The sequence below is a fragment of the Tachypleus tridentatus genome, chromosome 10 (genome assembly GCF_004210375.1).
Source record: "Tachypleus tridentatus isolate NWPU-2018 chromosome 10, ASM421037v1, whole genome shotgun sequence".
Lineage (NCBI taxonomy): Eukaryota > Metazoa > Arthropoda > Merostomata > Xiphosura > Limulidae > Tachypleus > Tachypleus tridentatus.
The window spans coordinates 68,146,997-68,219,085 of NC_134834.1; the positions used below are offsets into that span (position 1 = coordinate 68,146,997).

General features: G+C 34.5%; 1 protein-coding gene and 3 long non-coding RNA genes across 6 annotated transcripts; 3 read left to right on the top strand and 1 right to left on the bottom strand.

The window, feature by feature from the left end:
- Positions 1-1,985: 1,985 nt before the first annotated feature.
- LOC143228106 (uncharacterized) lies at positions 1,986-3,763 on the top strand. The gene is made up of 2 exons (XR_013015193.1): positions 1,986-2,266; positions 3,008-3,763. It is a non-coding gene; the product is annotated as an uncharacterized LOC143228106 (long non-coding RNA).
- Positions 3,764-9,389: 5,626 nt separating this feature from the next.
- LOC143228107 (uncharacterized) lies at positions 9,390-20,164 on the top strand. 3 transcript variants are annotated; one of them, XR_013015194.1, is made up of 2 exons: positions 9,390-9,738; positions 10,482-11,036. XR_013015194.1 is itself a non-coding variant. In XM_076459435.1 (2 exons), exons 1-2 carry the CDS (start codon positions 9,689-9,691, stop codon positions 20,098-20,100), a joined length of 801 nt encoding a protein of 266 aa, XP_076315550.1. In that variant the 5' UTR covers positions 9,399-9,688; the 3' UTR covers positions 20,101-20,164. The 3 variants fall into 3 exon arrangements, 2 of the variants coding, with proteins under 2 accessions (XP_076315550.1, XP_076315549.1); XM_076459435.1 differs by lacking the exon at positions 10,482-11,036 and adding an exon at positions 19,350-20,164 and having other exon boundaries at positions 9,399-9,738; XM_076459434.1 differs by lacking the exons at positions 9,390-9,738; positions 10,482-11,036 and adding exons at positions 15,918-16,283; positions 19,350-20,164.
- Positions 20,165-22,870: 2,706 nt separating this feature from the next.
- On the bottom strand, positions 22,871-33,964 carry LOC143229490 (uncharacterized). The gene is made up of 3 exons (XR_013015903.1): positions 33,700-33,964; positions 33,150-33,470; positions 22,871-23,690 (listed from the first exon to the last, which is right to left on the bottom strand). It is a non-coding gene; the product is annotated as an uncharacterized LOC143229490 (long non-coding RNA).
- Positions 33,965-34,008: 44 nt separating this feature from the next.
- On the top strand, positions 34,009-45,262 carry LOC143229489 (uncharacterized). The gene is made up of 3 exons (XR_013015902.1): positions 34,009-34,185; positions 43,683-43,888; positions 44,644-45,262. It is a non-coding gene; the product is annotated as an uncharacterized LOC143229489 (long non-coding RNA).
- Positions 45,263-72,089: the final 26,827 nt, after the last annotated feature.

Sequence of the window (72,089 nt, forward strand, 5' to 3'; positions counted from 1 at the left end):
AAACCAAATCAACTCAGCCATAAAACTATGCTCACCAGATAAAATTAACGATGAATTAGACAAAATAAAACAATACTTCATCAACATCAATAAGTTTCCTCCACAAACCGTAGAAAACATTATACGAGTGAAGCCTACAAGGCTTATTTCGGTATGCCTGTCGGGGATCAATACAAACCCTGGACACCTGATTTTACCTGCGAGCACTGCAGAAAAGCTTTAGATGGTACGACGGACAATTTTTGCTTGCGTGAATAATAAGGTTTTATATTATACAAATTTTAGACCTTTTAAAATTTATATATCTTTCGGTGCACTTCAAAGAGGAATACAACAGTGTCAAGGCCTTGATAGAAGCCTTGAAGTATGATGAGTATGGCTGTTATGTTATCGGAGACTTCAAAATTATGGCATTCCTGATTGGTAGAAGGATTGTAAATCATGGAAGCTTCTTGAAAGCTTTATCAAGTGTTCCTGTTATATTTGCCTTTGGGACAGCAGGGACACCGCAGCGCACTCCCAATAGGAAGCACCGACCACAACGGACCGAGTTCTCTGTGGGAAGGCAGCGCAATGTCGTGTGTGAGCCAAGAGTGGACCTCCAGAAGGTGTTGTTCCCACCATTGCACATAAAATTGGGTCTTATGAAAGAATTTGTCACAGCTCTTGATAAGGAGTCTGCATCCTTCAGGTACCTTTGAGACTTCTTCCCTGAGCTGTCTGAGCCAAAAGTCAAAGCTGGTGTCTATGTTGGACCACAAATAAAGAAGATCCTGGAGTGCACAGAATTCCCTATGAAGCTCAGTAGGAAGGGAAATAAAGGTTGGGGCAGCATTGTCGCAGTAGTTCGGGGCTTCTTGGGCAATCGCAAGGCCGAAAATTATGTGAAACTTGTTAAGGCTCTGGTGAAGAACTACGGCAAAATGGGCTGCAAGATGTCCCTGAAAGTCCATTGCCTTGACGCTCATCTTGATAAATTCAAGAACATGGGGGGCATACTCAGCGGAGCAAGACGAGTGCTTTCACCAAGATATACTGGACTCTGAATGCCACTACCAAGGAGCATATAATGAAAAAATGATGGGAGACTATATTTGGGGGCTGATATGTAAAAGTGATTTACATTGAGTGACAAATCTCGAAAAACTATTCACTGCTAAATATTTTGTTCATTTTTGCATAACGTAGTATAAATACATGTAAATCTTGATTTATGTGCTGTTTTATTCAGACCTTATGTAAATGAAAATGTGCACATATGCCTGTTTTTACATAGAAAATAAGTTAATTTCTAAATGTCATTATCCAGGTCACAAAAACAAAGTTTGAAGGAATAATGACCATTTTTGTACTTTTACAACATAAGGAATTAAGAAGTAACACATACTATCCAGGAACGAAATATTTTGTTACATAGTGTAATCAATTACAACAGTTAATAGTTTGTACAATTTCAGCATGAATGTTTCATTGTTTTCTACTTACCCACAGATTTGTATAAGTTTCCACTGAAATTCAACAATTCAATATTAATAATACATCATACCACAAAAAAGTCAATTTCGGCCAACACAGCATCATTAATTATTACATAATAACATAATAAATGTTATATTTGAATCATCGGTATAAGAGACCTAACTGTATTTCTTTGTTATTGCTTGCTTTATTTTTGCATCAGTTGTACAAAAAGTATTGTTACAATTTATAAAACAATTTTCTTCACAGTTACAAAAGCAACAAAAACGTTTTAAAAAAGAGAAGATAAGGGTATTATAAAAAACAGATCAAAATGCAATAGTGATAATAAATATCGTAAATACTGAGACCGCTAAAACCTCAAGAGTTAATGATAACAACACAATAAACTATCTCTTGGCGACTCTTGCATTAACAAACATTATGGCTCTTGCTCGACGTCAAACGTTTTTACCTTCACACTTGTTTTGATGCAGTGCAGGTCATTACAGAAATCAATGGAATGAACAAAATTGTGTGAGCGATCGCAGCGCCTTCGATAGATTCCAATGACCCATGCTCTTAGCTACTTTTTTTCTCTCGTCCTTTAGCGCACGTGAACACCACTTGCTTTTACTGCTGGAATTTATGTGAAAAAAAAAAAAAGGAAACGAGAACATTTTAATGTACGTGTAATAATGGTAGACGTAAATGTATAATTAATAAACGTACAACTGGACTGTAATTTCAAGTAGAGTATGTTGACAAGTTTGTGTCACATTAAAGAAGAAGGAAAATCATTTGTAAGGTTAGTGAAATATATTTATTATTAATTTAAATATAAGGTACTACATGACATTAATGAATATATTTGAGAGTGGGTAATAGCTGTGATAATATATATGAAATGCTATGTTGGTTTCTTATAACAAATTACACGTTGAGGTATGTTTAAAAGTTCCACAAGAAATCGTAACAGGAGAGAGGGTTGCGGGATCACTAAAATATTTTTTTAACTTTTAAAACGTTTGCTATTTTCTCTCTTTCTTTTAACAAGAAAATTTCTTTAATGTTGAATGTAATGTTATAATCAATTTGTATGCAACATTCACTTTCTAAGTAGCTTTGGAATACAAATAGATAACGAAAAAAAACCTTTTCTGATGCATCATCATTATAATCGTTCATGGATCTTCATGACATCTATTGCCTTCTGTTATCGGTTTTGTAATTATACGCAACTCTTCAGAATTAATTCGTTAATAAGTTAATAAGTATCCACCAAGGGAAATCGACCCCCCCTGATTTTAGTGTTGTAAGTTCGCAGAATTTGTGAATGTTATCTCTTATATTTAGCAAAAGGTTTTTTTTTCTGTAAGTTGGCGTGAGTCGGTCAAGTACAAATAAATATTATATTTCCTACTTTTGCGCTTTTACGTCATTCCATATACAAATATGCGCTTAACTGTCTACTGTATTTATTGAAATATCTAACGCCGCTTGTCTTCTAAACCTTCACAACTTGATAACAAGGTTTCTCTGTTTTCAGCACCTCATAATTCAAAGACAGTGAAAACAAATTCAATCGGATTATGGAGCCTCGTAACAGTTGCAACAAACAGGTTTCGGTATCTAAATTGGAGATTAATTTCATGACTCCAGAAGACGAACCAGCTGTTCGGAAGATTATGAGTTCTATGTTCCAAGAACGAAGGAGAGATTATGTTTTATTTCATTTTAGAAAGTTCTACAAGAACTTCGTACTGTGGGTAATAACATTGTCTATCGTTTCTGTAACATTTATTCTAACACTTGAAATTTTCGTGTCTATTTCAGTGGGGACGATTGTTGGGTGTGCTATTGGTTTCGGTGTATCTTGGTTATTACTACACCGTATATACGATAAAGCTTATCCTTGGTCAGATAGGTTAATATCCGAACCATATAAATGGATCTGTGAGAACAATCATAAACTTCTGTTGGGTAAAATCGATGGTGATCTAGTAGCAACAACGTTGATCAAAAGACATCCAACTGGTGCAACTGAAATTGGTAGGATGTTTGTGAGGAAGGAGTTTCGTTGTAATGGAATAGGAAGATTGATGATGAAAAATGCATTGATATTCTTAAGGAGGAAGGCGAAGAAGTCGCCTACCTGATAAACGACACGTACAATATAAAAGCAAAAAAGTTTTATATTCGTAATGGCTTCAAAGTTTGTTCTTTGGAGGTGGATGTCGAAGCATTTCTTTTGTTCAAACTGTACAGCTATCGAATGAAGATTAATCTTTGAAAATCTTATATGTAAGTCTAACAAGATAACAAATATGTGCTTTCTATGAAAACCCAAATTACGTATTTTTTGTAAAGTTAATACGAGATACTTTTTCTTTCAATCAAATGCTGATTTTATACGATTTAAAGTAACAAAACCGATAAGAATTACACAAAATATTCTGCTAATGAACAATTGACATGCTTCAAAATGATTGTATTTCAATTTCTGAAGTGTTAAACACTTATATAACTATTAAAGAAATTGTTTAACATTATATTTAAATATTTATCGTTATGTCTTCATAAATTTCTATTTGATAGATAATTATTATTATTATGTGAATTAATTTGTCATAAATAGTTTTATTTGCTCTTTTTTTATTTTTAATTGCTCTCAGCAGTCAATAACTTGTCTGCTTTACTTCTCATTCACTTGATAAATTCAATAATAGAAATTAATGCAGATTTTTGTTGTCACTTTCGTTGTCTAGATTGTTTTTAAAAGTTAAGAGTTTCTGTGTTTGTTATCTTAACATAGACGTCGCCTAATTTTATGGGGGGTTTTTCTATAGTATTTAATATTCAATAAAATTTAATCTATTTTAATGATAATGGAATTTATAACAACTTTTTTAGGAAGAAATGTAAAAAGAGAGAGAAGTGAAAGTAGGAGCCAGATAAATTGACTTGTTTTAGATGATTATTTTAATTTCAAGACAAAAACGTGTGACCTCCAGTGGAACAGCAGTATAACTGTGGACTAACACTGCTAGAAACCGGATTTCGATACCCGATGTGGGAAGATTACAGATACCCTATTCTATACCTTTGTGCTTAATTCCACAGAAACAACGAAACAACTCGCACATATTAATAAAAATTTGTGTAAAAAATAAGAATGAGACATGCTTACAAGAGCCAGTCATACACCAGTAACCTTGAGAGTCAGACCTCACACTCTTCAAAACAAAATAAAACCTTCTATTAAAACCATTTTAAACTATATTAGTTCCGTACATTCTTGAGTTTTATATAGCTAGCTGTATAATTTATATTTAAAAAAAATAATTTTTCAATACAAAGAGATAGTAGATGTACATAAATTCGAGAACATGGAAAGTTTATATTTCCAACTTAATCGTGCTCCTGACGCAAAGTGACTTTAATTTCGAAAAGTTTTAAGCGTTAAATGTTTTCTATCTTTTGTTTTTGATAAAATTTAAGAGAAATTGGGTATGGTTTGAATTTCGCGCAAAGCTACGCGAGGGCTATCTGCGCTAGCCGTCCCTAATTTAGCACTGTAAGACTAAAGGGAAGGCAGCTAATCATCACCACCCACCGCCAACTATTGGGCTACCATTTTACTGACGAATAGTGGGTTTGACCGTCACATTATAACGCCCCCCACTGGTTGAAATGGCGAACATGTTTGGTGTGACGAGGATTCGAACCAGCAACCATCGGATTACGAGTCGAGTGCCTTAACCACCTGGCCATGCCGGGCCTAAAGAAACTGGTTTACCCTGTGTCAGTTTTCATGGCATATCCATTCTCTCATCGTATGACTCAAGTAATTGGAGAAACGAGTACATAAGACAGTCAGTTCACCAGGCGAAGCATCTATCAGATAATAGAAATAAGCAGAGGAAAATGTTTTATTTTTCTTGGATATTAAACAAAGTATGGAAAACAATGCGTGGGGAAGGGTGTGTGCTTTGTATGTGACAGTCTAACGACAGAGCCTCTTAAAATGAAAACTACTGTCAAAATGTACGATTGTCAAATACAGTTTGACTGAGCGAGGTGACATAGACTGTAAAGATGTAGTGAGGCTACAAAATCATTTTAATATGATGTGCTTCTCCCCTGCATGTATTAAAAGAAATGTAATAAACAAACCTCTCTAGGTACGAATAAGATGGTGACGATCATTAACCAAAATAGTTTCAGAAAAAAACAGTGTAAACTTTAATAATATTATCATAGCACTTTCGACAATTTTAATAAAATGACCCTTTAAATTAACATGAGTAGTTTCAGTGATGTCGAGAAAACCCACTTGTAGAGAAATATATATGCAAAAACGGCTCGTTTGGGTTGAGAAAATATTTTACGTAGAAGAGCGAACAACGTTTCGACCTTCTTCGGTCATCGTCAGGTTCACAAAGAAAGAAAGAGGTAACTGACCGGAAGCTGATCACATGTTTGGAAGGGGTTGTGTAACTGAGTGTCGGAATGTAGAGATCGGTGTTAGATGTTTGAATATATAATTTTATTTATTTTATTACATTAATATAGGTATAAAGGCGTTCCTTTATATTGGTTTATTTTGGGTTTAAGTTGTTGTATAAGTAAGGCTTCTTTAATTTTGCGTTTGTTTGTGCTTGTTTCTTTATTTAGTATTTGAGTGTTTTCTATGGTTATGTTCTATTTATTTGACTTGCAGTGTTCAAACACGAGTGAAGGTGACTTTTTATGTTCTTTGAATCTAGTTTACATTTTTCTACTTATTTCTCCAATATAGAAGTCGTGGCAGTTATCACATTGTATTTTATAAATAATGTTGGTGTGGTGTTTGTCAGTGTAGTTTTTACATAGTGTAGACCTCAGTTTTGTGCCTGGTTCGTGTTCATTATGACTATAGCGTTACCTTTATCTGCTTTTCGAATTTTTATTTTTTTGTCTTGTTTCAGGTTTTTAATTGAATAAATACATAAAACGAATTAAAAACCTAAAACAAGACAAAACATAAAAATTCTAAAAGCAGATAAAGGTAACGCTGTAGTCATTATGAACACGAATGAATACATCCAAAAATGAAGAACATCCTATTAGACACGAACAAATTTAAACCAATACACACAAATTCAACAAAGACACACGATACACAACTAAACAAATTACTACTAAAAGTGAAAAAAAACCAACACAATTTCACAAACACTTTTTTCCTACCGACGTAAAACCGACTCACGCACACGAAAAATATACGGCATCCCCAAACCACATAAACCAGAATGTCCATTACGACCAATAATGTTCACATATGAATCGTTTAATCACAATCTTGGTAAATACATAGCATGAGCATTCTTCAAATATGTAACATCAGCCAGCTCATTCATCAAAGACTCTTTTAATTTCAAGTCTAATCTAAATCAATTTAATCATAAAGCCTTAATGGCCAGTTTAGATATTATATCCCTCTTTACAGAAGTTCCAACCACTGAAGCCTGCAAGATAGCCTTAGAACTCTATATCCGAGACCCTAATCCAACTATAGACGTTCCCAGCAATCAATTAGCAACCCTCATAGAATTCACCACGATAAAGACAAACTTCATGTTCAACAACCACAACTATATACAAACAAATGGCCTAAGCATGGGCCATCTACATATCTGTACCAGTATAGTGGTGGATGTAATGCTGTGTTAATTGCTTGTGTTTCAACTTGTGTCATAAAAATATTGGCAAGAACTGGTAATACTGGTACAGATATGTAGATGACACGGTTGCGGGATTCAGATCTACAGAACACACCCTTAATTTTTTTCAATCACATTAACTTCACATGTGAACAGGAAGAAAGCAATCAAATATCATTTCTTAGTCTCAAAATTACAAGAACCGACACACAATTCAAAACAGAAATTCACCGAAAAATCACCCATACTAGACTATACATTCCTTGGGACTCAACACATGAAACAAAACAAAAACTCAACATACTAAAAAAACCAAATCAACTCAGCCATAAAACTATGCTCACCAGATAAAATTAACGATGAATTAGACAAAATAAAACAATACTTCATCAACATCAATAAGTTTCCTCCACAAACCGTAGAAAACATTATACGAGTGAAGCCTACAAGGCTTATTTCGGTATGCCTGTCGGGGATCAATACAAACCCTGGACACCTGATTTTACCTGCGAGCACTGCAGAAAAACTTTAGAAGGTACGACGGACAATTTTTGCTTGCGTGAATAATAAGGTTTTATATTATACAAATTTTAGACCTTTTTAAAATTTATATATCTTTCGGTGCACTTCAAAGAGGAATACAACAGTGTCAAGGCCTTGATAGAAGCCTTGAAGTATGATGAGTATGGCTGTTATGTTATCGGAGACTTCAAAATTATGGCATTCCTGATTGGTAGAAGGATTGTAAATCATGGAAGCTTCTTGAAAGCTTTATCAAGTGTTCCTGTTATATTTGCCTTTGGGACAGCAGGGACACCGCAGCGCACTCCAATAGGAAGCACCGACCACAACGGACCGAGTTCTCTGTGGGAAGGCAGCGCAATGTCGTGTGTGAGCCAAGAGTGGACCTCCAGAAGGTGTTGTTCCCACCATTGCACATAAAATTGGGTCTTATGAAAGAATTTGTCACAGCTCTTGATAAGGAGTCTGCATCCTTCAGGTACCTTTGAGACTTCTTCCCTGAGCTGTCTGAGCCAAAAGTCAAAGCTGGTGTCTATGTTGGACCACAAATAAAGAAGATCCTGAGTGCACAGAATTCCCTATGAAGCTCAGTAGGAAGGGAAATAAAGGTTGGGGCAGCATTGTCGCAGTAGTTCGGGGCTTCTTGGGCAATCGCAAGGCCGAAAATTATGTGAAACTTGTTAAGGCTCTGGTGAAGAACTACGGCAAAATGGGCTGCAAGATGTCCCTGAAAGTCCATTGCCTTGACGCTCATCTTGATAAATTCAAGAACATGGGGGGCATACTCAGCGGAGCAAGACGAGTGCTTTCACCAAGATATACTGGACTCTGAATGCCACTACCAAGGAGCATATAATGAAAAAATGATGGGAGACTATATTTGGGGGCTGATATGTAAAAGTGATTTACATTGAGTGACAAATCTCGAAAAACTATTCACTGCTAAATATTTTGTTCATTTTTGCATAACGTAGTATAAATACATGTAAATCTTGATTTATGTGCTGTTTTATTCAGACCTTATGTAAATGAAAATGTGCACATTTGCCTGTTTTTACATAGAAAATAAGTTAATTTCTAAATGTCATTATCCAGGTCACAAAAACAAAGTTTGAAGGAATAATGACCATTTTTTGTACTTTTACAACATAAGGAATTAAGAAGTAACACATACTATCCAGGAACGAAATATTTTGTTACATAGTGTAATCAATTACAACAGTTAATAGTTTGTACAATTTCAGCATGAATGTTTCATTGTTTTCTACTTACCCACAGATTTGTATAAGTTTCCACTGAAATTCAACAATTCAATATTAATAATACATCATACCACAAAAAAGTCAATTTCGGCCAACACAGCATCATTAATTATTACATAATAACATAATAAATGTTATATTTGAATCATCGGTATAAGAGACCTAACTGTATTTCTTTGTTATTGCTTGCTTTATTTTTGCATCAGTTGTACAAAAAGTATTGTTACAATTTATAAAACAATTTTCTTCACAGTTACAAAAGCAACAAAAACGTTTTAAAAAAGAGAAGATAAGGGTATTATAAAAACAGATCAAAATGCAATAGTGATAATAAATATCGTAAATACTGAGACCGCTAAAACCTCAAGAGTTAATGATAACAACACAATAAACTATCTCTTGGCGACTCTTGCATTAACAAACATTATGGCTCTTGCTCGACGTCAAACGTTTTTACCTTCACACTTGTTTTGATGCAGTGCAGGTCATTACAGAAATCAATGGAATGAACAAAATTGTGTGAGCGATCGCAGCGCCTTCGATAGATCTCCAATGACCCATGCTCTTAGCTACTTTTTTTCTCTCGTCCTTTAGCGCACGTGAACACCACTTGCTTTTACTGCTGGAATTTATGTGAAAAAAAAAAAAAGGAAACGAGAACATTTTAATGTACGTGTAATAATGGTAGACGTAAATGTATAATTAATAAACGTACAACTGGACTGTAATTTCAAGTAGAGTATGTTGACAAGTTTGTGTCACATTAAAGAAGAAGGAAAATCATTTGTAAGGTTAGTGAAATATATTTATTATTAATTTAAATATAAGGTACTACATGACATTAATGAATATATTTGAGAGTGGGTAATAGCTGTGATAATATATATGAAATGCTATGTTGGTTTCTTATAACAAATTACACGTTGAGGTATGTTTAAAAGTTCCACAAGAAATCGTAACAGGAGAGAGGGTTGCGGGATCACTAAAATATTTTTTTAACTTTTAAAACGTTTGCTATTTTCTCTCTTTCTTTTAACAAGAAAATTTCTTTAATGTTGAATGTAATGTTATAATCAATTTGTATGCAACATTCACTTTCTAAGTAGCTTTGGAATACAAATAGATAACGAAAAAAAACCTTTTCTGACGCATCATCATTATAATCGTTCATGGATTTTCATGACATCTATTGCCTTCTGTTATCGGTTTTGTAATTATACGCAACTCTTCAGAATTAATTCGTTAATAAGTTAATAAGTATCCACCAAGGGAAATCGACCCCCCCTGATTTTAGTGTTGTAAGTTCGCAGAATTTGTGAATGTTATCTCTTATATTTAGCAAAAGGTTTTTTTTTTCTGTAAGTTGGCGTGAGTCGGTCAAGTACAAATAAATATTATATTTCCTACTTTTGCGCTTTTACGTCATTCCATATATAAATATGCGCTTAACTGTCTACTGTATTTATTGAAATATCTAACGCCGCTTGTCTTCTAAACCTTCACAACTTGATAACAAGGTTTCTCTGTTTTTCAGCACCTCATAATTCAAAGACAGTGAAAACAAATTCAATCGGATTATGGAGCCTCGTAACAGTTGCAACAAACAGGTTTCGGTATCTAAATTGGAGATTAATTTCATGACTCCAGAAGACGAACCAGCTGTTCGGAAGATTATGAGTTCTATGTTCCAAGAACGAAGGAGAGATTATGTTTTATTTCATTTTAGAAAGTTCTACAAGAACTTCGTACTGTGGGTAATAACATTGTCTATCGTTTCTGTAACATTTATTCTAACACTTGAAATTTTCGTGTCTATTTCAGTGGGGACGATTGTTGGGTGTGCTATTGGTTTCGGTGTATCTTGGTTATTACTACACCGTATATACGATAAAGCTTATCCTTGGTCAGATAGGTTAATATCCGAACCATATAAATGGATCTGTGAGAACAATCATAAACTTCTGTTGGGTAAAATCGATGGTGATCTAGTAGCAACAACGTTGATCAAAAGACATCCAACTGGTGCAACTGAAATTGGTAGGATGTTTGTGAGGAAGGAGTTTCGTTGTAATGGAATAGGAAGATTGATGATGAAAAATGCATTGATATTCTTAAGGAGGAAGGCGAAGAAGTCGCCTACCTGATAAACGACACGTACAATATAAAAGCAAAAAAGTTTTATATTCGTAATGGCTTCAAAGTTTGTTCTTTGGAGGTGGATGTCGAAGCATTTCTTTTGTTCAAACTGTACAGCTATCGAATGAAGATTAATCTTTGAAAATCTTATATGTAAGTCTAACAAGATAACAAATATGTGCTTTCTATGAAAACCCAAATTACGTATTTTTTGTAAAGTTAATACGAGATACTTTTTCTTTCAATCAAATGCTGATTTTATACGATTTAAAGTAACAAAACCGATAAGAATTACACAAAATATTCTGCTAATGAACAATTGACATGCTTCAAAATGATTGTATTTCAATTTCTGAAGTGTTAAACACTTATATAACTATTAAAGAAATTGTTTAACATTATATTTAAATATTTATCGTTATGTCTTCATAAATTTCTATTTGATAGATAATTATTATTATTATGTGAATTAATTTGTCATAAATAGTTTTATTTGCTCTTTTTTATTTTTAATTGCTCTCAGCAGTCAATAACTTGTCTGCTTTACTTCTCATTCACTTGATAAATTCAATAATAGAAATTAATGCAGATTTTTGTTGTCACTTTCGTTGTCTAGATTGTTTTTAAAAGTTAAGAGTTTCTGTGTTTGTTATCTTAACATAGACGTCGCCTAATTTTATGGGGGGTTTTTCTATAGTATTTAATATTCAATAAAATTTAATCTATTTTAATGATAATGGAATTTATAACAACTTTTTTAGGAAGAAATGTAAAAAGAGAGAAAAGTGAAAGTAGGAGCCAGATAAATTGACTTGTTTTAGATGATTATTTTAATTTCAAGACAAAAACGTGTGACCTCCAGTGGAACAGCAGTATAACTGTGGACTAACACTGCTAGAAACCGGATTTCGATACCCGATGTGGGAAGATTACAGATACCCTATTCTATACCTTTGTGCTTAATTCCACAGAAACAACGAAACAACTCGCACCTATTAATAAAAATTTGTGTAAAAAATAAGAATGAGACATGCTTACAAGAGCCAGTCATACACCAGTAACCTTGAGAGTCAGACCTCACACTCTTCAAAACAAAATAAAACCTTCTATTAAAACCATTTTAAACTATATTAGTTCCGTACATTCTTGAGTTTTATATAGCTAGCTGTATAATTTATATTTAAAAAATAATTTTTCAATACAAAGAGACAGTAGATGTACATAAATTCGAGAACATGGAAAGTTTATATTTCCAACTTAATCGTGCTCCTGACGCAAAGTGACTTTAATTTCGAAAAGTTTTAAGCGTTAAATGTTTTCTATCTTTTGTTTTTGATAAAATTTAAGAGAAATTGGGTATGGTTTGAATTTCGCGCAAAGCTACGCGAGGGCTATCTGCGCTAGCCGTCCCTAATTTAGCACTGTAAGACTAAAGGGAAGGCAGCTAATCATCACCACCCACCGCCAACTATTGGGCTACCATTTTACTGACGAATAGTGGGTTTGACCGTCACATTATAACGCCCCCACTGGTTGAAAGGGCGAGCATGTTTGGTGTGACGAGGATTCGAACCAGCAACCATCGGATTACGAGTCGAGTGCCTTAACCACCTGGCCATGCCGGGCCTAAAGAAACTGGTTTACCCTGTGTCAGTTTTCATGGCATATTCATTCTCTCATCGTATGACTCAAGTAATTGGAGAAACGAGTACATAAGACAGTCAGTTCACGAGACGAAACATCTATCAGACAATAGAAATAAGCAGAGGAAAATGTTTTATTTTTCTTGGATGTTAAACACATTATGGAAAACAATGCGTGGGGAAGGGTGTGTTCTTTGTATGTGACAGTCTAACGACAGAGCCTCTTAAAATGAAAACTATTGTCAAAATGTACGATTGTCAAATACAGTTTGACTGACCGAGGTGACATAGACTGTAAAGATGTAGTGAGGCTACAAAATCATTTTACTATGATGTGCTTCTCCCCTGCATGTATTAAAAGAAATGTAATAAACAAACCTCTCTAGGTACGAATAAGATGGTGACGATCATTAACCAAAATAGTTTCAGAAAAAAAACAGTGTAAACTTTAATAATATTATCATAGCACTTTCGACACTTTTAATAAAATGACCCTTTAAATTAACATGAGTAGTTTCAGTGATGTCGAGAAAACCCACTTGTAGAGAAATATATATGCAAAAACGGCTCGTTTGGGTTGAGAAAATATTTTACGTAGAAGAGCGAACAACGTTTCGACCTTTTTCGGTCATCGTCAGGTTCACAAAGAAAGAAAGAGGTAACTGACCGGAAGCTGATCACATGTTTGGAAGGGGTTGTGTAACTCAGTGTCGGAATGTAGAGAGCGGTGTTAGATGTTTGAATATATAATTTTATTTTATTATATTTAATATAGGTATAAAGGCGTTCCTTTATATTGGTTTATTTGTAGTCATAATGAACACGAATGAATACATCCAAAAAATGAAGAACATCCTATTAGACACGAACAAATTTAAACCAATACATACAAATTCAACAAAGACACACGATACACAACTAAACAAATTACTACTAAAAATGAAAAAAAACCAACACAATTTCACAAACACTTTTTTCCTACCGACGTAAAACCGACTCACGCACACCACAAATATACGGCATCCCCAAACCACATAAACCAGAATGTCCATTACGACCAATAATGTTCACATATGAATCGTTTAATCACAATCTTGGTAAATACATAGCATGAGCATTCTTCAAATATGTAACATCAGCCAGCTCATTCATCAAAGACTCTTTTAATTTCAAGTCTAATCTAAATCAATTTAATCATAAAGCCTTAATGGCCAGTTTAGATATTATATCCCTCTTTACAGAAGTTCCAACCACTGAAGCCTGCAAGATAGCCTTAGAACTCTATATCCGAGACCCTAACCCACCTATAGACGTTCCCAGCAATCAATTAGCAACCCTCATAGAATTCACCACGATAAAGACAAACTTCATGTTCAACAACCACAACTATATACAAACAAATGGCCTAAGCATGGGCCATCTACATATCTGTACCAGTATAGTGGTGGATGTAATGCTGTGTTAATTGCTTGTGTTTCAACTTGTGTCATAAAAATATTGGCTAGAACTGGTAATACTGGTACAGATATGTAGATGACATGGTTGCGGGATTCAGATCTACAGAACACACCCTTAATTTTTTTCAATCACATTAACTTCACATGTGAACAGGAAGAAAGCAATCAAATATCATTTCTTATTCTCAAAATTACAAGAACCGACACACAATTCAAAACAGAAATTCACCGAAAAATCACCCATACTAGACTATACATTCCTTGGGACTCAACACATGAAACAAAACAAAAACTCAACATACTAAAAAACCAAATAAACTCAGCCATAAAACTATGCTCACCAGATAAAATTAACGATGAATTAGACAAAATAAAACAATACTTCATCAACATCAATAAGTTTCCTCCACAAACCGTAGAAAACATTATACGAGTGAAGCCTACAAGGCTTATTTCGGTATGCCTGTCGGGGATCAATACAAACCCTGGACACCTGATTTTACCTGCGAGCACTGCAGAAAAACTTTAGAAGGTACGACGGACAATTTTTGCTTGCGTGAATAATAAGGTTTTATATTATACAAATTTTAGACCTTTTAAAATTTATATATCTTTCGGTGCACTTCAAAGAGGAATACAACAGTGTCAAGGCCTTGATAGAAGCCTTGAAGTATGATGAGTATGGCTGTTATGTTATCGGAGACTTCAAAATTATGGCATTCCTGATTGGTAGAAGGATTGTAAATCATGGAAGCTTCTTGAAAGCTTTACCAAGTGTTCCTGTTATATTTGCCTTTGGGACAGCAGGGACACCGCAGCGCACTCCAATAGGAAGCACCGACCACAACGGACCGAGTTCTCTGTGGGGAGGCAGCGCAATGTCGTGTGTGAGCCAAGAGTGGACCTCCAGAAGGTGTTGTTCCCACCATTGCACATAAAATTGGGTCTTATGAAAGAATTTGTCACAGCTCTTGATAAGGAGTCTGCATCCTTCAGGAACCTTTGAGTCTTCTTCTGTGAGCTGTCTGAGGCAAAAGTCAAAGCTGGTGTCTATGTTGGACCACAAATAAAGAAGATCCTGAAGTGCACAGAATTCCCTATGAAGCTCAGTAGGAAGGGAAGTAAAGGTTGGAGCAGCATTGTCGCAGTAGTTTAAGGCTTCTTGGGCAAAGTTTGAAGGAATAATGACAATTTTTGTACTTTTACAACATAAGGAATTAAGAAATAACACATACTATTCAGGAACGAAATTTTTGTAACATAGTGTAATCAGTTACAACAGTTAATAGTTTGTGCAATTTCAGCATGAATGTTTCATTCTTTTCTATTTACCCACAGATTTGTATAATTTCCACTGAAATTCAACAATTCAATATTAATAATACATCAGACCACAAAAAAGTCAATTTCGACCAACACAGTATCATTATTTAATTACATAATAACATAATAAATGTTATATTCGAATGATCGGCATAACTGTATTTCTTTGTTATTGCTTGCTTTATTTTTACGTCAGTTGTACAAAAAGTATTGTTACAATTTATAAAACAATTTTCTTCACAGTTACTAAAGCAACAAAAACGTTTTAAAACAGAGAAGATAAGGGTATTATAAAAACAGATCAAAATGCAATAGTGATAATAAATATCGTAAATACTGAGACCGCTAAAACCTCAAGAGTTAATGATAACAACACAATAAACTATCTCTTGGCGACTCTTGCATTAACAATCATTATGGCTCTTGCTCGACGTCAAACGTTATTACCTTCACACTTGTTTTGATGCAGTGCAGGTCATTACAGAAATCAATGGAATGAACAAAATTGTGTGAGCGATCGCAGCGCATTCGATAGATCTCCAATGACCCATGCTCTAAGCTAATTTTTTTCTCTCGTGCTTTAGCGCACGTGAACACCACTTGCTTTTACTGCTGGAATTTATGTGAAAAAAAAAGGAAACGAGGACATTTTAATGTACGTGTAATAATGGTAGACGTAAATGTATAATTAAGAAACGTACAACTGGACTGTAATTTCAAGTAGAGTATGTTGACAAGTTTGTGTCACATTAAAGAAGAAGGAAAATCATTTATAAGGTTAGTGAAATATATTTATTATTAATTTAAATATAAGGTACTACATGACATTAATGAATATATTTGAGAGTGAGTAATAGCTGTGATAATATATATGAAATGCTATGTTGGTTTCTCATAACAAATTACACGTTGAGGTATGTTTAAAAGTTCCACAAGCGATCGTAACAGGAGAGTGGGTTGCGGGATCACTAAAATATTTTTTTAACTTTTAAAACGTTTGCTATTTTCTCTCTTTCTTTTAACAATAAAATTTCTTTAATGTTGAATGTAATGTTATAATCAATTTGTATGCAACATTCACTTTCTAAGTAGCTTTGGAATACAAATAGATAACGAAACAACCTTTTTTCTGATGGATTATCATTACAATGGTTCATGGATTTTCAAAACATTTATTGTTTTCTGTTATCGGTGTTGTAATTTATACGCAACTCTTCAGAATTAATTCGCTAATAAATTAAAAATTTTGTATAAAATACACACCAACTGAAATATAAACTTCATATGCATGTCTAAAATAAACATTTAAATCAGTATTATATAGTTACACCTTCACTTTCCATGCTGAACCACAAAACTGAGGATACCCCACTGGCACAGCAGTATGTCTTAAGAGTTACAACACTAGAAATCGGGTTTCGATACGGTGTCATGTAGTGCACAGATAGCCCATCATGTACCTTTTTGTTAATTACTAACAAACAAGCAAAACATTATCACGACAATGTACAATATTAGTGGGTGGAGATTTCTCATAGCAAAGCCACATCGGGCTATCTGCTGTGTCCGCCAAGGGAAATCGAACCCTCTGATTTTAGTGTTGTAAGTTCGCAGAAACCGATAAGATAAACATAAAATGTTCTGCCAATCAACAAATAACATGCTTCAAAATGGTTGTATTTCAATTTCTGAAGTGTTAAACACTTATACTACTATTGAATAAGTTGTTTAACATTAGATTTAAATATTTATTGTTAAGTCTTCATAAATTTCTAGTTGATAAAAAATATTGTTATTGTTATTATATGAAGTTATTATAAAATAGAAATTTAAATTTCATATGCATGTCTAAAATAAACATTTGAATTAATATAAATATAATATACCCTCATCTACACATGCCGAACCATTGATTTCTTTGCTAAACTGGAGCCATCCCATTGACACAGCGGTATGTCTGTGGACTTACAACGCTAGAAATCAAGTTTCGATACGATTGTTTGCAGAGCACAAATAGCCCATTGTGCAGCTTTTGTCTGACTACAGAAAAGAAACTAACTAACTAAACTAGATTCAGTGTTGGCTCTTTCTCGTGAAGTCTATAAAGTAATTATTTTGTTATTTTTTCCTGTAATTTCAGTTTCTGAGATTTATTGTAGAGTTTTCAAGTTGTAAAATGATGTGAAAATAGCCATGTATTTTAATAATACCTATGTATCGTACCAATAGACAAAATGTAAGTTCTGTGTAGTTACATCGGTAGGTTCTTGGTTTTCTTTTGTTTGTTTTTGCTTTCCCTTAAATATATTACCTTGTTAATGTTAAGTATAGTAGGTAAAGGTCTAACAGAACCAATGTGACTTAATTAAGGTTGACTTTAGCTTTTCAGCACACACCTTTCGATTTCAATCTGGATTTTTATGAACTTATAATTATATGGTATTTGTCAACCCAATCAGTTCTATCGATTTTCAAATTCTTTATTGGAGTGTCATTCAGTACATTTTCCAACAACTGTTCGTGAACGCAAGCATGAATGTTATTTCGAGATTATTTCGAGATTGCAGCTGCGCAAAAACAGCTACTAAGATGTAATAACTAAACCCATGGTTTGATCTGGTTATTGACAGCTCTGTTATTTAGGGGCAACTAGTTCCTACCACGAGGTCATCCAATGTGCCTCATCGTTATAGAATTCCTCGAAGTCTTCATGGATATGCGAAAGTTTCAAACTATATAAAGCGGCATGATACAATTTTTGTACCATTTGAATCTTTCAGGCAGAGATACACCTTCAGGACGGCAGTCAGGCTGATTGATCCTCGCTGTGGTTCCACTGGGTATACGTTGGGTATCAAACATACGCCCGTATTGGTGAGGTACCATGTTATGTGCTAGCCTAGCTGTCTTCTCTTGTAACCTGAAACACCGTCTTCAGCTTGATAATCTTGCGCATATGAAATACTAGTTTTTTTTTAAGCCTTCAGTAAGTTAATAACCACAAAATATAAAGGATGAAGAAGTGGGTGTACAAAACTGCAGTGGAATAACATAGATATATTAATAATGAGATTTCGTACCTGTGCAATGAGCATACTCTCAAGCAAAACTAATGTTTTAAAAAATCATCTTTTTTCTTGCTCTTTGAGTTCATAATGTAAACAGTTCTCTTGCTCACAATATGGGACAAACGCCGGAGAAATAGGCCTGGCATGGTCAGGTGGTTAAGGCACTTGACTTCTAATCCGTGGGTCGCGGTTTCGAATCCCCGTCACACCAAATATGCTTGCCCTTTCAGCCGTATGGGCATTATAATGTGACGGTCAATTCCACTATTCATTGGCAAAAGAGTAGTCGAAGAGTTGGCGGTGGGTGGTGATGATTAGCTGCCTTCCCTCTAGTCTTACATTACAAAATTAGGGACGGCTAGCGCAGATAGCCCTTGTGCAGCTTTGCACGAAATTCATAAAACAAATAAACGTATTGTTAAGAATAATTTTTTTTGTGTTTTCACAAATGAACGAATACTATTTAAACTGTTTAAGAGCAGAATCAAAATACTACAATTTGACCAATCTGTTGTTGTTTATCAAGTTAACGAAACTATATTACAATTAAATTTTAGGGGAAAAAATTCTTATTTCTGTTCTTATTTCAGTGATGTATAGTCTTCTATAAAGGCGTTATAGTATATATAAATAAATATTATATATTTCTATTTTTGTGCTTTTGCATCATTCTATACTTGGGTGCACTTTCAAGTGCACTAATTTATTGAAGTTTTTAACGCAGTTTATCATCTGAATTTTCATAACTTGGTTTAAAGATTTCGTATTTTTTTAGGATCTCACAGGACAGTGAAAACAATCTGAAGCGGATCATGGAGTTTTGTAACAGTTTCAATAAATACTTTTCTAACTCCAAACTGGAGATTAATTTTGTGACTACAAAAGACGAACCAGCTGTGCGGGAGTTTATCAGCTTCATGTTCCGAGAACTAAGGAGAGATTATTCGTCATTTCATTTCAGACAGTTTTGCAAGAGCTTCAGACTGTGGGTAATAATATTGTTTATCATGCTTGTAACATACATTATGACATTTGACATTTTTATGTCTGTTTCATTGGGGATGATTACTGGATGTTCTATTGGTTTCAGTGCAGCATGGTTGTTATTACACCGTGTACATAACAAAGCTTATCCTTGGTCTGATAGGTTGCTATCCGATCCATATAGTTGGACCAATGAGAACAATCATAGACTTTTATTGGGTAAGATTGATGGCCATCTAGTAGCAACAACGTTGATCAAAAGAAATCTAAATGACGCTACGGAAATTGCCAGAATGTATGTAAGGAAGGATGCACGTTGCTGTGGAATAGGAAAGTTGATGATGAAAAAATGCTTTGACGTTCTTAGGAAGGAAGGCGATGGATTCGCCTACCTAATAAACGACGTTTATAATGTAAAAGCAAGAAAGTTTTATATTCGTAACGGCTTCAGTGTTTGCTCCCCGAGAGTGTACGCTGAAGTCTTTCCTTTCAAAGTCTTCTACTATCGGATGGAAATTGATCTTTTAAAACCTTATCTTTAATTCGAAAAAGATGATGTATTAAATATGACTGTGACCACTCTGTGGCTTTAGAATAAATGAAACAAATGGCATACTTTTTTGTAAGGATAATGTTGAAAACATTTTATTGTATCAAATGTTATTTTTTGTAAGCTATAGAGTAATGATGCCAATTAGGTAAACACAAAATATTCTGCTTATGAACAAATGATGGGTTTCAAAGTGATCGTACTTCAGCTTTTTAAGCTGTAAAAAAACTTATCATACTATTGGAGGAATTGTTTAAATATTAGATTAAAAGAAATAATTTACAGTTTTTTGATATTTTTACTTTATCACGAGAAAATAATTGTTGATATTATTGTTCCCTCTAGTCGAGAACCTGTTTAATACCATGTTTAAATATCTAATTAGATTAAAGCACCATTAAGATTGGCAGATTTGTTAAACTTCTACTTGGAAAAACATTAACTACCTAAAGAAACCAGTAGCTTGTATGTCTTATCTTTCCTTCATTCATTATTCTCGTTGCAGGGTTTTAGGTCTTATAGACCAGGAAGGGTCAGGGTCACTTGGACCTCTTCCTTCTGTCTGTACAGCTGATTAACTTACTGCTGAATGTTCATGATGATCTTACATGAGCGTCAAAGTAAACCACACTTGTTCCAACCCCTTTCAGGGCAAAAATCCATGAAGGTATCCTCATTAGGATTCTTATGTTACGTATAACGTCTCTAATATTCAGTTCTAAGGCGTATTTCGTTAAACGAACAGTTTATTATTCACAGTCAACACATTTCACCAGTTCGCGACGAATGCGATGACATTCTACACATATAAACCCTTTTTCAATGTTATCATATTAGTCCAAAATTTGAGTATGTTTTATTGTCTAGTAATATGTTGCCTTATTATTTATTTCTAAAATAAATATTAACAGGAGAAAGGTACTTATGTTTATTTTCACCATTTTTGTAGTAGCGATCCAGTTTACATAGTAGATCATTTTTTGCCGTTTTTTAAAAGTAATTTAGAGAATTATGAAAGAGTCTATCAGCCATGGTTTGCATATTTGGATATATCATAAATTTTGACTACGTACTCTGGGAGACTTTGTATGTTCTAGTAATTACTGAGTATTGTATTTTGTTTATGTGTTATATTTAACCATGCCAGGCATGCGTGTTCTATGATTTGTCCTATATATATTTTGTAGATTTTTATTAGATTGTCTGGTTAGATTCCTTGGTTTTTACAAGTTATAAATTAGAGATAGCTAACGCACATAACTCTTGTGTAGCTTTGCGCGAAATTCAAAAACAAACAATGTTTCACCTACGTTAGCTTTGTGTCGAAGGTTAAACCCAGGAATTTCGCTGAAGTTGTGGTCTGGAGAAATGCTCCGTTCATGTACAATTTTGGAGGGTCTTTTTTAACATTTTATTTGTTTTGTGAATGTTACTAATTGATTTTTGGTATATTTATTTTTATACAATATGTTTGGCACTATTCTTCACCATTGTTTAATAATGGTTATAGATTTGTCACCGCTATGGACGGGGTGGGACACTTTTCCGGTCTCGTTTCTCTTCAAAGCAGTTGCACCCTGAATTTATTTATTTTGAAGTACGTTCGTAATAATTAGTGAGAGAAATGACTGTATCATTTCTATTGGTATTTCTATGAAGTTGTTTCATTTGATTTTGAGTATTTTGTCATGAATTCTGTAATTATGTTTGCTAGAGGTCTAGCCTCGCTGTTCATGATTACACTGTGATTATTTTCAATTGGGGATTTACATATTTTTGTTGTTTAGTGATTATATTACTATTTGCTGTCTTTTCTATAGGTACTAGTTTAATCTTAGCGGCTAGTTCTCTTTTTGCAGTAAGATGCAGGAGGTCCGGTCGTGCCGTGAGTTGGTTCTTTAGACTTTGTTGGTATCGTTGGTGAATCCTTTCTTTTTTTTTTACCATCCTGTGACAGCAAGTGCTCCCACGAGGGAGAGTCGATTTGATTTGATTTGATTCTATTTTTGGATTTACACTGATATAGTAGTGCGTGAAATTTGCTTGACGATTGTCCGCAGTTGTCGTCAGATGTTCCATTGGCGACATGGGGGGTGAAGCGAGCCTAGAAAAAGGTGTAAGGGTTTCGTGGTTGTTGTCGGAGGCACCGCGTAATTTGATTTTCGGACACGTCTACTCTTTACCTTGAACAAACCACGAATGTCTTTCATTCATTCATTCGAGAAATTCAGTGATAAAAATTAATTTTATCGTTAGTAGCTATCTCTGTACTTCAAATATTGCATGTTCAATAGCTACTTGAGGTGACAGGGGAGAAACTAGACGATGGTGTCATATTTCCATGAAGTGGTATCAAAGAGCGTTTTGCTAGGAAATTTCATCACAGTTGAATTGTGTTGCCTGGGGCGTGTTGTTAGGAGATGGAAGTGGAGTAGCATCAAAGTTAGTGTTACTGACCAAAGAATGAGTTACAGTGAGAAAAGGTTCTGTATACAGATAGTGTTGTATATTTCTATAGATGTACAGTGTTATACATTTTGTAGGCTGACGGTATTATTAGAGACAATGATTCTACACCTAGATGGTGTTATAAAGGTTCTATGGGCGGACTTTGTTACTAAGGGCAATGTTTCTATAGGTTATTAAATGTTACTAAGGTGCTAGAGGCAAATAGCGGAGCACACAAGCCACCAACTTGAGGAAGTTTACAATTGGAATAAAAAAATTCACACAGAGACAACTGAATACAAATCAAATAAATCTTTGTTTATTTACTTTTTAACAATTTATTTATATTGAAACTCTCACAGCTATCTTAAAACAACACTAACTCTAAATAATTGAACTTTTCATTCTGAATGTTTGAATGTTTATTAATAAGATCTATAATGTTCAATAACACAAACATATCATTTACTAAGTTATCAAACAACACAAGAAATTATTTCGGTCATAATCTGTATAATTGCATTAACAATAATTCTAAGATATCTTTAAGTAGTTCCACTATAAGCATTTTAAAACCTACTATTTCTTTAATATAAGCTATATTTTTCTGTGAAAGCAACACCAATCGTGGGTCGCACTTATACCGGATTCGATTTTGTTATTTATCAGGAACACTATTAGTCTACCCTCCAAGTGAATTTATTTAGGTAGAATTACACTAAATTAATCTATAAAACTTCGAATGTGGTCATATACATCAACCTGAGTCTCTAAAAAGTGGCGGAGCTTTTAAGTAGAAATCTCTAGTTTAACAATAACATTATTATTGGAGATACGATTTGAAAGCGAACTAAAAGGTGTAATGACCTTGACTGTATCCAGTCTTATAATTAATTATAGCATTTCTGCTTTTACATTAAACAAAGTACCTAATATCAAAAAGTAATAATTAATCTACTTCCCCACAAATATAAAAAAAAAAACTACAGCTTACAGAATACCACACTTTCAGCCAACTGTACCTGAGAAAGCCCCAATTAAAGATCTTGTGGTTAATCCCCTTATCTTTGTAGCCACTCAAAGTAAGAAACGAGAACATACGAGAGCCACTTCACCTTGATAAGATCTAATGCTCTGAAACAAAAATTGAAATTAATGAAAATATTCAGTAGCAAAACTAATCACACTTTAGAACTTACTTATATTTTATGACAGAATAGAATAAAACACTTTACCCCCAAGCACATCTATCTTATGTTTCTTGGACTCGCACGTTCAAAACGAATACAGTCACGACCAGGTATATTTCACGAACATGCTGAGTGGAAGCTCTTGATTTGATTAAAACAAAAACAACTTTATAGAATAGGAACGCTGGTTGAGGTATATTGAATGTTTCTTTAGTACATACATTTCATCTTAAACAATTATACATATGTAAGCAACATAAACTGTTGAATGTCGTTCTGTAAACTGCATGACTTAAAGGACAAGCATATTCGTTTCGTACCTCTTTTGCAATTATACTAGAAAGTTAATTATTCATTAACATTTTGAATTGACCCGTTTAATTCAGAAAATGGGCCCGACATGGCCATTTGGTTAAGGCACTCGACTTGTAATCCGAGGGTCGCGAATTCAAATTCTAGTCACACCAAACATGTTCGTTCTTTCAGCTGTGGGGGCGTTATAATGTGTGTGGTCAATCCCACTATTCGTGGCTAAAATGGTAGCCCAAGAGTTGGCGGTGGGTGGTGATGACTAGCTGCCTTCCCTCTGGTCTTACATTACTAAATTAGGGACGACTAGGGCAGATAGCCCTCGTGTAGCTTTGCACGAAATTCAAAAACAAAACAAGTACCTCAAATCTATCACTTCTAGATTAAGAACGGATGAGAGAATAAAGAAGGCAAAAAATGTACTTCGGTCCCCAAGTGGTTAATAAGTAAGCTTGAGGACTTAGATACTAAAATCAGTTTTTGGATGGAGCTTTGCTATAAGAAAAAGCACACATATCCTCAAATTGAAATTCTCTTGGCAAAATTAGATTAAATTAATCTATGAGAACTTTGATGTCGTCAAATATATCATTCGATAGGGTTTGGCCTTCTGAGCCCAAAACTGTAATAAGATTTGAAATCAGTTAAGATATTACCTAGTTAAGAGATAAGAGTTTGTACTTTAAAAAAGAAAAAAACAACTTAGAGCACTTCAATGATTTGCTATCTAGCGGCTAACAATAAAAACGATGTGATTTATAAAAGTAAGTATATTAGTGAAAAAAAGACAAAGTTATGAGAAATATCCTCAAATAGATCTAGTATAGTGTCGACTTTAAAATGCAGTTGTTGTTTTGAATTAAGCACAAAGCTACACAACGGGCTAACTGTGCTCTTTCTACCACGGATATCGAAACCCGGTTTTTAGCGTTGTAAGTCTGCAGACATACCGCTGAGCCACTGGGGAGTTGTTGAGTGATAAATCGTGTTTGTATACTAGATTAAAGCAATTTTAACTATTAGGAAATCTCAGCTGTACATATGTTTTAACTTTAATCTCTCTCTCTCTCTCTCTATATATATATATATATTATAATCATAATGTTCAAAAGTCAAAACAAAATACATTAAAATTAAGAAATTATACAAAATACGCTGCATTTGAAAAAACATCATCGGGTTTGGTTTTGAATTTTGCGCAAAGCTACACGAGTGTTACCTGCGCTAGCCGTCGCTAATTTAGCAGTGTAATACTAGAGGGAAGGAAGCTAATCATCATCACCCACCGCCAACTCTTGGGCTACTCTTTTACCAACGAATAGTGGGATTGATAGTTACATTATAATTCCCCACGGCTTAAAGAACGAGCATATTCGGTGCGACGGAGATTCGAACCCGCGACCCTCAGATTACGAGAGATCCTAAGGTACAAGCTACAATGTGGGATTATAAAATGTATCCCAAGTTTTGGAGGTGACTGGGAAGTAGGACCCACATTGCGGAGGTGATACACTGTCTATCAGTCTTAACCTCCAATTCGGTAGTCTCACATAATTTTAATATCTTTTGTTTACGGATTAAAAATGTATGATTAAAAATATGCAGCGTATTTTGTTTAATTTTAATGTGTTTTGTTTATAGCTTAACATATTATTGTTATAATATAGTTAATCAGAGGATGGGATTAACTGTTTTTAACGCAATCCTTCCTGTTTACTTATTTAATTTCATTTAAATGTAATTATTTAATTTCACACAAAATATATATTTATATATATTAAGCACAAAAATTCGTCCGTTATATTACTGCTCGTGAGTCGTCAGGTAATCTCAACCAAACATGATGGATTGATAGTTTAGAACAAGTGTTATGTGAAAGGATGGTTCACAATCCCCTCAATAATAATGACATAAGTTAACGTTAATTATATTCACAGATGGCGACACGTACTTACACTGAGGAGGTCATATAAATAATGTTTTTCATATCTAAGAATTTGTACGATCACGCGCTGTGAAGAAACGCAGTGAAAAACATAGTTGCTACTATTTCAATTATAAGTAAACGCGGCTGAGGTTTCTACTCTAACAGCCTCCAGAGTCATTTTGATGTCTCAGCAACTTTAATCGTCCTACGTTGTCCCCTGAGATCCTTCTGCGTCCATTGAGTGTCAATTACTCGATCACATGAAACACTCGTTCCAATGGTATTTGGGTATTTTGCCCTGGAGGGTCAGGTTCACTTTGACCTCTTCCTCCTTCCTGAACTTATTTTCCCTAACTGTTTGTATGTTAGGTCCTTTTCAGGGCAATGTCCATTTATAGTCTATTATTCACAGTAGTCAAGGTAGCTGGTGGCAATTTTTTTTTATCTGATTATTATTTTAAAATACATAAATATGTAAACTATAAATATTATATTTAAAGTTTATATACATACATACTTTACTTTACTTTATTTTTCTTTATGTTTAAAATATATGTTAATTGGAGAGAGATATTTAGGATTTTCTTCATCATGTATGAGGTACCTATCTAGTTCGCATAATAAATCATTTTTCATCCAATTTTTGTTAAAATATCTAATTGTAATATTTAGGAGTCTATCTGATATGGTTGGTATGTTCGAGTAATTGTGAATGAAATTAGATGATGTTGATCTCGGTACTCTGTATGCTGTTGTGAGAAGTGTGTTTTGTATTGTTTGTAGTTTAGTTTTGATTGTTTTATTACTTACAGTTACCCATGCTGGAGCTGCATATTCTATTACTGGTCTTATATATGTTTTGTATATTTTCAAAATGTTATCTGTAGATGCTCCACTGTGTTTACCAGTTAGACTCTTAACATAGTTGGTTCTTCGCCAAATTTTATTTTTAATTTCGTTGACATGATTGATCCAAGTTAATTTTGAATCATAAGTCAGACCTAAAAATTTTGCTGATTGGGCAACCTGGAGTAGAGTGCCATTCATATATATTTCTAGCTGTTGTTTTCTGTGTTTTGTCGATTTCGTAAAGAGTACCAGCTGAGTTTTTGCTGTGTTTATTTTAATTCTATATTTTTCACAGTATTCACTAATTCTATTTAATTGTGGTTGTATGTTTGTAGCTGCTATCGTGGGTGTTGCAGCACTTTTCCAGATTGCCACATCATCTGCGAACTGTGGTGAGAATCCATGATTTGGATCCTTCAATGGCATATTGTTTACATACATGATGAAGAGTATAGGGCTAACCACCCCTCCCTGTGGAACACCAGCAGTAGCCCAAGAGTTAGCGGTGGGTGATAATGACTAGTTGCTTTCCCTCTTGTCTTACACTGCTAAATAAGGGACGGCTAGCGCAGATAGCCCTCGAGTAGCTTTGCGCGAAATTCAAAAACAAAACAAGTACCTCAAATCTATCACTTCTAGATTAAGAACGGATGAGAGAATAAAGAAGGCAAAAAATGTACTTCGGTCCCCAAGTGGTTAATAAGTAAGCTTGAGGACTTAGATACTAAAATCAGTTTTTGACACCCGTGATGGAAGCATCACAGTTAGTCCATTGTGGAGCTTTGCATTTGAATACAAACAAACGTGTACATCTACAGCATTAAACCTCCGATTGCTCAGTGATGATAATGAGAGTTGATTGTCCATACTAAAAAAATGAAGATTCGATGCCTGTTGTGGAAATATCGCCTATCAGGTTTCGCGCTTAAATTACAATACAAATAAACAAAGATAACACAAAGCACAGTTATGTCTAATCAAAATTTATAGTCTATTCGTCTGCAGTTTTTCAATATTTTATAACCCTACTGCTCAGTGTATTTTCTATAAATCAAATCAATGTGCAAAAATTCAATAAATAATGAAATAAACGTATTTTGCAGCTTGACTTTATCCTCTGTCATTAGTTTGTTTTAGAAATTTTCGCGCAAAGTTATCCCTAATTTTGCAGTGATAAATCAGAGGGAAGGGCTACTATTTTACCCAACACTAGTAAGTTTGACACTCACATTGTAGCGACCACACAGCCGAAAGGGCAAGCATATTTGATGGAACGAGGAATCGAACCCGCAAATTACGAGTGGAGCCTTCTAACCACCTGCCTATGCCAGGCCAACAGTAGTTTTATCTGTTTATAGTTATTGGTGTATCAAGGGAACGTATTATATGTTTTATAGTTAAAACGTAAGAATGTAAAGAATCATCATTTTCCTTGTTTACTCATTAAACACAACGGTGATGAAGTGATTAAACTGAGATTGAGCGTCTTTTTCTTTTATCTTCTTGTCTGAGTAACAATGATATTGTTATTTTGTTTGGAATCAAATTATAGTTGACAGTGGGCATGCCCTTGATCTTCACTGTCCGTTGAACGGGTCATCTAACAGGTGCTACCCCCTTTGGCACAGCGGAATGTTTGCGAACTCACGCCGTTAGAAACCAGGTTTCGATACACGTGTTGGACAAAGCACAAATAATCCATTGTGTAGCTTTGTGCTTAACTCCAAACAAACAAAAAGTGTTGATGCAGAATAAAATAAAGTGACACTGACTTAACTTAATGAATGATTTTTAGGTACTTTTTACTTTATCTCAGCAATTTTCATTTGCAAGGGGAACTTACACGCGCTAGAGGAGCTCTTTATTTTTTCATTCAAGTATCTTCAGTTGTTGTCACTCACTTGACTTGCAATCTGAGGGTGTGTATTTCTTATAGCAAAGCCACATCAGGCTATCTGCTCAGCCCACCGCCCTCGAACTTCTGATTTTAGCGATGTAAATCCGGAGACATACTCGCCCTTTCAGCCAGGGAGGCGTTATTATGTGACGATAAAATATAAGTCTAAGAGTTAGCGGTGGGTGATTATTTACTAGTTGCATTCCCTCTAGTCTACTATTTCTAAATTATGGACGGCTAACATCTCTCTTGTAGCTTTGTGGGAAATTCAAAGGAAATCAAAGTGTCGGCAGTTAAAGACTGGAGTTGTTATGGATTTCAATGGCAAGGGTTAACCATTACTGGAATTGAGATAGATTTTTGAACATAATTTAAATACTTTCAAAACATATATTTCAAAAAAGAAAGACATTGTTGGAAAATTAACAGCAATTGGCAATACATCCATTCCCTGAAATCCTGGCAAGTATAGACACCAAATAAAACCACACATGTAAGCAACTCGCATTCATTTACAAAAAGCGACATCTACAGATTATTGATGGTGATTTAAGTAATGACAAGTAGAAAGAACTTTGAGTGTAAATAGTTCTGAATAAATCCAGTACAGGAAAAGGAGAAAAGCAATTAATTTATCTGAAAACTCCCAAGTGATAAGGTATGTGATAAGCTTTAACAATACTAAAAGTACTGATAACATTGTTCAAACAGTCTGTCGGAGGACTCATATAAAGTAGGTGAAAATACTGTCATCTTATAATAAGAAATAGTTAAATAACTTTCGCACAAAAATTACTAAGAAAGAGGAAAGAGATTTAAAAATTATGTTTCATACAATCCATTGAATTAATGTTATCACAGGAAATATACGAGTATTGATAGTGTTTAATGATTTAGAGTAACAGAGGGAAGTCAGATTTTAAGGTAATAGAAGGAAATCATATATGGCTAAAAAAAAATTAAGACTTAAATTAAAAAGCATTTTTCAACCATTGTTTGCGAAGCATATTTCAAGGTCCCTAAATAACAATAAGTAGTGTTCATAGAACAGTAAAGACAATTGAGCCAAGTTTGGAGAAATATATATAAACAGTATGATAAATGATATAGCAATGGTTATTCTTTGAACAAACCTAACATAAGTAAAGGAAGGTTGAGTAGTCATTCACTAAGACGAGCCAAAATCAACAGTAGAATATTTATGTTCTGATGGAACCTGTAAATATAAGGATCTGAGGATACTAACTGAGATAGTTGTTTGTCTTGACCAAATCCCAAAATAGCTAAATTTGAACACTTTCTATAGTCAAATGAGGAAAAGCGTCTGTCCAGTCTTTTTCGTGGAAACTCTTGAAGCCTTTACGTTATTTTTGGAAAGTGTTAGAAATCTGCCTTTGTGTATTCAACCTATCTTTACATATCCAGAGTGAATATAATGGAAGCGATGGAAAATATTACATGATCTTAAAACTGGACTCTCTTTAGTGATAGTAAAACGAAACTTTGGCAGCTTGATCTTTGACAAATCGCAATATATCCCTTGACTTTGGTACAGAAAGTTTGATTTGTTTGTTTTGGAATTTCGCACAAAGCTACTCGAGGGCTATCTGTGCTAGCCGTCCCTAATTTAGCAGTGTAAGACTAAAGGGAAGGCAGCTAGTCATCACCACCCACCGCCAACTCTTGGGCTACTCTTTTACCAACGAATAGTGGGATTGACCGTCACATTATAACGCCCCCACGGCTGGGAGGGCGAGCATGTTTGGCGCGACCCTCAGATTACGAAGCGCACGCCTTAACGCGCTAGGCCATGCCAGGCCCCAGAAAGTATGAAAGAGTTTAGAATAGGACGACTAAAGTGTTAATTCAATTAAAACACAAAATAACCAACTTGCGGCATTGTTTTCCACCATGGTAGTCTATGATGGAGTAATCATTGGTATGAAGATAAAAACTAAACTGCCTGAAAACACTTCCATAGTGATGGTAAGAAACAAATCTTTGTAGTAGTGAGACAAAGTGTCATATCAATTCCAACAGATAATTCCTTCTAATATAAAGTAGTGGAAATAATTATGGATCCTATGAAAATGAACTGCATCTGAAAACATCCACCTACATACTCTGATCTTTTGTGCCATTTCCTCAGGAACATGACTCATCGAGAAGAATTTATCCAGCAAGATAAGTCCAAGCATTTAGAGCAGGGGTGGGTAACACCATGGCCAGCTCGAATTTAGGAATCAACTTCTTTCATCATTTATTTTTTGTCGCAAATTTGGTAATCAGCAACTGCACTGCCTCACGTCATCGCTAATGTCGCGAGCTTCATCACTGCGGCAGACTCCGCCCATTTTGTAACGTCAGTCTGATTTAGATGTTTGTTATCGAGTATGCGTTGTTTTGCATGCCCTTACAAATATATTTTTATTGTGCAACTTTCAAGTGTTTAAATACATTTTGTTTTCAATTCCATAATATGGATAAGCGGATAATTCGAAAACAAAAGAATCCAGATGATAGTGAACACAGAAAATAAAGACAATTTAAACGATTCTGGCATTACTGCCGAAAAGAGAATGGCACGTGACTGGAGAAACGCGAAACGTTTAATGAAAGTTGGGAGTTGAAATTTACAGTGACTGAAGCAAATAATAAGCTAGTGTGTCTTTTGTGTAACAACGTTTTTAGAAATAATAAAGTACAAAACCTTAAGCAACACTTTAACAATTTTTACAACAAATTTGATGTAAAATCTCTAGTTGATAGCAAAAGTCGTATGAATGAAATTAGCCGTCTAAAAGCACAACTTCACGAACAAAATGGAGGCTTAAAAAGATTTTGATCATCGATAGAACTAGTTACGTAATTATCTATAAAGTAGCTTGGATTCTAGCTCAAAAAGAAATCATTTTCTGATGCTGAACTATTAAAAAAAATATTTATTGTGGTCATTGAAACTCTGTGGGAGAATTATGATTCAAAAATAAATGATGATATTCTTCATAAGGTAAATAATTTGCAATTACTAGCAAAACAATTGTTCGCAGAATGTTAGAGTAAGCGAAAGACAGAAAATCAGTTGCTTAAACAACTAAAAGACTGTCTGTATTCTTCTTTAGCACTAGATGAGTCAACAGATGTTAGTAATACTTCACAGTTGATATTTGGGTTCGATATGTAACTTCAGGTCTTCAAGTGAGGGAAGAGATGCTTGGCCTTTTGTGGATTACGAGATCGAACTTGTGGAAAAACATATTTTAACATTTTTTTGAAATGTTCAAAAAAATTCAATCTGGATTTTAAAAAGCTGGTTTCTATCACAACAGACAATGCTTCCGCCATGAATGGGGTGAAAGTATAATTTGTTTCTCTTTTGAAGCAGCATTTAATTGCAAATAATGTGAAGTCCATGATGCATTTTGCATCAGGAACATTTACGCGCTCAGATGTCTAAGTAATTAATTGAAAAATTTGATGGACACTGTTGTAAAAATTGTGAATTATATTAGAAGTAAAAGCTCTCTCATCCATCGACAGTGTTTTGAGTCTTTGGGAAGAAATAAAATAATAAGCGAGCAATCGCAGTCTATTCATGAATTTCAGTTAAGGCTAAACCTCCTTGCGGAACAATTACAAAGAATGATTTGACACATTTTGCAAAGTTGAATAGTTGTCTGAAAAATAATAAGAACTCTGATTTCTCTGATGCTAAAAATGATCTCTATGTAAACTAGGTCAAAAATCTTTCTCAAAAATTTGAATCACATTTTTCCGAATTTAAACATTTGAAATTGATATTTGAATTTTTGCATGATCCATTTCAATTTGGCTTAAGAAATTTCAGTGAGGAAATTATATCTTTTTTGTTTTTTGAAGTGTGAATTTGAAATCGAGGTGCTTACCCTGCAAAGTGTAGAACACATAAAAGGTAAATAAAAATGTTCTATCAAAGAGAAGTGACCAACTACGAGTATTCTGATAAATGAGTCTTCAAAATTTAAAGACAGCAATTTTAAAATTATTTTCCATGTTGGAATCCACATGGGCGTGTGAGTCAACATTTTCTACGCTAGATTTTCTCAAGTCTAGATACAGATCTCGGCTTACTAACATAAATTTAGAGGCAGAGCTAAGATGCTCATTGAGCATAGATATTAAGCCAAATTTCAAGAAACTTGTTGGTGAAAACCCGTATCAGATTTTACATTGAATGTTAGTTGAAATGCAATTATTTTGATTAAGCTAATATCTTTCAATTTTTTATTTTTTATTTTTTGAATAGTGTGGCCAATTTGTTTTCATTAACCACAATTGTGGCCACTATGAAAAATAAGTTGCCCACCCCTGATCTAAAGAATGTTGGGAAACAATATTTATAAAGGGTAATGAACATTAACTTAATGAATGTTTTTAGTTACCTTTTCCTTTTACTTTATCACAGCTGTTTTAACTAACAAGAGGGACCTTCATGCACGGACAAGAGCTCCATATTTTTCTATTAAAGTGTTCTCCATTTCTTCCTGTCAATCACTCGTAATCTGAGTTCGAATCCCCGTTACACCAAATATGTTCGTCCTTTCAGTTGTGGGGCGTTATAAATGTGACGGTCAATTCTTCTATTATTTGGTATAGAATAGCTCAAGAGTTGGCGGTGAGTGGTGATGACTAGTTGCATTCTCTCTAGTCTTAAACCGCTAAATTAGGGAGACTAGCGCATATAGTCCCCGTGTAGCTTTGCGCTAAATTCCAAAACAAACAAACAATCATACAAATACATATTAAAATTTGACTTCTGATTTAATACGATGATATCAATGAGAATAGAAATATTAAGTAATTTTCAGATGAAAGTTCAAAACAAAAGGATTAGCTGAGGGATCTGGTTTTAGATAATGTACATTAAAATTTGATATATCTGATCTGACTTGAACTTATAGCAACAATTTTTAAGAAATCATCAACACTTACAACTTGAGAAAGATAATATAAAAATGTAGGGACATGACGTCGCATGTCAGACACCTCCCTGGTGGTTGTTTAACACTTGAGATAAATAATTACTTGACAATATATGACTGATCACAGACGAGTAACATAATCAGGTAGAAGCGTTACTCAATACAACTACTGCACTTTAACTTCCATTTTTGTCTATTCACGTTTTTTCCTACCCTTGGTTTATTTCACCCAAATGTCTGACTAATAAGAATATCACTTGTTATAACCTATGATGCCAGCTAGTTAGCAGGAAGTATTGTTTATCACGTGCAGGTTTCGCAAGCTCCGAAGTTGTGCAAATACTTACGTAGTCGTAAACTGTAATCTTTCGCGTTACCTTGCGAAATAGTTATCAGAAACCTGACAGTTAAATGCACTAGTTTCTTTGTAGAATAACGATTCGTCTCTCTGGTTGTCGTTAGTGTTTGACACAATTTTGAAGTCAGTTGGAACAAAGTAAGCATTTTTTACGTTTTGTTATTTACAATAGACTTTAGAAATATAACATTGATTAAATGTTATTATAACGTGGTGGGGAAGACGAGAGGTTGATGAATTCATTGTGGAACTTAAAATACATTATCACAGTAAACGTGTTTTCAGATTATCACGACAAATCTGCAACACAATGCTGTTGATAAGAAGCTCTCCAGTCGTTAATTAGTACCAATGTGAAAATCCAAATTGAAGAAAATAAGTGTTTTTGATACTATTAGAAGCAACAGTGAAAAACGGCTATGCGGTATTATCAATATTCAACTTTCAAAGTCTTATTTATCGTTGTGAAAGAACACTAGACATTGCCTCTCTTTATTGGATGTAGTTCTTTGTATGATTGTAAAGAAAATTTATACAACAGTTATGTTCGCTTTCGTATAATTAAATGCAAAAAAAAAAAAAAGACTGCAACACGACAGCGTTTCCGTACCCTGAATTCTAGCCCCTTTCCGAAATCTAAACAAGTCCATAATGCATTTGTGAAGTGATTTATTTTTAGTATAGTTCTTGAACTAGTTATTTATTTATTTTTATCGTTTTAATTTGACGTTCGGTGAGCCTAAGATTTAAAATTCATATTAACATTTTACAATTCTTGTTAAATGTTTATTGTTTTCAAAAGTTAAAACTGTTTCAGTGATACTAATTAAACAAAACAAAAACAAATTTCAACGGCTATTAAAGATGCAGGACCCAGCATGGCCAGGTGGTTAAGGCACTCGACTCGTAATCCGAGGGTCGCGGGCTCGAATTCCTCGTCACTCCAAACATGCTCGCCCTGGTGAATGTAAGGTTACGGTAAATCCCACTATTCGTTGGAAAAAAATCAGCCCCAGAGTAGGAGGAGGACGGTGAGGACTAGCTGCCTTCATTTTAGTCTTATACTGCTAGATAAGGGAGGGCTAGCACAGATAGCTCTCGTGTGGCTTTGTGCAAAATTAAAAACAACAACAAACAATTAAAGATGCCTTAAGTGTAGTTTATTTTGAAGAATACGTGATTATAACTGAGTAAAAGGCATTTCTAGAAACTTTAGTAAAACAGAAGCCTTTCATATTTATGTTAGATCATAAATATATATAATCTCACACAGCAATATATTTTTTAACTGAAGCAGTATATATTTTTAGTCCCCGTCGACCAAACTTTCACCCTTGGGGGCATTATAATGTTACGATCATCCCACTATTCGTTAGTAAAAGAGTAGCCCAAGAGTTGACGGTGGGTGGTGATGACTAACTGTCTTCCCTCTAGTCTTACACTACTAAATTAGGAACGGCTAGCGCAGATAGCCCTTGAGTAGCTTTGGGCGAAATTCAAAACAAACAAACAAACAATAAATTTTTAGAGAGGATGTTAGTGTTACCATATACTCAGTTGAGAATGATCCAGTAAACTTCTGAATTATAGATAGTTGCTACCACTATGGGAGCTCTCGACACAATTTCTCTGTAAGAAATAGTTTATTTGTTCGTGATAAAATGCTTAAACTTAATACTTTTTAAGGATATTCGCTACCAAAATCTGAATTCAGTTGTAAGTTAACTTTATAAGTGCACTTTTAGAGTTAAAATATAATTTTTCAAATGTCAAACTGTGTGTACCCCTCCCTCCATTTATCTGTACAATTAAATTTGTAAATTACAAGAGTTTGCTAAATTTTTGAAAAAAAATGTAATGAAGTTAAAAAAATTCTTTTAATTACGTACATGAAGCAACGCACAATAGAACTATATAATGCCCACCCATTCCTGGATATAGCTATTGAATCGGAAAGATGTTATGACGTGTAATGACGTCTTGACATGTCATAAGTGACTTGCATTTATTTTATTACACTAACAGTGAGACGCTGTTTCAGTACTATTAAAACAACTTCGGACATTATGTGACACATGTACCTGTTTTATTTACCCATAAGGATATAATTTATAAAACATGCCGCGTGCATGTAGCTTTTCTAAAACTTACTGTAAAGTAGACAAGCTATAACTTGTTTTTGGTGTCAGGTACAGAGGACCGAGCGTGTTCTAGTGGTCCTTGGAACGACAATTCTCATGTTCGAACTTTAATATGCTACTAAACATACTACATATGTAATGGTCGGATTGAAAACTTCAGTAACGAAATGCTATTAGTTAAAATTTGTTTAATCACGTTTTCTAAACCAGGCAAACAAGCAGGAAGAACAAAGCTTTAGAAATTACATGTTTGAGATGAGCATGGTTTGTCACAAGCGTGTTTTATAATAAACGATAACAGAAATGTATGTTATTTAAATGTTGGCGTATCCTACTATCAGTAAACTCGTTTGTTATATCTTGTATTTGTTTGGTTCGTGGTTCAGTGAATTTAAGTGATTAAAGAACTATTGTTAAACCTTTTACTGCTTGTAACTTTTTAAACACCTTTAGCTCTGCGTGATTTTTTTATATATTAATATAAAATATTTATACGCTATTCTTACTAGATATTTTTGAAAATGTAAGGTGATTTTGTCTGTTATTTGTAACTTTCTATACGTCCATATTTCGAGAATTCATCATAATAAAACTAATATTTAGAAGCTAAAGAAGTTATTCCAGTGTCAAAAGTCAGTAACCTGGAAACTTTCCTCATGAAATTTGCATACTTTACTGAGAACTCTAATACCATAAACGCGTTAATTCATTTACCCTTAAGAATGGGGCCCAGCATGACCACGGGGTAAAGGTATTCGACTCGTAATGTGAGAGTAGCGGGTTCGAATCCCTGTCGCACCAAACATGCTCGTCCTTTCAGCCGTGGAAACGTTATTATGTTACGGTTAATCCCACTATTCTTTGGTAAAAGAGTACCCCAAGAGTTGGCGATGGGTAGTGATGACTAGCTGCCTTCCCTCTAGTCTTACACTGCTAAATTAGGGACGGTTAGAGCAAATAGCCCTCGAATAGCTATGCATGAATTTTAAAAAACAGAAAGCTGATAACAAAATGAACAAACGTGGTTGTTTCACGATGTAGCTCATAATTGCACCCACAACACCTGTAGCGGAAGTTAAAAGACTTGTTGGAAGAAAAAACATCATTCAAGAGGAATTCCGTTGCAATCAAGTTGCCAAGTTCATCATACCATAACAAAATCAGTATGGAAAGTCACGATTAAGACATCGAGACTGTATCCCTCTATACTATATTACTTCTGATCTGCTTGTAGGAAGTGCACAAAAGCAACTGGACTTTGTAGCCTGATTCTTGGTTCGACAAGAAATCGGTGAAATTTCGCCATACAAGATCATGTTGACTAAGACTTAATTTTCAATCTACGGCCAACTTAACACCCACAACACTGCCATCTGAGGGAAAACCGATGCATTTGTGCAATTATATGATACAATGCGAATTGGGCTCAGGAGCAAATCTGTCATTTGACTTTATTTCTGTGGGGAACCCACGAATACTCTGTGATAGTGGACGTTTCCGATTAATTTTGGAACACGTAATCAGTAAGAAGAAATTAATAGCAATAACTTTCGGTACTTCCAATAAACATTAGAAGAATAACTGATTTTTTTTATTTTTTTTTGCAATTACTGTGAAGTGAAGTTTTTACAACTGTGGTCGTAAAAATCAATATCTGTATACAGAATAGCACGCATACTATGAAAAATAATTTGACTATTTTTCAGTTTCCGATAAACTTTTCAAAGGTATAACCACGGGTAAACGATTTACTTGATGTTTCTTTATTAAATATTAACTTTCGTATCTCTATTTCTGCCTTTGTTTGTTTTTGAATTTCTCGCAAAGCTAGACGAGCGCTATCTGCGCTAGCCGTTCCTAATTTAGCAGTGTAAGACTAGAGGGAAAGCAGCTAGTCATCAACACCCACCGCCAACTCTTGGGCTACTCTTTTATCAACGAATAGTGGGATTGAACGTACGTTATAACGCCCCCACGGTTGAAAAGGCGAGCATGTTTGGTGCGAAGGGCAATAGTGAACTCGTAAAACTTATAACAGAAGAACTATTAGGAGAGAGTAGGCCGTATATTGGAAAAGAAAGTTGGTTTATTTTATCAAAATAAAATTAAATATCATTATAAATTACTTTTAATATATACAACTAAATAAAATTCCTGTACTTCAAAAATTAATTATATTCAATTTCTAAGTTCACCGGATAAATAGTGGTAATAAAATCATCTCGGTATTGTATATACTAATTAAATTAAGTCACCAACATATCTGTAAGTTAAGACAAATATTTCTAGAGTTACGATGTTTTCAATAAACTTGTGTTTTGTAAAAACAAAGATATGGGAATTAGGTTTACAAATAGAATTGTGTTTTACATTGAAACTCCTATTTCCTTAAATTTCTAGGTATTAAAAATATTTATTACAATATCCAGAAACTTAATTTATCTTTTTATACATTTGGAGATAAAACCTATTTAATTAAACACTGAAGGGTTATAGTTTTTCGTATTAGTAATTGAAATTAAGTCTTTCAAAGGAATTATCATTTATAGAGTAGTAAAATCAAATGTTTGAATAGTTTTAACTTTCTCACATTTTAAGAATTCTAAAATAGCTTCATTATATTTTATTATCCAAAAAGAGTGTTTATTGTTATTTCTGTTGGTATTTTTAATTCTATCAAATAAAATATTAAGGAATTTATTTAATAAAATGGCTCGTCGTTTAATTTTTCATCAAACTGAAAATAAATGTAACTTTTATTGGAGAATTATGCAGTTTAGGAACAGCATACAGGAAAAGTAAATTTATAAAGGGAGTAGCTTTAGAGTGAATGTTTATGAACTTTAATGAAATCGATGAAAGTTTCATCATGAATACTCTGCCTAAACGATCTATCAAAGAATTTTTAATGAAATCATTAATTACCATATAATCAGATTAAGTTTTTAAATGTTTTGTGTTGTATGTGTACTAATTTAATTTATCATAAGTAGTGCATAGAACGTTATACAAATACATTCAAAAGTTGGGATATTTTTCCGTGCACTGATACAATAAACATTATATTCTCACATAAATACAAACGCTCTTATATTGGGTAGTTAGTCTGAATTGACCCGGCGTGGCCAGGTGGTTAGGGGTGTTAGATTCGTAATCCAAGAGCTGCTGGTTCAAATTCCCGTCTCACCAGACATGCTCCCCCTTCTAGAAGTGGAGAGGATTGACTGTCACATTGTAATGCCACTATTCCTTGTTTAAAGAGTATCACAATTGTTAGGGTGGAATGGTGATGACTAGCTGCCTTCCCTCTAGTCTTACACTGCTAAATTAGGGACGACTAGCGCAGATAGTGCTCGAGTAGCTTTGAGCGAAATTCAAAACAAACCAAAGCAATTCTTTTCCTTTCATTTTATATATTCCTTTGGTGAGTAGTCACCGACAACTGTGTGTTGGCAGATATAAATAAGTAGACGTTGTGTGCTTCAACACCAAGTCTTGCTCTTCTAATTTATTCATAATTTATTTTCACTCTTAAAACATTTCTTATTTATTTTGTTTATTTTTCTTCCTTCGACCCCTGACTTCCTTCGATTCTGAGCATCAATCTTCAACATCTGTAATACCTGTATCTCACTTTCCTATGATATTCTTTTTCAGACAAACTTTCAGAGCAAATGTCTACCCTTTTTATTCAGAAGGGACTAGAGAGTCTTGCTGGCTCTCCAAAGTCAGTCAAAAAGCTTCGCTCTGGTGACATATTGGTGAGAACATCCACATTTAAACACAGTGAACTCCTCTTACATTCAAAGACGATTTGGGGATATACCTATTGATGTTACACTTTATGCTTCTTTGAATTCGTCACGAGGAGTTATTTTTGAGAGGGATTTGAAGAACATCCCCAAGTCTGAGATTCTCGCTGGTTTCTCCGCCCAAGGAGTTTCTGCAGTGAAGCGCATCTCCACTCGCAAAGATGAAATTATGATGCCGACCAATGTCCTCATTTTAAATTACATCACCGCGTCTACCTGTCACTATCAACGCAGGTTATCTTAATTGCAAGGTATAGCCATATATTCCAAACTCTTTCAGATGTTTCCAGTGTTAGCAGTTCGGTCACTCGAAGATATTATGTCATGGTTCCTTGACATGCGCTTATTGCAGTGGCAAGGACCACAATGCCCGAGTTTGAAACACACCTGAATTGCATTAATTTCAATGGCTTTCATCCATCTTACTTTCATTCTTGCCCTAAGTGGTTGGAAGAAAAAGAGATGCAGAATTTGAAGATGGTTCAAAACATTACTTACCCTGAGGCTCGAAAGTTGTTGTCCACCACTTCATCTCGGATGTATACTGCTGCACTTCATTCCACTACTGAAGTGGGAGTGCAGACGGATTTCTCTGTGCCTCCAAAAGAATCATTCTCAAACTATAAGGAAAGCCTGTTTCCCTCCATGGTTAAAAAGTTGATGAATCGACGTCAACACCCATCTCTGTCCCTAACATTCATTCCAGCATACCCCAATATCCACTTCTTTGGTTCTCTCATCGCAAGATGCAAACGATCTTTCGTTCACGTCCTTAGTTGCTGGAATCCTCTTCCAAAGACAAAGACCTGCCCAATCGATCCAAGGCAGAATCCATGAAAGTCGATAGATCTCCCTCGAATAAAGAAAAAAGACGTAGTCGAAAAAGAAGGAATCGTCACCCAATTCGCCTACACATAAATAAAAATGGCCACCTTGATCTTGCGCCCTGATGGCCAGGAAGTACCTGATACCTGGAGCGTCGCCGATACTCTAGGTGAAAGCTTTTGCCATGTATCTAGCACTTCTGCTTCATCCTCCACCTTTTTAGCCATCAAGACTCGAGAAGAACAATCACCTCTTTCCTTTCGAGCTGATGGTTTAAATGACAATAATCGCCTCTTTACACCAATAGGACTCAAACTGGCCCTTCATCGGTTGGACCTGATGATATACACTACGAGATGCTGTGCCATCTATCTCATGCTTCTCTTGCTATTCTCCTGATTGTTTTTAATCGAATCTGGCAGATGAATGTTTTTCCTGATGCCTGGCGCCAGGCTATTGTCCTACCTTTTTCTAAGCCTGGGAAAGATCCCAGGATTCCTTCAAACTACCGTCCAGTTGCTTTGACGAGCTGTCTCTGTAAGACCTTAGAGGATGGTTAATTCTCGTCTTGTTTGGTTCCTCGAATCAAGCAGCCTTTTCTCGCCCACCCAGTGTAGGTTCTGACGAGAGCGCTCCACTGTGAACCACTTGATTCGACTTGAAACGTCAATCAAAGAAGCCTTTCTCAAACGACAACATCTCGTATCAATATTCGTTGACCTTGAGAATGCTTATGATACTACATGGAGATATAGCATTTTGCGAGATCTTCACTCTATAGGTTTTTTTTAATTTTCGAGCAAAGCTACACGAGGGCTATATGCGTTAGATGTCCCTAATTTAGCAGTGTAAGACTAGAGGGAAGGCAGCTAGTTATTACCATTAATCGCCAACTCTTGGGCTACTCTTTTACCAACGAATAGTGGGATTGACCGTCACATTATGACGCCCCCACGGCTGAAAGGGCGAGCATGTTTGGTGCGGCCGGGATTCGAACCTGCGATCCTCGGATTACGAGTCGAACGCCTTAACCCACCTGACCATGCCGGGCCACTTATATAGGTTACATGATCATTTGCCCTTTTTTTTAAAAAAATAATAAACAGACGATTTCAATTCGTGTGGGTTCGACACTTTCCCATTCTTTTCTACAGGAACTTGGAGTCCCTCAGGGCTGTGTTTTGAGTGTCACACTTTTCGGTATAAAGATTAATACCATCACTGAACAACTCCCTCTTACTGTTGCAAATGGGCTCTATGTCGACGACTTCCACATCTCATCTCAGTCGTTGAACATGAGGTACATGAAGCGGCAGCTACAGACTGTCCTCAATCTTTTATTGAAGTGGATCGCAGAAGACGGTGTTATCTTCTCTCTCTCGAAAATTGTTTCTATGCACTCTTGCCGCCAACTGGGTATTCGCCCCGATCCTGAACTCCGTATTGGTGAAGTTGTACTACCTGTGGTCCTTGAGACAAAGTTCTTGGGGCTTATCTTTGACCATAAGCTGGCCATGCTTTATCAGAACAGACGATCTGCCATTATTCCTTTGGCCTTCGTATCTAGGTGCAGTTGGATAAATTGTCTGTCCTTGGATAACGTTGTTGAATCCACTGGTCAGACTATCCCACCATGTCTTATTACAATCCATAAGTGTGACCTTTCTTTAAGTCATGTGAGAAAAACAGACACTCCTGACTGGAAATACTGTCTGTTACTTGCTGAACATCTTTCGAACCATCCTTTCATTCCTATTAATACGGATGGTTCGATAGGTTACTCTGTGGGCTCTACCATGGTTTGTTGTGGTTCGATGGTTACACAGAATCCCCTCTACAGTTTCTGTGTTCACTGCTGAATTGTATGCCATTTATCTTGCCCTGGATAACATAGAAGCTAAACAGAACTCAAATTGCACTATTTATACTGACTCGTTTAGTTCTCTAAGCTGTTCGCGCCGATATTCAAAACCGACTGGCCCATTTCTCTTTAACATCTACCTCTATCCAGTTTTTCTGGATACCAGGCCACGTTAGTATTCGCGGGCACCGCTCGCCGACACCGCAACTAAACCTGTCTGCTCTGGCACCATCACTGCCTGTTTCATACATGGTTTATGGTCCTGTATTCAAGGCTCGGCTCTGTGCCAATCGGTAGTCGACTTGGAGTGAGCAACGTTAAAAAAAGCTTTTCCAAATAAAACCCTCTATTGGACTTTGGCCGTCTTGCTTCCATAAAGATCGGAAAGAGGAAATTGTCGTAACTAGACTTCACATTTGTCACATTTTTTTAACTCGTCGTTTTCTTCTATCTGGAAATGATGCACCAATGTGTTTGGCGCAGATAGCTTGGATGCTTTGCGCCATGACACGCGAAACCAACCAGCCAATCTTTCTTCAGCGAAGATTGTTAAGAATGACTGCTAGATGGGTTTTCCCCATTGCTATGTAGGTCCTATATCCATAACCGCCTCTAAAACCCTGTGTACATCTTATGAAATGTTTTTACATTATATTCACGTCACAAATTACGTCAGATTTGCCCTGACGACGGTTTTTTTTGTTACCTTTTCACTGAAGGACAAACCTTGTTACAAATATTACGAGAAAATGATTATTAATAGACACAAGTAGGTTTCAGCAGTTTCCCTTAGTCCACTAAAATTACAGCTAAATGTTGAACATTGTTTTAGCATTTTTAATTCTGACGTCATATTTTCACATTTACTCTAAATATGTATTGAAATTATCCTTTCTTTAATTACTAATTATTTATCTTATCACAAGTGTGAATATTTTTTAATATAATATGCATCCAAACCTTTTAATATGATAAGTTTTGTGTGTATCGTTCTAGAAATTTCACCTAATCTATTGCACAATGAATTATCAAGGAAACTACAATCAACCACCCCCACCTGCTGGAATTTATCAGGGAAATGCATATTATCCGCCACCCCAACCTCAATGTGGCGCTTACTACCCACCTCCTGAACAGCAGGGTGGTTACTATCCTCCACCCCAATCACTACCATTAGGACAACAACCCGTTACTTCGACCGTGTGAGTTATTGTAACAGATTTCACTTGCGTATTATACATGTGAATTTTAGTTTGAAATATTAAAAAAACAATTGTAATATTTTTATATGGAAAAATTAAACATTGTTTAATGTAAAGCAAATGTATAAGCTACTCAACATTTCGATACAGAATCAAATCGATTTGTTTAACCATTTGTGTTCAAATTAATTTCATGAGGCTGTTATGCTTAACTGTAATGTGAGTAACTAATATGTAATAATTTATTTTATTAATTTACGACCTAAGGTTTTGCTTCATGTACTTAAGGTTTATCACTGTTATATCTGTTATAACGGAATTAATTTGAAGTTACCTCAATGCCTCTGGGAATAATGTTCCAAAATTTAGTATAGAAATTTCTATTTTACTAGGTTTGCTGATACGATCACAAGGACGCTAAACAGTTTGCCAACGACTAGTTTAGTTTAGCCTTCTTTATGAATAATTCTATTAAACATCATATTATTTGCTATGAAGAACTTGCTCATAAACCATACGGTGATGAAATCAGTACTCGTCAGTCTACTGAAAATGTCAGTAATAGAGAATTATAGATTGAAAATAGCTCTTATGTAAAGAGAAAAAAACATATATATTATAAAAGTACAGAATTTCTTAAATTGCTGAAGTGTATTATATTACAGTTTTAAAAAGTATCCTAGTCTTGCCAAAAGAATGTTGGAGTATCGTTTATCATGAGGACAATTGACTGAAAAATTACATTTTACTTTCAGAATTGTGAAAGAAAAGAAAACAGACACCTGTGGGAGAGACTGCTGTCTGTGTGCCTTGTGTCTTGCTCTGTGTTGTTTCTGTTGTAGTGACTAAACACATTTCCGCTACTGAAGAGTTAAGAAAAATGTGTGTTAACATATGAACAAAGTTTAGGCCTTTTGGAGTCTTCTGGAAAAGTAGGAATCTCCTTCGAGCACGTGACTGTATATTCTAAAATTCAGTTTTAGGATACAAATGTTTTGACCGATACAATTCTGAATACTTTCGTTTAAGCTTTTATCGGCGTTTCCAGTCTTGAAGGAAGTGCGCAAAATACTGGTTTACTATTAGGATAGATAGAACCTGGAAATGTTTTCTCTTCAATTACTCATTTTTAGATAAATTTTATATCTTTTCTCGGTTATCCGTAGTTCCTGTGTAAACCATCTGTACCTACTGGATCATGTGAATTGAAATGTTTAAAATTTGTATAGCTATTGTCCAGGTTTAGAGTTTTGTTTGAACCATTTAGAATAATGATTTTTAGACGATTGTTGTGAAGTCAACAGTGTACTTTGTGTTCTTAACTTTTATATAATTATTTCCAAAAACTAAAGTAATAAATCTTGAATTATACAAGTTATGTTTCCAAAATTTAACGAGTATCAAACACGCGAACTTTTTTATTGTTTCATGTTTTCTATGGCCTATGATAAAAAAGAAACTAGGCTATGTATACAAAAACCAGCATTTGAACAAGAAACCAACTAAATGTTGTTTTTAATACCATGAGAAGCCAAAAGGGATTTATTGTAGATCAAACGCAGATTTAATCTGGTAAGATATTTCAACTTGAGCAGCAAATGTGTATTAATATTGTTCTCATATTATAGTTATCTGCCATTTTAGTTATTTACAACTGATCTTATCTATTTTACAGATGTTGTTTTTTCCTATTTGTCCCCCCCCCCCTATTGGGACAGCAGTAACTCTTCGGATTTACAACGCTAAAATCAAGGGCTCGATGAACAGAGCAGATAGCCCGATGTGGCTTTACTATAACATACGCACACACTTTTCTTATTTAACTGCAAAGTATTAAAATGTTACAAACGTTTTATAAGCGAACGCTTTCGTAATAATGAAGTAACCTTCAAATTATTAACTTGTTTTTTTTATAGCCCTCAGTGGCATGGCGAAACGTTTGTAGAACCATCCCGCTTGGAACTAGTTTTCGATAACAGGGTGGGCAGAGCACAGATAGCACTCTGTGAGTTTTGTGTTTAACAACAGAGTAACCTGTTTTTATATTGTATACTATCGGCAATATGGCTGTTATAACACTCATTGTAAAAAAAAAGAAACTAATCGCAAAAGTCGGGTAAAAATAATTCATTTTTTATGTATTTTCTAGATATTACATACGACAAAAGTACAATATAATTGTAATAATTTATATGATTTTTAATATATATGATTTTATTTTGATTTGAAAATCATGGTTTACCGAAAGCTACGCTCTGAGCTATATCAGCGTTCTGTTTCTCTGCTAGGTTGGTGGTAGTATCAGTTTCTATCTGATTGGACAGTTTGTTGATAATATTATCTAATCGAATTATGCATGTATATGTATTGAATGTATTAGTTATCACTTTCGAAATTAAGGGTGATAGAGCAGATGATCTTTGTTTAGCTATACATGAAATCTAACAAACAAAACCTGTTTTGAAAGTTAAAAGCTACACATCTAGTTGGATTTAGCACTTTGATATGAAAGTGATATATTTTTAATTTGTTAGCATAAAACTGCACAATTGGTTATCTGTGTTCTGTCCGCCGCGAATATCAAAACCATATTTTTTTTTACAAGTTTTAAGACTTATTGGTAAGCTACCGAAGGGAGGGAACTTTTTTTTTTCTTGTTTAAATAGCTAATATTGCATGTTAAAAATGAGTTACACACTTCTAACTGAAGTAGAATTAACCGTTGTAGTTTTACCTGAAACGGCTAAAATTACTAGTAAGTCATGTTTTTGTTTATCAAATGCGTGCTTATGTTTTTTTTATAGTAACTAATACCCTATTATTCGATATAAACAAGCACAAAGGTGTGCGTGTTCCTAACAAAACCAAGACTAAAACAACTGACTTTTCTAAACTTTTGCTACAGATTTCGTTAATTTATGATTTAATATGCACTACCAGTTGACGTTCAACAGTGTTTATCAGTTGCGACTAACTCTCAGAGTTCAGATAACTATCAAGCTATATTGATTAGAATTTAATACAAATATTTTAAAACTAAATCTCTTAAATTATAAAGGTCCACTATTGAAAAAGAATTAAGGTATATATTAATTATTTACTAACTTGTTACTCGATGACAATAATGTAACTGACAACATATGCCACTAATGTTATTTACTGTTATTTAACCATTCTGTATAGACTATAACACTTGACAAAGCCCGTGTTTAAATTTGTGAGACTCAGATGTTATAAGCATTTCCAATAATGTCCAACCTATGAGGTTTGGACACATTAGAAGATTGAAAGAAATCCCAAGGCTTCGACTGTTATGTTATGCTATTATGGCGGACTTAAAGCTAAATAATTATGGAAACGCACAAAAGATACACTTTCAGGAGTCATACACTATGCATAATTGGAACATAATGACAAATTTATCAATGTACAATACACTATCGCAGAAAATAGAAAATAAAAGCAATTGTTCATTGCATAATTTAATGAATTTATTTAAGTGGACTAATATCTTGCTTTCATGCTACAGTAAATCTTTTCTCCTATGCCCTGTATTTCTTTTCACTACTAATTTAAGTACTTTGGTTGCCATATTCATATAAATTTAAATAACATTTGTATTGAGACGTTTTCAAACCGAAACATCTTTGAGAGTGTTCCAGCTGCTTCTTCCTCCTCCCAGATATTTTTTCACTATATTCTCGACAGATTTGAGATCACCATTCTGTTGGTAGATGAGTTTCTGAAAGAATGATACGATAAATAAGAATGTGGTTGTAAGGGTGTAATCAGACGTGTGTAGCTCTCCCACACTATTGGCTGAGATGCACTTGTTTGGGTTCTTCAGCATACTTTACTGTAGATGGGCGTTAACCATGATACTATTGTCCTGTCTGCCTACGAGTAAACTATCCTTAATTGTTGCCAAACGATTTTAAGTTTTTAAAAAAGCACGCCCTTTTCCAGCCTAGTACATCTCTTTAAATTCGATTCCAGTATCAACTTCTTGTTTACTTCTCATAAATGATAATGTTTGAGTAGCTACAAAGTGATTATAGCTACTTCGTATTAATGTGTATCTTGATGTTGTAAATGTAATGTTATTAGACTCTCTTAAATTTAATCAAAAGAAAGGTCTCGACTTTGTCGTCATATATCACACAGAGAGCATACATTGAGTATCTTAACGTCACGCTTGTCGAATTTGGGCTCTCTACCTTGACAGTTTCTATTACAAAAATACTAGTTTCATGTACTTGCTTAAGTTACTATACATTTGGCGAAACACGAAATTTTGCTTCAATCTGTCTTATCTGGCAAAAAACAAACAAACTGATGTTTACAAGTTTTTGATGTGGGATATCTATTTAGGAGTCTTAAATACATTCATCGTATTGTTATTGTGAATAATTTGATTTCGTGTGTTTTTATAGGCACTTATTTGTGGTGTAACTTGTTCGATTGGTCGAAATACTGTTAGTTACTGTTAGTGTGTTAGTTAGGTTATAAGCACTTAAGTGACTTAAGTGCAACTTATAGTGAAAAGTGTAAAACTAACAAGAGATACAACGAAGATAATAAGTTTCTGCTAGTAAGTCTTCTATTCCCCCTTCCCGTAAATTAGAACAAAAGCAAATACTAAACCAGTGAGTGAATGAATATCATAACTAGCCAATAAGGATAAATCATTAGAAATCAAGCTTGTAACATAACCATTACTCTACTTACAATGTGTAACAAAAGGTTTAGCTTTCGTGTTTCCAGTTGAAGATACCAAGGAATTGTAGAAATATCAAAACTTCTTTCAAGCTAGTGAAAGATAAGTTTCCTTGTTGAAAGAGGAACAACAGCAATATCTCTCTCATATTTTTGAATATATCTGAGTTTTGTCTTTGATACACGGGTAGAACTTTAATGCCGCATTCGAAAAGTGAAAAGTTAGACTGATAAGCACTTCATCATAGGGCATTTAAACAGTTGCATTGTCATCTCACCAAGGAACTTTATGGTGAAAATTCGTAATGACGAGAAACCCCCTTGAAGTAAAAATGTATTCTCAAGACGGCTGGTATAGAAATTAAAATTTTAATTAATATAAAATGTTTGGAAACTCTCTTTGTTAACCTGAGGATGACCTAGAAAGGTCGAAACGTTATTTTAATTAAAGTTTATTACCAGTACCAGCTGTCTTGAGAATACATTTTTAAGGTAAAAAGAAGGCCAAATAGTGTAAGTAATCTCTAAGAATAGCTTCTCGTGTTTGATTCAACAGAAATTAAATAATGTATGTCCCTAGAAAATAACGTCCTACTTATTTCAACAGGTTTGGTAAATGCAACAGATTTTGACAAAAATTATACACTTGTCTCAAATGAAAGATTATTGCTGTCAAAAGTCAGGAAAAACAGACAAAAAATGTCTTCCGTTAAATCATGATGAAATAAAAGTCAACTCCAAATGACTAGATTTCGAGCTATAATATCCAATCTCATAGAAAGAACATTAGTGAGAATGAATCAAGAAATGTTTCCACGACTTGGTCATTTGTAGAAGTTATAGGATACCCACATAAAACGACGAACATTAAGGTTATTACAAATAAAACGCACCTTACAACATTTGATAACCAACCAAATTTAAAAGACCTAAACGCACTCTATCGAAATTGAATCATTTTAAATAAAGCATTACTGTATTATTCATTCGTGTCTTGACTGTCGTCTTGGGCTGTTGTTAGCTTTTTAAACTCCGTAATATCTTCAGTCATCTAAGAATTAACTTCGTCTCTTGTAAAGGTCACATTATTACAACTGTTACAGCCAAATGTGATGGTAAAAAATTAAAGGTAGAAGGCATAGAAAATATTGACTAATAAAACCCTACAATATATCTATTAAAACCCTGTACATCCTCCCAGTTTTTGGTGGAGTAAAGGTGTTATTTAGATCTGTGAAAGCACTAGATAAGCCCGTAAGTCTAACTTATATTAATGACTGGTTAAGTCGACACACAAACCAGTAAAATATAAGCTTTCGAGATGGATGAACAATGGCAGGCTTATTTGGCGGATCTCTTTAACTTAAATAAATATAACAATCAGTTTCAGTATTTATTGGCATGTATTAACGTGTTTTCTAAATAACAATGAGAAAGGTGCATCAATTGTAAAATCGTTCAAAGAAATTTTAAGACAGGGTTGAAAACCTTATAAACTTCAAACCGATGCTGAGACAAGGTTTACTAATCGTCTTTTTACATGATATCTTAAGGAACATGACATTCAATTCTTTACTACAAATAAAGAAACAAAAATCTTCATAGTAGAAAGATTTAATCGCACTCTTAAAACTAAAATAAGGCGTTACTTTACTCATCGTGGAGCTTATAAATATACTACTGTATTGAAACATCTGGTTAGTGCTTATAATCAGTCGTATCATTGCAGCTTTAAAATGAGTGCAGCTTATAAATATACTACTGTATTAAAACATCTTGTTAGTGCCTATAATCAGTCGTATCATCGCAGTTTTAAAATGAGTGGAGCTTATAAATATACTACTGTATTGAAACATCTGGTTAGTGCCTATAATCAGTCGTATCATCGCAGCTTTAAAATGAGTGGAGCTTATAAATATACTACTGTATTGAAACATCTGGTTAGTGCCTGTAATCAGTCGTATCATCGCAGCTTTAAAATGAGTGGAGCCTATAGATATACTACTGTATTGAAACATCTGGTTAGTGCCTGTAATCAGTCGTATCATCGCAGCTTTAAAATGAGTGGAGCTTATAAATATACTACTGTATTGAAACATCTGGTTAGTGCCTGTAATCAGTCGTATCATCGCAGCTTTAAAATGAGTGGAGCTTATAAATATACTACTGTATTGAAACATCTTGTTAGTGCCTATAATCAGTCGTATCATCGCAGTTTTAAAATGAGTGGAGCTTATAAATATACTACTGTATTGAAACATCTGGTTAGTGCCTATAATCAGTCGTATCATCGCAGCTTTAAAATGAGTGGAGCTTATAAATATACTACTGTATTGAAACATCTGGTTAGTGCCTGTAATCAGTCGTATCATCGCAGCTTTAAAATGAGTGGAGCCTATAGATATACTACTGTATTGAAACATCTGGTTAGTGCCTGTAATCAGTCGTATCATCGCAGCTTTAAAATGAGTGGAGCTTATAAATATACTACTGTATTGAAACATCTGGTTAGTGCCTGTAATCAGTCGTATCATCGCAGCTTTAAAATGAGTGCAGCTTATAAATATACTACTGTATTGAAACATCTGGTTAGTGCTTATAATCAGTCGTATCATCGCAGCTTTGAAATGAGTGCAGCTTATAAATATATTAGTGTATTAAAACATCTGGTTAGTGTCTATAATCAGTCATATCATCGCAGCTTTAAAATGAGTGCAGCTTATAAATATACTACTGTATTGAAACATCTGGTTAGTGCCTGTAATCAGTCGTATCATCGCAGCTTTAAAATGAGTGGAGCCTATAGATATACTACTGTATTGAAACATCTGGTTAGTGCCTGTAATCAGTCGTATCATCGCAGCTTTAAAATGAGTGGAGCTTATAAATATACTACTGTATTGAAACATCTGGTTAGTGCCTGTAATCAGTCGTATCATCGCAGCTTTAAAATGAGTGGAGCTTATAAATATACTACTGTATTGAAACATCTGGTTAGTGCCTGTAATCAGTCGTATCATCACAGCTTTAAAATGAGTGGAGCCTATAGATATACTACTGTATTGAAACATCTGGTTAGTGCCTGTAATCAGTCGTATCATCGCAGCTTTAAAATGAGTGGAGCTTATAAATATACTACTGTATTGAAACATCTGGTTAGTGCCTGTAATCAGTCGTATCATCGCAGCTTTAAAATGAGTGGAGCTTATAAATATACTACTGTATTGAAACATCTGGTTAGTGCTTATAATCAGTCGTATCATCGCAGCTTTGAAATGAGTGCAGCTTATAAATATATTAGTGTATTAAAACATCTGGTTAGTGTCTATAATCAGTCGTATCATCGCAGCTTTAAAATGAGTGGAGCTTATAAATATACTACTGTATTGAAACATCTGGTTAGTGCCTGTAATCAGTCGTATCATCGCAGCTTTAAAATGTGTGCAGCTTATAAATATACTACTGTATTAAAACATCTTGTTAGTGCCTATAATCAGTCGTATCATCGCAGTTTTAAAATGAGTGGAGCTTATAAATATACTACTGTATTGAAACATCTGGTTAGTGCCTATAATCAGTCGTATCATCGCAGGTTTAAAATGAGTGGAGCTTATAAATATACTACTGTATTGAAACATCTGGTTAGTGCCTGTAATCAGTCGTATCATCGCAGCTTTAAAATGAGTGCAGCTTATAAATATACTACTGTATTAAAACATCTTGTTAGTGCCTATAATCAGTCGTATCATCGCAGCTTTAAAATGAGTGGAGCCTATAGATATACTACTGTATTGAAACATCTGGTTAGTGCCTGTAATCAGTCGTATCATCGCAGCTTTAAAATGAGTGGAGCTTATAAATATACTACTGTATTGAAACATCTGGTTAGTGCCTGTAATCAGTCGTATCATCGCAGCTTTAAAATGACTGCAGCTTATAAATATACTACTGTATTGAAACATCTGGTTAGTGCTTATAATCAGTCGTATCATCGCAGCTTTGAAATGAGTGCAGCTTATAAATATATTAGTGTATTAAAACATCTGGTTAGTGTCTATAATCAGTCGTATCATCGCAGCTTTAAAATGAGTGCAGCTTATAAATATACTACTGTATTGAAACATCTGGTTAGTGCCTGTAATCAGTCGTATCATCGCAGCTTTAAAATGAGTGGAGCCTATAGATATACTACTGTATTGAAACATCTGGTTAGTGCCTGTAATCAGTCGTATCATCGCAGCTTTAAAATGAGTGGAGCTTATAAATATACTACTGTATTGAAACATCTGGTTAGTGCCTGTAATCAGTCGTATCATCGCAGCTTTAAAATGAGTGGAGCTTATAAATATACTACTGTATTGAAACATCTGGTTAGTGCTTATAATCAGTCGTATCATCGCAGCTTTGAAATGAGTGCAGCTTATAAATATGTTAGTGTATTAAAACATCTGGTTAGTGTCTATAATCAGCCGTATCATCGCAGCTTTAAAATGAGTGCAGCTTATAAATATATTAGTGTATAAAAACATCTGGTTAGTGCCTATAATCAGCAACTTTAAAATAAGACCAATAGATGTTAATCACTCTAATTAGTCTGGGGTGTGGAAAACACTTCACAAACCTCCAACTAAAGTAAAATTTCATTTCAAAGTATGTGATCAAGTACATATTAGTAAATTGAAGAGTCAGTTTAAGAAAGATTATATGTGGAAAAGGCCAGATGATTGTTTGTTTGTTTGTTTTTGAATTTCGCACAAAGCTACTCTAGGTCTATTTGTGCTAACCGTCCATAAAATTAGCAGTGTAAGACTAGAGGGAAGGTAGCTAGTCATCACCACCCACCACCAGCTCTTGGGCTACTCTTTTACCAACGAATAGTGGGATTGACCATCACATTATAACGCCCCCATTGCTGAAAGGGCGAGCATGTTTGGCGCGACAGGGATGCGAACCCGCGATCCTCAGATTACGAGTCGCACGCCTTAACACGCTTGGCCATGTCGGGCCAGGACATATGAAATACTTCGACTTACCAGAGAATAGAGGGAAATTCACCAGTCAGTTTGTAAACTGTAATACTTTCTAGGAGGAAAATTAAATGATACATTTTACGAATGTTAACTCAAAAAGCTCTGAACATGCCCTGTGACGTCTATGCTGCTAAAGAAATATTGCGTAAACATGGAAGTGGTTAAAACAAATAATGTTTTGTAAATGGAAAGGATATCCTGATAAATATGTCAGTTGTATCCCTCAAACAAATCTGATCCGCTTGCCATCATAAAATGTTATTCATAATTCTGTTATTCACTATTTAAAAGAGATCAGGTGTATGTGACGTTACCTAGTAACAGTTTTTTAATTATTTTGGTAATAATACTCCGAAGAATTATATCACACATCTTTCAATACCTCTTAAAGTTTAAGGATCATGGGAAATGACCTTGACAGAGCTACAGCATTCACATATTTGGTATAACTTACTTGATGGTACAGGCTGGATCAGTTTATTAACAACCTCTGATGGTCACGTTGAAATCATTTATATTAGATCTGGTAATTACAAAGAGCCTAAAGATTTAATTAGAATAGTAAACAGATTAGACGAGTTAGCCTGCGAGACTGACACATATCCTGTTACTTGATAACAATTCATTCACCAGAAAAGTAAATGTGAATATGAAAGAAGAAGAATCAATATTAATTGATCCTGTACTGTCTGTAATACTCGGATTTCAAAATAATCATATAATATTAGGAACCAATATTATTCCACGTATTGTTAATATGCATGAATGATTTTATTTGCTCTGTATTTACTCAAATATCGTGTAACCTAGTATTGTCGGTGACGTACATGCACTACTGATACGAATTGTTCAAGTTGAAGGTCAGAATGGAACGTGATTACTGAAACGTTTACGAAACCTCGTGACAAACCTGTATCTAAAACGATACTTCAGACTATTGATATAGACATAATTGACATAATTGAGATAGAATGACATGGGTCCGCATGTACTGTTTGAACGTGGAGAGTCATCATTACTCTTCAGTTGCTTCGTCGTCATGAGATGTTCTTTATTATAATCACCTGGTGGTATATGACACGTACTACAATTATTAAGTAGTGAATGAATTGCTATATTTAGTCATTGAGAGCGAGGTTATGGTTTAAGAGATGTTTTGAGTAATAAGTTTCGTTCAGCTATACCTTTTCTGAAAAAAACGGTAATAGCCATAGGAAAAAGGTAATTCAATAAGGTATAAAGTTAGCATCAGATGTCAAACAAGAAAAACCTTTTGTCAATGATGGAAAACGACGAGTAATACAAGAAGCTCTGAATCTGGTCAGAGAAGTTATATGTAATGAAAAGAAGAACTATAAATTTCCCATGTTCTGAATATCTAAGTTAAGAGACTAAAAAACATCGACTCCAGACTTTTTCAACAAGTGATTATGACTCTCCTACCACGTGAAAAGATCTGTCAGTGTCAACAAGTGATTACGACTCTCCTACCACGTGAAAAGATCTGTCAGTGTCAACAAGTAATTATGACTCTCCTACCACGTGAAAAGATCTGTCAGTGTCAACAAGTGATTACGACTCTCCTACCACGTGAAAAGATCTGTCAGTGTCAACAAGTGATTATGACTCTCCTACCACGTGAAAAGATCTGTCAGTGTCAACAAGTGATTACGACTCTCCTACCACGTGAAAAGATCTGTCAGTGTCAATAAGTGATTACGACTCTCCTACCACGTGAAAAGATCTGTCAGTGTCAACAAATGATTATGACTCTCTTACCACGTGAAAAGATCTGTCAGTGTCAACAAGTAATTATGATTCTTCTAACACGTGAAAAGATCTGTCAGTGTCAACAAGTGATTATGACTCTCCTACCACGTGAAGAGATTTGTCAGTGTATCAAGTCTGAGCTAGAATTATTTTCTCTCCATCCCATAGAAACAGTCCAATCATATCTTCATGTAAAGACAAAGATTATCAAGTGTGATGGTACAAGTATAAAAAAGGATGAAGATTACTCTGCATCTCTAAACCTGTTGCTTATTTCTGTGTTTTTCCAAATATATGAACACCTTAATGATAAACTAATGTCTTCGTCTCATATAGAGACATTACTGAGTTATAATGATGAAGCTAAAATAAGTTATCTGACATCATCCATGTGGATAAAAGACACAGCAAGCAGTTTTGATTATCTCGATTTTAACGATAGAATCAAAGATTTGCATGTAGATAGATACACCCTGTAGTCAAACAGTAGACAAGATTGTTTGTTTACATTCGGACATATTTTTTGAGAAATAAATTCTTGCTTAATGGTATAAGTTTAAAACTTCTACTCATACGAAGTACTTTTTTAATTATGTCAAATAACGAATCAGGATTCACAATTGTACTACACGTACTACACGTTTCTATCTACACTAAACACGTTAAGATCAGTCCTTTGATCGTTTTGTCACATGCTGAAGCATTTCAGAAAGGAATTGCTAAATATCCTTTGAAATATATATAATGTGTAAATGGTTTTAATTTCACCATGGAAACTTACAAGAATCTATTGATAATTCTTTTTTTACGTCAAGTGCTTATACGTCTTGTTATAGGATGTGTTGATAACGACACATTTAATTGATCTTGGAAAAAAATACATAGTTTCAAATATTACAGCATCAATTTCGTGACAATCAACGTGAATGGAAAACAGATACTCACTCGACCTTTACAGCCAGGTTTTGAAGCTCAGCTATTTACCCGAAGATATGAAACATTATTTATTGGAAGTGGAAAATAGTTTCAAGATCGAAGAACTGATATAGGATATGAAGAATACTCAGGAAGATATACAGATCTATTTGCTGGAGATTCTCACTTTAACTTGGTGAAACAGGAAAATATACGAATTAAAATACGTGATTTACCTAACACTATAACTGATCCAACATATTCTAAATATGTCAGGATTCACAAGGCAGTGTAGAAAAATTGATTGGCGATACTTGCACAAAGTTTGTAAAATCTAGAAAGAAAGTCTTAGTTTATGTAATAGATTAAGTCTCAAGCGTATACAATAGGTTGAACAGAAAATGAATTACTACTTTTTTTTTTTCAGATAGATTCCTAATGGCTGATGCTACTGATTTTGTTAGGTGTGATGTTAAACATCCATATTTTGATGGCTCTGAGGAAACATCTATGTTCTTAAAAATAACTAACAGAACATTTGATTGGTATAATTTCAAGAATTGTTTAAATATTTTGTAGCTCCTTTGACACTAGAGCAACAATTGTAAGAGCAGATTCTCAATGAAATAATCGAATACCTTAATTGTTTCTGTACTTTAGACAGTAATTCACCATTACTTCTCCACAGGAAGAAATCTTTTGTTTCGATATCAAGGCGATTTGGGATTGTTCAAGTTTTGATTTGACAGGTCTTTCCCCTCAAATTTGCTGTGACGTACTAATCTTCTCAGGTTTAATTAGAACTTTTCTTTCTTTGTATCACAGGTGGAGGAAATTAAAATAATAAACCATATTCAAAATAATTTAATTTTGATATATTATACGAACTAAGATTGAGCTGTCGAACAATTCTATCCGTTGTATTACGGTAATTATAATGTTATATACTGACTGCATATCTATTTCAGTGTTCTTATGCGCAAACACTAACTTAATTTACTTTGCTTTTCAGTTTGACGATTTTGTCATTCAGTATGGAACTATTTTTTGCCCTTAATAATTTTGTTTCCATTTTCAATTTTTTTTTCGAGTTTCTTAACTGGAAATTTGCTTATTACGTTATTTAACCACATATCTTATAAGTGGCAAATTTGTATAATTTTTGTGCAACATTAATGTATAGAACATTTGTAACAATACCATCTCTTTTGTAAGTTCATTGGCATTATTAGCTTATTACTATGGTTACTTTTATTGTGCATCTACATGAACATCCAAATATGCTTCAAATTTATTTTGGGGCTGCAAGATTAAACAATTTATCAGTTATATCCAATTGTTATGTTTGTGCACAATGGTTTACATAGCATGTCACAAGCTCTATAGCAAAAACACAAGACAGAACGCTTATCGTTCTTTATTGATACGTAACTAGAATGCTGAGTAAATATGTGTATTTAGTTAAAGCCTTAGTTAAAACGCACGTCTTAAACATATTATGGCGATAAAATCCTCCATAGTCTTATCTACGTTCAATTTTCTTGGTCGTACTTGTTCTGTGCTTAACAGAGCTAGTCTCCGTAGCCTTTCTTGGCACTTTGTACTTGCGTATGTTTTAATTAGATTAAATTTGGAAAGAGATCTCTTAACAGCGACAAAAAACAAAACACAGGCTGTGCAAAGATCAGGAAAAGAAACGTTAAGGCGTTGTTTTCAACAATGAGAACTGAACTGTTTTTATGAATGTCGCTCCTAAGAGATCGGAAACTTAGCACATGGAAATGATGACGAAATGCCACTTCATATATTTTCTTCTGCTTTGGTAAAAAGGTCATCATCTGTTAGAGGCTTCAGGATATGTTATTGTAAGATTCCAAATCTTTATACAATTACATCCATACTACGGAAATGCTTTACTACCTGCTGAGTTATAATTTCCAAACAATAATGAAATTTTAATAAAATCTGCTTTCCATCTGTTAGTCCCTGGTCCTCGCTTAAATTATCAAATTGCGGTTTAACTTTTCCTACCCTCTATCTTTGTGCTTTTCGAGTTTCTTGTTAATGACTCACTTTAAGGCAAGAGAAACTTTAGTCTCTATTGCACTTTTAAATTTATTACGATGTTTGTTTTTCATCAGCACTTTAAATCGTTTTTTTTTTTTTTTGTGGCTTTCGTGGGATCAAATTACTCTCGACGTTACATTTTAGGGACATCATTTACAGTTTCTAAGGTTTTCTACTGAAAAATTACATAAAAACAACCTGAAAATTTTCAAGATTTATAAGCCTTCATATACTTCATCACATCTTTTTGACAGAAAAATAATTTTACAGTACTTTCAATATATCTCGAAAGCGAAAACGCAAGGCAATCAAAGTCTTAGAATGGGATGATCATATCATTGGACACAATCTATAAGGTTCACCCCTGACCTCACTCTTGAAAGAGGAAAGAATCGCTCATAGTTTAGCAATGTCAGTAAAACATGTGTCTTTACATCGCAGAAAAAATACTCTTCAGGAATATTTATAACTGCATAAAAACATTATTATATATTTAGATTGTGTGATGTACATTCGACTCTCTTCAGCGATTAAAGCTTCTACACCACTCTAAAAGCCATTCATTATTGTTGCTCTTCGACATTTATTTGATCCCAAGCCCATATGCTTGGCACAGCTGTATGTCTGTGGATTTACAACGCTAGAAAACAGGTTTTGATACCCGTGGTGGGCAGAATACAGACAGTCCCAATTGTGTAACTTTATGCTTAATTACAAACAACAACAACAGCAAACAACCCTTTGCTTTCTGTGCACTTTATAATTTCAGATTCAATACCTGCAGCTCTTTGGTCCTCACTTTAAAAATTCATTTTTCTTTACAGCAGTTATCTTGCTATTTTCATATTCAATACTGACGTAACGAAATATTTTATTAATTTGGTCAGCCTTGTCGCATTTTTTGTTGTTGTATTTCATTCATAGTATCTTTCAATACTTTTAGATAGAACCTTAAGAGCTTTCATGAGTCTGAATTTTTTTTTTTATATAGACAAATCTTTCCAATTACGGTTTGTTTGTTTCAAGCACAAACCTTTTATCACTCTTCACAAATAACTATTACGTTTTATGCTCCTTTTTGTTGGGGTTTGGTTTGAATTTCGCGTTAGCTGTCCCTAATTTAGCAGTGTAAGACTAGAGGGAAGGCAGCTAGTCATTACCACCCACAGCCAACTCTTAGGCTACTCTTTTACCAACGAATAGTGTGATTCACCGTAACATCATAACGCCCCCACGGCTGAAAGGGCGAACATGTTAGATTATGAGTCACACGCCTTAACACGCTTGGCCATGCCGGGCCGGTCCAGTTACGGATATAATGTTTTATAAAATTAATATTATTGCAACCTCTAGAGATATCAAAATTTAATGCTCCTAGATGGCGTAGCAGTACGTTTGGAAACTTGTTTAAAATGTTAACTGGAGGTAGTACGTCCGATTGATCTATGTACAGGCAGAAGACTTTAAAAGTTGCATGTATTTTAGAATGTTACTGTTGACCATTGCAATTATTCATGGCGTTGTTCTGATGCCTTGATGTCAGGCCTATGCTATATATCTATAATTCTTTATTTGCAAATTAATTGTCTTTTTGACAATCATGGAAAGTTGAACTGCAAGAAGCGCAAATATTTCCTGTATGGATGAAACCTCCAGCAAGACGGCGGTAACACAGGCATGGGCATGTTACTTTTTATCAATGGCTCGTAATCTCTCCAATTATTATACACACACGTTGAGAGAGAGAGCTCGATGGCATACAATTCAGAAATTAGTTAAGTTTTGAGGGTAGAGGAAAGATTGGATGTGTAAACACAGGTTTTGGCTTACACTTATAAGATCATAAGTATGCTCTGCTCCTAGAAAAATACAAGCCCAATACTTACTTGATGGGTTGAATAATTTTTAGTCAAGTTTGTTTAACAAAATCTTGTATGTAAAAATTGACCGAATCTCATGTTTAACTGAAATCAAAAATGAGTAATTATTTCATATAAATTTTATTAAACTGAATTACCTTTTTGACACTGATACTAGAAATTGTTGGCCACTTTTGCATGTTGCGTTGGAATTTTTAAAATAGGAAAATACTAAACAACTCTTTAAATATTACAATTTAATTTCGTTGAGAACCTAATATAGCAAAAATTTAAGTAATAGATTTTAAGTAAAATTTAACGAAATTTAAGCCTGATTATCAGCAAACAGAGCAGACTGGAGCACACCAGAACATAATCGATGAACCTGTAATCCCTTGTAGCAGCTTTCACAATCAACGTGGCTGCCAGTTGTGAACTCTTTTAAAACTATCATAGGGTTCTCTTCTCTTGTGAGTTTCTATCAACTCTAACGTTTATTGTGACTTTATTTGTCCAGATGAACAAACAAAATTTCTTTAAAACATAAACAATCTACATAAAGTCAAAATTCGCAGTAGAAAGATAAAACAACTACACGATAATTTTTAAACGTTAGCATCACACGAACCCCTCATGGTCCACCACTAAAATTCATAGACAAAAGGCATATAGCGGTTATTACATACACTGGCTTTCTAAAAGATAAAAGCTTGAAATACATTAAAGAACATTTAAACAAATATTATAATTCAAAAAATAACTTGTGTTACTCTATTCGTTATCATCGTAATTTCATTAAATGTAAAGAGAAAATTTTAGACTTTGAGGTATAAACGATAAACACTTTGATTTTAATAATCTATCTACTATTCTTCCTTCTAAGACAATTGACAACTCTTAAAATATGTTTTAACATATTTTTTTATAAATTTTTAATTAATGATTTGTGCTAGTAAACACAAATACTTTATTACATAAACTGGTTTTGTAATCATGTAATCCACCAGAAGTTAGGCACTCTATAAAGCCTCGTAAATTTAACATACATTATAAGTGCTACAAGACATCGATAATGAAGTTGGACAATTGATTCAATGCTTTACGTTAAATGGTTTCCTTCTAAAATAGTCATAGAAACTACTAACAACTTTGAAAAAAAAAACAGACAAGAGGCATTTAACAAGCAAACAAACTCTTGGTTTGAAAATTAAACCTACGTTAAGAAAAATTATGCAACAAATCCATCCCACCAGAAAACATTTACAAAATAAAGTGTCATAGCCGCCCAGCTTTTACATGGGTGGAACAGGATGTAACTTCAAGATCAAGTTAAAAGAACACCAAACCTCCTTCTCAAGTCCATGATCCAACGAATAAAAATAAACACAGTTTCTAAGAACAGCGTCATAGAACTAAAACATGAGCCTGACTTTAACGGAAGAAAAATCAGAGACGCCTTACTAATAAAATCAGACAATCCCACAATAAACAAATCCTCAGAGCAATCTATATACACGTCTTTCATCGTTTCTTCCCTACACGTTTCTTAACCTTGTGCAAATATTTTGCCTAACGTCTTCTATAGTATTTTTAAATATTTATACACTTTTGTTTTTGTTTTTCTGTTCATCCATAAATAAATAATCTGTCAATTTACGTGGATTGATATGCACATGCATAATAAACCACTATCAATTCTAGAATTTAATTATTAGACTGTTTAATGTTGATTTAAATACGAAAAAAGTTCTTTACTGTTAAAACTTGTATAGTTGAGGATGATCACACCTGTGACTGACGCGTCGTGCTTGTTTTAAAAACAAATATTTTTTACTGTAAAAGCTGTACCTTTTAACACAATATAACTTAATAACGTAAAACAGAAACATGCCTTCAGTTAGTCAGACTCTATGGTGATTTTTAACTGGGAACTTATTCTATAAGAAAGCGTCGTTTTTCGGGATGTGAAAAGTCTACAAAACCCTGCAATTTACACAAATAATAATTATCAAAATTTGAGATGCCAAAAATTATTTTGTAAACAACGTCGCCTAATTGTAAGTATTAAAACGTAAAAAAAAATATTTAATTCCTTCGTAATTTAATTGTTGGTGCTAAATGTGCATTCATGTTTAACTCTGTTATAACACAGATAAAAAGGGCAATAACATAGCACTAATAATTCCGTTATTAGTTTCCATTTTGGGGATGGAGATCTAATGTTAAGTTAGCTCCCCAAAATATAGAAACCGCTATATTTCTCTTAAAATAAAAACACCAGCGAACAGTTTAACGACGCTAGCCAGCACTAACATTCACTAACGATTAAGTTAATTGTCAATTTTAATGTTAACCATAGGCAAACTAACTTTACATACATTTAAATCGAATATAAAAAGGTTAATTTCTCGAATTTAATATAAATTACCTCCTGGTGGCTCAACCGTAAAATACTTGGCCCGACATTTACGTTTGGCGTAGAACAAATAGTCTATTGGGTAGACTTGTGTTAGGTAATAAATAAGCAATTTATTTTAAATTGACATATTTTATACAAGAACTTAAAAGCGCATTTGGATGATATATGTTATTATCAGTAGCCATCTCAGTAATTAGATCGTTTATACTGGGCTTCTTTCTGTGCTGCTTCTGCGGATCATGTACTGTAAGTTACTTCATTATGAAAAGCAAATTTCAGAGAGTGAGGTTTTCTAGAAGAAAGTAGTAGATTTGAAATATTTTTTGTTTGTTTTTTTAATTTCGCACAAAGCTACACGAGGGCTATCTGTGCCATCTGTCCCTAATTTAGCAGTGTAAGACAAGAGAGAAGGCAGTTAGTCATCATCACCCACCGCCAACTCTTGGATTACTCTTTTACCAACGAATAGTAGGATTGATCATAATATTATAATGCCCCATGGCTGAAAGGGTGAGCATATTTGGTGTGACGGAGATTCGAATCCCCAACCCTCAGATTACAAGTCGAACGCCTTAACCCACCTGGCCATGCCGGGGCTTGTATATTCTTTGTTCACTTCGTTTCTTTTTACGATGAATTGATGTAATTTTATAATTGTTTTTAAAAGTAGCAACAGCTGACATCGTTAGTTGAAGTTTTTTTATAATTGTAAGACAGCGAAATGTCAAACATTATTAGAATTGGAGTGTGAACTTTTTACACCACTACATACATTTACTAACTTCACACCATGTTCAAAGCTCAAGAACACCCAAAGCATTTGGTCTAAAAGGGAACGTAGATTCAGGAGTTCAAACTTTTTAACATAACTTCATTTATGTCTCAAAAGACATTAGATTTAACTTGAAAACCGATATTTTAATTTTAATAAACGAATGATACAGTTCTTCTACTTTATAAAAATAATATAATTTTTAGTATTCATATATATATATATATATATTTGTGTGTATACGAGTTAATTATATTCAGAAGTCTCTAACAAATTAAAAAGACGGGTATTTCTTATTCAGGCAATAATTTTAATATGCATAATATATATATAATATATTTCAATTTTATTCTTAGAAAGTGAAAGGATATAATACGGTGTCCTGTTCCCTTGTGAGTATAGTTGTGGAAATAAGATACTATTCAGTCAGTATACTAATAATTCCCCCCTCCATTTCCAATAGAGTTATATTAAAGAAAGGGCTGGAAACACTCTAGTTCAGAAGAATTACATAAACTATAACATCAACCTTTCTTTTCTCAGCCTGGCACTAGACAATGAATAAACTAAGTGAACTTATAAGCTATATGTTTATATAAATAATGAGACTCTTTAACAATAAGGGTTTTCCTGATCAATTTTAACAAATAAAAGACAGCTGATAAATATAAAACTGAATGATATTTGTTACAAAATTTTTAAACATAAAAAAGTGACACACACTCTTTATTAGTTTGTGAACACATTTATGCCGTAGTTCAGCAATAATTCCTAGAACTTTTACTGGCCCAGCGTGGCCAGGAGGGTTATGGCGTTCGACTCGTAATCTGAGGGTCGCGGGTTTGAATCCCCGTCACACCAAACTTGCTCGCCCTTTCACCCGTAGGGGCATTATAAGTGACGGTCAATCCCACTATTCATTAGTAAAAGAGTAGCCCAAGAGTTGGCGGTGGGTGGTGATGACTAGCTTCCTTCCCTCTAGTCTTACACTGCTAAATTAGGGACGGCAAGCGCAGATAGCTCTCGAGTAGCTTTGTGCGAAATTCAAAAACAAACAAAACAAAAACATTAACTTAGCTTATTGCAACACCCTTCTGATCAACTGTAGTTTAGATTTATATCTGTTAACAAGATCCCATTAAAAATCAAATATTCGTGGTGGTATTAGACACCTCTTTGTTTACTTCACGACCCTGTTCTTACATTCTTGCACAATGGTTGATAGGCACATTAAGTATACTTCAGGGCACAGGGAATTCACCGTGATAGTAAAGCTATCTTAAGCAATACTCGAAATGGTTCGTCAAGGATAAGCCACCACCTACTTCAATTTTTTAGGCACACTTTCTTTAATTTTCATGCCTTATCCAAAAATGGATTTTCGTGTAATAAGGTGTATAAATATGTTAAAACGGATAAAAAAAGGACTTTATAAGAACACCTTAAAGTTTTGTTAGACTTTGGTTTACATTCTGGAAAAAACTAGTAATATACTCTTCAAAAAAAGAAACGCAAAAGGCAAAATTTGAGACAAATTGTTAACAAGTTTATTCCGGGTAGTTCTGTATGACATGTGTGAAACTTTGCACATTCACTGTTGAACATCCAAAGTCTGCAAAGGCGAAGTCCACGCTCACTAGTTGAAGTTTAACGTCACTCAACGTCAATAACGAGTATGCCCCCCGTGAGCATCAATAATTGCTTGGCATCTCCTGCTCATGGAAGCGATGAGATGACGAATCACATCCTGTGGAATGACTGTCCATTCAGCCTGCGAAGCTGCTGCAAACTGAGGTAGAGTCTGCGGTTGAGGTTGTCGCCGTCGCAGACGTTGGTCCAACTCGTCCCAAAGATGTTCGATGGGGTTTAAATCTGGTGATCTGGAGGGCCAGGGAAGAATGTTGATGTTGTGGTGTCTCAAAAAGACAGTGGTGAGTCGAGCTGTGTGAGGACGGGCGTTGTCATGTTGAAAAACGTCGTTGACGTTCACCATGATGGGTTGCACATGGGGCCTAAGAATCTCGTCGACGTATCGTTGAGCCGTAAGATTCCCTCGAATGTGCAAAAGGTCTGTTCTGGCATTGTAGGCGATGGCAGCCCACATCATGACGCTGCCACCACCAAATCTGTCAACCTCCTGCACACAGTTTGCTGCAAAACGTTCACCTCGGCGACAGTAAACACGGGTCCTTCCATCCTGTCTACGAAGCATAAAACGTGATTCATCGCTGAACCAAACATGCCTCCATCGTCGATGAGGCCATACCCGATGTGCCCGAGACCACTGCAGCCGTGCTTGACGATGTTGCTGGGTGAGGATGACGCCTCTGACTGGACGTCGAGGTCGGATTCCTGCATCTCGTAGACGGTTGCGTACGGTCTGATCGGAAATCCTACGCAGCCCTGGTATGGTTGAGGCAGTAGACGTCGCAGTGGTGGTCCTATCCCGAAGGTGACGTAATCGGATGTAGCGATCTTGTGCGGGCGTGGTCACACGAGGTCTGCCAGATCGTGGACGGTCACGAGTTGATTCATGTTGTTGGTGACGATTCCATAGCCTTGTGCTGGTGCTTGGGTGGACATTCACAGCTCTGGCAACATCTGATCGAGATTCGCCTGCTTCCAAGCGACCAATGGTGTTGTTGCGTTGTGCTTCAGTCAGTCTTGGCCTAACTGTATTGCGTGTCGGTGGCTTAACACTGAGCTATGGAAATCGAGAACCCGTCACTTTTATAGGGATTTTGCACATGTTGCACTTGCAGAACATGCAGATCTCTCAAACAAGTTTATTGGACACGAATGCGTTTTGGCGAAAGATCCGACGTTTTCCTCCGTTTTCAAAGTGCACAACTTTATTGTCATTTTGGTCTGACAATCAGTGCCTTAACACGTGTAACATCTCATACTCTGAGCTTGTAATGTTATTACATATATTTCTCTTTAAAATAAAAAATATCCCTTTTGCGTTTTTTTCTTTGAAGAGTATATATTACCTTAGTTATTTTGGATTACAAAACTATCTAAGCAACTAGAAATACATAGGTTTATTGAGTTTATTTAAATAAAGCTACAATCGAAGAATTATCATTCAACATAGGCAAAAGCTTGAAATACATTAAAGAGCATTTAAATAAATATTATAATTAAAAAAAATAACTGGTGTTACTCCAGCTATTATCATCGTAATCTCATCAAATGTAAAGAGAAAATGTCACTTAAATGTTACTTGTTTTCAGTAAATCTATCAACTAGACTTCATTTTGAGAGAATTAACAGCTCTTTTTAAATATATTTTAACATTTTTAGAACTTTTATAAATTAATTATTTGTGTGTGTGTTTTCTTATAGCAAATCCACATCCGGCTATCTGCTGAGTCCACCAAGGGGAATTTAACCGGTTATTTTAGCGTTGTAAATCCGTAGGCTTACCGTTGTATCAGCGGGAAACAATTATTTGTGTTAGTAAACACAAATAGTTTATGATAATATTGGCGCAGAAAAACTATTGTTTTTTCCACAGTAAATGAGTTCTTACAAGTTATAGTTTCACTTGAAAAAATATTTGTAGAATTATTTTGACCAATATGTCTTCAGAAATTCTACGAAATATCTAAGATGGTTATTTTTTGTTCTCGTTATTTGTTATCAAGCACAGAGCTACACAATGGCCTATATTTGCTTTGCATACAACTGGTACAAAAATTAAATTGTTAACTTTTAAAAACCCTTACACTTACAGCTGAGCCATTAAGAGTAATGATAACTTCAGCCCACAAGCTGCTGGTTTATATTTACCAGAACTTGGATTTTCGTTCGTAGTAGTACAAAGTAAGATATGTTACAACAGAAATTTACACTTTAGTCGCTCTGGCATAGGTACATTAATGATATTATTTTATATAATTTGAAAGTTTTGTTCTTTTTTACATTATAGACACGCTCATCCAGCAAAACGTTTCTACAAAAAAAAATATATATATATATATTTCACTTCAAACAAAGCACATCACTTATACTTAAATGGAAGCATCTTTAATCCAACATTTAAGTCCCAACTATTCAGTTAAGCAGACATTTTTAATTTTGAACTCATAATTTTTCCATTTCTATATAGTATTAATATTTTTACTATTTATTGTACGATTTTCTAAACACTACTTGTTGTCGTTTTCTTTTTTTTTTGTACTATCTGTACCATCTTGCTAGACAGTAATATATAATTATTTATTTCAGAAGTTAAGCTAGTCTAAAGTTTAATGGGCTTTTATTGGTTTCTATATGGGTTGTTTTATGTTATTATTTCTTTAATTTTACTTTTATTAGTAGTACTGTTTAAAGTATTCAATATCTACACCCTTGTGCAAATTAATTGAAACAAGATGGAAAATTACGATGTTTTCAATTTTTTGCGTTTTATTTCTGAGAATCCAAAAATTACTCACAAATTAATACATGATATGACCGCCTTTATTTTTCAGAAGATCATTAATCCGCTTTGGCATCGAGTTCACGAGTTGACTGCAATCTTTATTAATTTTTGGATCGCGGTACCACACCTCAATTGTGGCCTCAATTAGCTTATCTCTCGTAGTACAGTCTTTTCCTCGAAGTCTTTCTTTATAAATCGCCCAAAAATTTTCAATAGGATTTAAGTCCGGAGAGTTTCCAGGCCAGTCCAGCATCTTTATCCGCGTTGTAGTCATAAAATTCTTCACAAGTGTCGGTGTGTGGCACGGAGTCAGATCTTGCTGAAAAATTCCAGATCCATCAGGAAATCTCTTTTTCAATTCTGGAACGACTCTCTCTGTAAAACTTCGATGTATTGTGGTCCTCGCATCATATCTTCTACGATATGTAAGCCTCCGACGCCACAGTAGCAGAAAAAGCCCCCAAACATCTTTTTTAAGGTATGTTTTACGAACTGATTGATGTAAGATTCTCCAAGTTTCTCACCTGGATATCTGCGAACATGCAGACTTCTTTGACCCTGTACGAAGAAATGAGTCTCGTCACTGAATAACATCTTTTTCCATTGTTCTTGCTTCTAGTTCTTGTATTTCAGACCCCAGTGACACCGTTTTTTCTTCATTGAGTTGGTAAGAAGTTGTTTTTTGACTGGTCTCCTTGCCCTTCTAACGCAATTTCGAATGACGTAATATTCCTCAAAATTTCGTCATCTATCCCAAAAATGGATCAACCGTACTGCGAAACAAAGCTAATGACGCCGTCTGTGTGAAAAAATGACTATTAAAGGAAATCAGCGGGTCCAGCGATCCTTCACCGGTCGCCATGCTGAAAATATTGTAAAATGACAATTTGTTTCAATTAATTTGCACAAGGGTGTAATACGTTATTTTTAATATGAGTTATTTTGCAATTTCCATTCACTATATGAAATTTTAACAAACCTACATCTCGTATTATTGGGATTACTGCCGAAAATTTCTCTAACAATGCTAGTACCTCCTTTATAAATAAGTGCATTCTTATTGATATATGTAAGAATAGTAAAGTAAGCCAGCTATGTTCATTAATTTTTTGGCTTAATTTTTTTTATTCTGATTTATATAAGTAGCTTGCTTTGATAAAAGTTATTGATAAATTTTTAATAATTATACTATTGGAAATATTGACTGCAATTGCTCAGTTAGCTTACTTTTTTATCGGTCTTTTGCTAAATTTTACTCCAATTATCTGTCTACAACATATAATTTAGTAGGTAGAATCCAAAGAGCTGATTGGTTCAAAACAGCACAGCACTGTTGAAGCTAAGTTCACGTATGCTGGCAGATATTAAAGTCGTAAGGTGGCTTTTAAGTAGTTATCTAATGGCACTGTATGTCTGCGGATTTACAGTACTAAAATCCAGGTTTCGATACCTGTGGCAGGCATAGCACCGATAGTCCATTGTGTAGCTTTGTGCTTAACTACAAACAAACGACTAAATACCTTATGTTTATTGTTTCATTGCTCTTAATCACAATGCTTTTCAATGGGCTCTTTGTAGTCTGCCCAACACGAATATCAAAACTCAATTTTTAGTTCTATAAGCCTCAAGACTTACTACCGAGCCGTCAGCTGCTGTGAGAAGATTTCGTTAGAAAACAGTCGTGGGCAGTTGAAAGCGTTATATTACAAACAATGTGGATTACACATTTTTGATTTTGTGAATGTTTTAATAATGTTGATACGTATGAACTTCACAAGTATCCAAATATTCATCATCTTTATATTAACATTTTATAATGGAAGACGAACTCTGTATTAGATATTTCATCCTACCAGTTTTTAACACGGTAGCCACAAACCTGATGATAATTACTACTTTATGGACACTATTCAGCTGAAACAACTTGTACAAAGCCTACCTTTCATTGTGCTGAAAAAACAACAATATAGTTTTACATTTATATTTTTTATCTTAAATTTACGATTAAATTACGATTAAATTCAGAATATTAAATTAATATTAAAATAATTAATTTAGGGAATCTGTTGGATTGGTTTTTTTCATAAACCAACGTGTGTTGGTTCATATTTTCATTTTTATAATTATCTATTCCTAAAGTTAAAAATACAATAACCTTGTACGTCGAGCTTGTACATCAAACGTCACCACAAACTCAGCCAAGTGGCTACCACCAACCGCCTCAGCTTTAGGTTGGGTACTCCCATCCACCCCATATAATTATTTGTCCCAAATCTCAGCAACTTTCACCTCTTACTACTGTGTAAGTATGATACCACTTTATTGTATATTTGTTTTCGTTCTGATTATATAAGAATAAGATACCATCACACTTGTTTATCATTGCATATATATATATATATGTGTGTGTGACAATACACTAGAATATTGTTTGTTTGTTTTTTTCTCTCTCTTCTGTACTTTATTAATTTCTTTGAGTGCTTTCATGACTTCAAAGGTCACTCTTCAGGATATTCTTTTTTACAAATATAATAAAACATTCATCTTCTGTTTTTCAACAAAACATAAATAAACTAAATTTTACATTTTCCAAATATATATACATACAATACACATTAAGTAGAGTAAACGATGCTTACAAAATAAATTAAATTAAGGTAAAGATTTCCAATATATTTTTCTTTTTGAATAAAATCTTATTACAATTATACACGCTCTCTTTATTATAAAAGTGCAATTTATTTCCTACTATTCCATAACCTAATACATATTACTAGCTTTGCTGTCCGTTCTGAAATTCATAGCGATCGTTTCCACAATTTCAAAAGGCTTTACACAATCACTGCTACTTCTGACCTCTTACTTCAATCTATTTAAAGTGAATAACTTATATTTTTGAAAAAAAAATATAATAACGTTCCAAAATATATTAAGATAAACACTATCCGAATCTTAAAAAAATTGTTAATTTAGCAGAAGATAATTTGCAAAAATATGAAATAAGATTATTAGCACAATATTAGCATTTACTCCCATAAATAAACTTAATAAAATACAACTGGCAATATATATCTACAGGGTGTCCCAAAATAACGTTTACACTCTTTGACTGTGTATAGCTAATAAACCGTTTCTTTTGTTTCAGATTTGACTTGTGTCCAAGGATGGCAGATAATCAGCTTACAATCGAGCACAAAATATTCATTCTCAAAACTTTTTGGAAAGTCGAAAACAAAGCTGAAGTGCAAAGACGTTTTACTAGAAAGTTCCATATGGATGCGCCATCTCGCCCCAGCATTTCACGCATCATCTCCAAGTTTGATGAACACGGAACTCTCTACGATATGAGAAAGGGTCGCTCCGGTCGAAAAAGATCATCAACAAGTCCAACAAGAGAGCAAGAGGTCATTGATAATGTTCTGAATTCTCCAAGAAAATCAGTGCGCCAACTGTCTCGTGAAACAGATATCCCTAAATCCAGCGTTCATCGCATTTTGAAGCGTTCCCAATTCAAAAGTTTCATCCCATCGCTTGTTCACGCTCTGAATGAAGATGACCCTGATCGAAGGGTTGAGTTCTGTGAATGGTATCTTGCTATATGTGCAGGCGATGATGAATTTCCACTCAAAATTGTTTGGAGTGACGAAGCAACGTTTAAGCTGAATAGCTCAATAAATCGACACAACTGTACCTACTGGGCAACAGAAAATCCACATGTTACAGAGGAACATCACTTGAATTTGCCTGGAGTGACTGTGTGGTGTTGTCTGTCCGCTAGGGGACTCATCGGACCATTCTTTTTCCAAGACACCGTAACAGGATTGAATTATCTCAACATGCTACAAGAGTTTGCCATGCCACGCATCCAAGAACAATTTGGAGAAGAAAAGTGTTTCTTCCAGCAGGATGGCGCTCCTTCCCACTTCCATCGCAACGTGAGAGCTTATCTGGATGCATCTATGCCAGACAGATGGATTGGACGAAGAGGAAGTGTAGAATTTCCTACTAGATCACCAGATTTGACACCTATGGATTTCTTTTTGTGGGGGTTTCTGAAAGACAAAGTTTACAGCACAAAAAGGGCAACAATTGACGAATTAATTAAGAGTTGCAATTGAAGAACAATGTGCATTAATACCAGATGAGATGGTGTTTGATGTGTGCACTTCCATTTCTTCCCGTTATGAGATGTGTCTGGAGCAGAACGGATTTCAGTTTGAACAC

What these genes read in the sequence shown, in the direction of transcription:
- LOC143228107 (XM_076459435.1), top strand. Translation starts at nt 9,689, where the DNA reads ATGTTGACAAGTTTGTGTCACATTAAAGAAGAAGGAAAATCATTTGTA. An exon ending in GAAGGAAAATCATTTGTAAG is followed by an intron (nt 9,739 to 19,349) that starts GTTAGTGAAATA and finishes GTATTTTTTTAG; the next exon opens with GATCTCACAGGACAGTGAAA.